A 50,548-nucleotide genomic window follows, 5' to 3' on the forward strand; every position below is an offset into this window, starting at 1 on the left:
TCTAACGATAAGCTCCACGTTATTCCACACAACTTTTTTTGGAAAATCATGGATCTTGTTTAGAGGTTCCCATGTAACAACCATGGCTATGCTTGAGAGAGAAGAAAAGTGAAGAGAAATAAAACATAATTGAGAGAAAAGCACTTGAGAATTTTGCTTGTTGGGGAAGAAAATATGACTTCTCTCATTTTTCTCTTGGCTTATAAGAGGAGAGAAAGACTGGTCTTGGAAATTATTTGACAAATACAAACGTTTGATCAAAGTACTGTATAGAAGATAACTAAACATTACACTCTCGGACAAAATCGAATTAAAGCAAACCGTAATAATTAAAATGTGATTTGTTGCTAAGAGAACGTAGTTCGAATAGCATAATACTTTCGTATAAAAGTAAATAATTCGGGTTGAAATCTTATTTCTCATTCTTATCTCAACAAAAAAAATATAATTTATAAAAAATTATTAAAAATTTTTTTATAATCATAAATTGATAATTCGAGTGTTCTAATTGATAATCAGTTCATATTAACTTGCTAATTGTTTTATAATAAAAACGAGAAACCACCTCTCAGTACAATAAAAATTATCAAAAATAAATAACCCAAATCAAAAATTGAAAACAGTAATAATGATAATTAAAAAAGAAGAGTGTGTAAAAATGGTTATAGAAATTAGAATATCTTGGCTACATCCTTCATGAGGCCACGGTTAGCACTGGCGAAGTCTGTGAATTCCTGGTAGGAAATGAAGCCATCACCATCTGTATCAATCTCTGCCATCATCCGCTTAATTTCTTCGGGTGTGACAGACCCAAGTGTCTTAAGGGCATCCCCGAGCTCGGTCGCAGAGATCTTGCCATCTCCATTTGCATCGAAACGCTTAAAGATACGGTCACGCTCTGCCTTCTCATCGTCAGCCATTGTAAATATTCAAAGGGAAAAAAAAAGGGGAGAGTAGTTTGGTTGTTATTGAATTTGGAATTGGGAGATGAAGAGGTTTAAGAGCTATGGATTTTAAAGAGACAAATAAGGTTGGCCTTCAAATTCGGAGTGGTGCCTACAAGAATGTTTCACCATTAAAACTGTAACTCAACTGTCCCTAAAATTAGTGTAGCTAAAAAAGAGGAGCATGACCCTGTCTTGTCTTATCTATTTATTTTGGAAAATTGAAATGCCAAGTTTCTTGGCCAACAAAGACTGATCTAGCTGATAAAGGGAGTGTTATAATATTATTAAAGTCTCATTTTAACATGAAATAACAAGTTATAATTATTTCTACTGAACACATTTATAAATAAATACAGGTTACAGACTTGTATTGTCTAAATACTTGAATGGCTTACTAGAAAAGTGCAGCAGTTTACACTTTTCAAGAGCTAACATAGCTTATAAGCTTGTAAAATTTATTATAAACCAGACACCATCTTACCCACCCAACTCAAAAGTTGAGGACAAAATTATCCATCACATTATTCGCTGTTGTATCTCCCTATAAAAGTAATTTACAAAATAATTATCTTGTTAGATGGGTTATTTTTATTCAACATTTTGGGGGGTGAATATTAAATTAACAGATCAAGATAACTCCTAGAGGAAGAAGAATGACTAGGATACATATTTAAATAAAACTAATCCTGTACCCACACAAGCATGGTTGTTTGTTGATCCAGGAACTGTCAGGGAATGGAGATGCTTTTACCTAATAATAAGATTGTGAAGGAAGAGTTATGCTACAGACTTTAGAATGACATTCAACACAGCTTCTTTTGTCGGCAAAGCTGGGATTGCACCCCTCTCCATCACAGTCAATGCACCACAACCATTGGCGAACTTAAGAGCTTTTCTCAGTCGATCCTCGTCCTGTAAAATTCAATTCTATGTATCAAAAGTTCATCTAAAAGATCTTCATATTGTTGTACAAGAGGAGGTAAAAGAAGAAAAAGAAATGTAGAAACTGACATAACCAATAAATAAATTTATACCCAGTCTTAATTTCCTTGAAGGCAATAACCTGCAACACGGGAATCAACGGGAAGAGTATTTTTGCCACATAACATAAAATTTTCACAATGAGTCTCTATATCGCATTCTTCTTTGCATAGGATTTGATGTACCAATAGGTTGCCTTCCATGCTAATCTTCATGCCTCATACTAACTTCAAAGTTTCTCAAAAATTTATTTCAAGTGATTTTGTGTTGATACTCAATTATTATGTCACAGGTTTCTAATACCTTAATCATGAGAAAGTAGAAGTTAACCAACAATTCTCTTTAGATCTATAACTTACCCCAGCGTGGAAGTTTTCAATTTGTTCAATGGAAAATCCATTTCATTGAACTTGAAGAACTCAGTATAATTGTTATCCATATTCCATATTTTTCCTATCAACTTCCCCTGCTCATGTGCCAAATACGAAAGAAAATAAGTCCCTATCAAATTATATTTGATTCTTGAGAACTACCTTAACATGGAAGATTCTTTTCCAGAAAAAGTTAGATTACATTGGAAGCAGCTTGAGGAAGCTGCATCAGTAATGAATTTCCCAGTGAAAATCAATGCAGCTCAAACAAGCAATCAGATCAGAATAGTGAGTTCTTCCAAACATAATGGAGAATAACTTAATAATGATGACTCTGACAATATGCAGATGCCATATAGGGGAACTAGGGTTTGTCAACTTGGAAGAAGCATACTCATCCAAATTGGAATGGCAAATACCTGAAGCAAGGAGAGATCAACAGCTAGTTGTGATAACATTCCAGCAACAAAAGCATCACCAGCACCAGTCGTGTCCACAGCATTTACTTCGAATCCCTTAACTCTCCCGCTAAACTCCTGCACAAAGTATGACAAAGGACAAAATTAGAGAAAACTGTGGAACAAAACAATAACTATATCATGACCAATTCTCAAAATACTAGCTTGACAATCTAAAGATTTTTTTTTTTTGAGATAAACAATCTAAAGAATTATGAATTTTTTTATCACTATGATGCGGTAGACCAAGTAAATATAGTTTACAATTTACAGCATTTTTATGGAAAACATAAAAGCTAAATCGCATGTCCACCAGAAAAAATAATAATAAAAATAATCTCTTCAAATATAACTTCGCAGGAGGTTTAAAAGTGGTTTTTAAATTTTAGAAATAAAGAATCTTCTAAATGCACAATGATAAGAACTAACAAGAGAAAGAATTTCAAAGAGAAAGATGGTAAACATATCTAAGGAAAAAATCTAATGATCATTCACAAGTTGTAGCATTTCTAATTTCCTCCAAAGGACATGGAAATAAACAATGTCTGTTCAAAAGGCCACAGAGAAATCATCTTGACCACAAAAATTGAGTTGATGATTGGAGTTAGTTTATCAAACATAATTGAAGAGACCATCTATTGATAATTCCTTTTTTGCAACAAAACTCGAGCTTCAAGGAACATCTAATCAAGCATATGAAGGCATATGTTATTAAAGTATATTAGGCAGCTTATACAAGAAACACTAACATCTTTATTTTTTGTTTTCCCTGTCAATTTTTTTGCCTCAAACATATCTATATATATATATTTTCCTTCAGGAGACTTGAATAACAACAGGACAATTTCCCATACAAGAAAAAAGGAAATACCATAAAAACAACTTCCATTAATGTTATAAAGATCAAAATTGTATCAAAGACTAGATGTGCTAAAATTATTGAACAAAAATAAAAGGAAAATGCGTATTTGTCTACATTCATATCCGCAAGAGAGCACATTCGGGGTTGGGGGCGGCCTTACCTTGGTGTAATACCTACAACCATTTGGGCCCTCAGTGACTAGAAGCAATTTAAGATTTGGATGGAATAATTTACGGACAACAGAATCATCGTATGGATCTTCTCCTTTTGTTAGAAAAGAAATCTCTTCTTCGCTTACCTGGAAATGCAATAATTCTAGGTGATCAGATATAGGTTTTTTTTCCATCTTCAGCAGACCCCATGTATGTTTCGTAGAGAAGGGATGCAAAAATTTAGTTTTTAACCCAACATGCATATGAAATATATTGAGAGAGGGTGGCCACCTTGATAATGTCAGCTGTCTCCCAAATGCTCAAAATCCCTTCCCTTGCACTATCAAGAGAAGGCCACAACGGAAGCCTCAGGTTAGGATCATATGAAAGAACCACGCCAGCATCCTTTGCAGCTTTAGCTGCAGCAATGTGCGCTGACCTGCATGGTTCGGTTATAAGACTTATAGAACCATAATGGAAGATTTTGGCCTGCACAGAATTTAGAAAAGCATAGATGTTGAATAAATCCAATGAGTTAAACAAGGAAACAAAAGAAGAGTAAAATGACAAACTAAAAAAATGAACGGCTGAGGCATATTGGTGGATCTGGCAAAATAGATTGTTTAACGAGCATTCCAATTGTTCATTGTAAATTATGTGTAACAAAGTGATGAGTGAAGTACAACAATTTTGAAACCAGCCACTAAATAAAGTTCCAGTGAACTGCCTAGTTCTAGTCGCTATGCCTACAGATTTGTTATTCTATTCATTTGTTATTTTATTTATTTCATGATTTATAATTTTTGCTTTACTTAATTACCACTATAGGAACTCTTTCCTACCTTTTTAATTAAATTAAAATCAAGTTCAGCTTCTTGTAGCAGCATATCGGCACTGGGATTACGATAGAACATGAACTCACGCTCACCATCACTCCTTAGTGTAACAAATGCTAAAGCAGTCCGTGCGCCAGGATCAAAACGCATCCCTTCATTATTCACATTATTCTCCTTCAGTATATCAGCAAGCATGTATCCAAATTCATCTTCACCAACCTGTCCACATTGCAAAAAAATTATTAACAACATGAGAAGATAGAGATGAGAAATAGACATATCTCTCTTGTTGTTTTCTTGGAAACATTTTATGCTGCATGGTGGATCAGCATAGAAATTAAAAAAAAAATGAGACCATGGATTTTAGGATCAAGACAAAATAATTGACTCCTATTTGTTTTTCCTCCCATGAGACACGAGTTAGGCAAAGAAAATAACAAGGCTATTTCATCAAATCAAGACAGATAGTGATGGTTTCTGATTATGGATAGAGTCATATAAGCTCCAACGGCAGTTTAGCTTCCAGTTACTGATGGGCATAACGTGAGCATTAAAGAGATAGTTGCAGTTTTAGTGTTTTTTTATTCAAAATTAAGCAATATGCTTACATAGATGAATCTAGGGATACTTATAACAGTTAAATTCGTATGCTGATCAGTTAGGTAATAATCTTGAGGAACTCCTAAACTAATTTCTGGATGTTAGAACAATATTTGCATCCTAAATGCGGGATTAAAGTAATGGAACAGGTATGATAAAACTTCATACTTATATCCTATCAAGAGAAACCAATCTCAAGAAGCAATAAATGCATCTCAGATTCTCAGTTTCTAGCATTTTTATTTGGCTTGGAAGTTGTTCCCTAACTACAAAGCCAAGAGACATAAAATTCCAATCACCCAGTACAACTTATATTTGATGAATGAGTAGGTCAACTACTTCAATACCCGGGAATTAGACACATTCCTTGTTATTTGAAATTCAAAGTTTTAAGCCCAACATAGAACAGGTTAAGATAACCTGCAAAATTTTTCCCAATAAGGACTCGGTTTTTACTAATTTTTAAATCTCAAATGACATGAACTGAGAGCAGCAGGATGAAGCAGGATAATTCTAATTTGGATAAGACACTATAGTCAATGCCTTATTTGGTTCATATAGGCACTAAATATCCTTAATAGATTGTTTTGGAAGAACAAAGAACTAAGCACCATGGATTACCATGAAAGCCAACTTAATTGTATACAATTATGATGGGTATTCTCAAACTTATCAACAATGGCACAGCTCCATACAGTTGGGTAAGACAATCAATATCAACAGAAGAAAGACTGGACTAGTTCTATATGAAGCATACAGTTCAAGCCAAAAGAACAAACTATAATAGAAAGCAAAAAAGAAACGTGGCCTAATTAGGCAGTAAAAATGATATGTGAGGATTAATGACATGACCAATCCTGGTCAATGATTGAAATACTTCTTTCAGGAAACAGACAAAAATAAGTAAGATCAATAACTATTATATGTGCAAGATTTTGAAAGATAATAATGAGCTCCAAACTGAAACACCCGAATTCTCCATCTGAGCCTTCATAAAAAGGTTAATATAAGATTGATGGACTGCAATCTCTCCCAAGGTTACAGTAAAAAGTCACAAAGTGGTAAACAGTAACTAGGGATTACATCTGGGAAAGATCTGTCTAATTAATTCTCAAAATTTATGGATGGAAGTTATATTGATAAAAACATCATTCTTAACTTTGAAAAGCAACCAAGAATTTTCATATGGAAAATAAAAAAGGAAGCACCTTTATTTTCTTTCCTCTTTGAGCACAAGTATGACTTAGAATCAAATTAAGGTCGAAATCACAAAATTGTAATCCGATAATAGATATGTTAGGCATCAGAAGAACATAAAGGCCTATGACTTCCTTTGAAGACTAGAAGGGAAATATAATATTTTGGGGAGAAACGCATTAAAAACCTTAAGTTTGCACAAATTGGCAACTGAACCTTAACATTTTAGTTTGAACAAATTAAACTCTGAAATTTATAAATTAAAACAAGCCGAACCCTGTGTTCTACTTGAGATATTTAATTAAATATACTAGTGTTGTGTTGGCAGAATTATGCAATTCCAAATTCGATGGTGGCTATAGTAGTTGTAGAAACATGTCAAACTCTCTCTGTGGCAAATAATTGAAGACAGGGTTGGTCAGAAACTATAGCTGAGGAAGAGAAAAGTCTGAACAGTCGGTCATCAGCCAAACCACCACTAAAGGTGGTCAAATTTTCCAGTTTAAATTATAAGAGTTTAATTAGTAAACTTGAAGTTTAATTGTTCAACTTAGAACATAAACTTTAATTCTTCTATTTTTGTAAACCTTGAGGTTCCTAACAGCTTCTTTTTCAATTTTTGAAACTCTTTAGCTGATGACAGAGTCAGCTTTGCATGACAGAATCTTGTATGTTAAAGGACGGTTTGCTGGAGTCTGATATGCTAACAGACAAAAACATTCTATTTCTTTTTTCACTAACAGAATTAACGTTTCAGACATTTTGGAGCGCTAAAGCTGGTTCTGAATTTTATGGGGATTCTCCCTGCTCATCAATATATCAAAAGGTCTGTAAACAAGACCTATTGATTGCTGAAACGATGAGTGGTGGAAACCTAATTCCATCAAATCCCATGTCTTCAATTTCATAAAAAGAAAATTGCAAACCATGAACTACAACAAATTGAAGGAGTACATTCTTACCTTTCCAATAAAAGCTGATGAGCCACCAAGACGAGCAATGCCGACGGCAACATTAGCAGGTGCACCTCCTGGAGCCTTCTTAAATGCAGGTGCCTCAGCCAAAGAAACTCCACTTGTAGTAGGTACAAAATCAATCAGCATCTCTCCAAAACAGACCACAAGGGAGGATTCATTTGTTCCAGGAACTGCATCACCTGAAAGTGCTTTTCCTAATATATACACAAGTCAAGAGAAAAAGAAAAGGATCAAGAACATAAGGTGAATAGAAAGAAGAATGCATAAGCTCCAATGACAGTTGTTCGAGGGGAGATGCTTCCTTGTTATGGTTATTATTACTTATTATTTCCATGTCACTGATTAGGCTTCACCTCAGAACAACAACACTTTAAATAAATCAATGTTAACCAAGAATAAAAGACCTAACAAAGACAAAGTTCACTCCTTCCTGCTAACAGTAAAGATAACTAACCTCAATTTGTATATATTTTGGGTATTTCTTAATACAAACTTTGAAGACTTCTAAGATGTCAACATCATACCAAGATATGATCTCTTTTCTGCTCTAAGGCAATATCTACGGATTCTTGAAGTTTCAGCGTTATTGGCGTCAGCAACAGCATATACACTGTATTATTAAACTAAAACTGAAAAATACTTCAAATTTAGAAGTAAGAGGACTACATGAAACTACCGAGACTACTTATCGAAATATAGGCCAATTTGGAACTAAGAAAACAATGCAGTCAATTCTAATAATACTATTGAAATAGAGTGGAAATTAGAGAAGTAATTTATACTGGAAAACTATTATATGTATGTGTAGAATGAGAAGTTAGATACAAATGCAGAACAAAAAAAAAATCAGTTCTGCAAAATTATAGTAATCAAGAAGAACAGAAGCGGATTATTCAATTCCTGTGGATTCGCAAAAGAGTAAGGAAAGCAGAAAATCAAACTCTACAAAAATCACGATAACAATAAATCCTTAGCTTTAAACTAATCAATTTAATAATCATCGTCAAAGATGTAGAAAATGTAGGGAAAAAATTGGATACCTTTGACGTTGAATCGAGGAACGCAAACAAGCAGAGGAGAAGAGAAACCCGAAGCCTTGACTCTCACTCTCGTCTTATAACTCAGCGAGTCCCGAGACGCGGAGCACAAAGCCAAACCACTGAAACCAAAACCGCTCGCTTGGAGAGCCATCAAAAAGGGGAAACCCGCAGCTTCCACGCGAAATGTAGTCGTCTTCACTTCAACTCTCCAAAAGAGAAGACGCCAAAAGAAAAAGCACTTTTCCAAAACCACTTTCTTTCTGGAATTCGGAAAAGAAGTTAACAGGCGTTAAAAATAAGGGATAGGAGAGAAAGATTCGAATAAAGGAATCTGCATTGGACTGGCAGAGAAGCCGTCTATTAATCTACAGAGGAAAAGTCTTTTATATACTTTTGAAGTGAAGTTGAAGAGCTTTATAGTGATAGAATGGAGAAAGTGAGTTGAGCGGAGAGAGTGAGGAGGTGACGAGTCTGGTTTTTGTCAGTTTATTGCTGAAGATGAGGAAGACGACGAAGACGAAGATGGAGGAGGTTTGATTTGTAAGGGCCTTTTTGGAATTTCACTTTATTGGCTCAATTATTTTGTTCTTATTACATTTTTAATTAAATATGTTCTGTAAGTTATTAATAAAGTTTATTTTTTTAAATGATAATACATAATATAATTTTAATTAAATCTTAGTTATAGATCATATGTTAAATTCTTTCTTCTTATTTATGAACTCTTAAATTCATTTTCTACGTGTACTTTGAAAATAAATAATTCGTTAAATTATAAAGTAATTTTATAAAATATAATTTAAAATGAATTAACAAATATTAGTACTTAATAAAATAAGAATAAATTAATATCGACTTTTATTATAATAATTTATTTTTAGTATAAATTATTTACGGTTTAAATATGAATTTTTTCTAAATTAGATATTACATAAGTTATAACTAAGATTCATTGACTTTATAGTACATTTAAAAAAAATTAAATTAATTATATTTTTATAAATCATTCAATATAGTTAAATTGTATAATATACCGTACGTTCTTAAAATATCTTAAATTAAATTTTTTTTTATATTTTTTATTATTACTATGCTATATCAATATTCTGTTAAAATTATAATTACCTTACGATAATTGAAATAAGATCTTCGTACGATTAATTTTGATTTATTCTCAGTGTAAAACATTAGTGTTTGCAACTTAAATTGCACTTTTTTAAAAATAATATAGCTCTAACTTGATACTATATATAGTTATTATGATTTAATATTTTATAAGTAGACTTTAGAATAACTTATTTCATCGTATTTTGTAAAATATGAATAATAATTTAACAACTACAATACTAATTTTTTATGGAAATGTTCAATTTCTATTTGTATCATATAGTTTAATCTCTAGGATTCTAACGAAATGATAAATTTTTTAAAAAACAGAAAAATAATAAAGGGAAAGTGTTATTCTTATAATATTCTATAAATATTTTGTTATCATTTTCATTTGATACATAAATATTTATTTAGCTCTCGTATTGTAACGGTTTAGAACTTGAAAGGAAATAAATTATAAATTGAATATGGAAGTGAAATAATAACGTTAAAGTTTATATTCCCTATACAATAATTTAAAATACCCAATAAAATTACGAGAATGACATTTCTAAAAGAATAATGAATAATCAAAAAAATAAATAGAAAGTAAACAACTGAACATACTATTCGCAATCCTCTTATTGATCGAGATCTGAATATTGGTTCTTTTGATCTGAAATGGTTAATGAAATTGTGAACTACATTATCCCATAAAGAATGTCACGCTACTCACCGATACAGAAATTAAAGTTTGTAAAAATTATGAAAACAACTAATGAAACTATTAATTTAAGTAAATTTATTTATTATAAATAAAATCATATATTGTATACTTACCGTAGCGAAATTTCTAAAACTGATTTATAGAGGCAATAACACAAATAATATCATAATTTCATATTCAATTAAAAAGAATAATAATTTTTCTTTATTATCTGCCAACTGGTATCTATGGAGGTTCATAGGGATGTCTCCACTACGCGTGAACCCTTATTTAACATTTTCAAGTAACCAACCGTCCTCATACCCCGTTCTGTATGAGCACCAAAAATATCATCCTTCAATACCCCGTCCGGTATGAGGGTGAAACGGGTCGTCCCCATACCCCGTCTGATATGAGCGCCAAAATATCAATTATCGATACCCTATCCAGTATGAGGAAATGTTCACGGTAGGGTTCTCTATGCACCCGGTCCGTCCACCATCTTTCTGAATATCCATTAAGACTATCATTCATTATTATAATTAATCAAACAATTTCTCGTTTATATTTAATTTTCAATTTCACAATCTAGTCATAAATCACGCAAAACAAGCAATACATGTAACACCCCAACCATTTTCCTTATTATTATTATTATTATTTTATTTTAATTTTTGTAATTATTATATGAATATAATGATTTATTATATAATAATATATAGTTTTAATTTAATTTAATTTATTTAAGTAGAAATAATAATAATAATAATAAGAGGCATAATTATTTAGGGATCTAATTGAAAATTTTTTTAGAAAAAATGGGTGAAAATTTGGGTCATGTGGGGTATTTTTAAAAAGAAAATTAAAAATTGGGGTTAAAATACAATTTAAAAAATTTACAACACGTCAGCAGTCTCGGCCAACTAGGACACGCTACGTGGCAGAGACGCTGACGCGGGAGGCCACGCGGAATAGAGCTATGTGGGCGATCCGCGTGCGCGCGATCGAACGGCTGAGATCCGTTCTCGCGCGCACGGACGGCCCAGATAAAAAACGTGCACGGACAGCCCAGATTGCACGTGCACGGACGGTCCAGATTGAATCGCGCACGGACGGCCCAGATTGTATAGCATTGAACGGCCCAAATTCATTTCGTATTTAATTGCGATCAGATGGTCCAGATTGAATTGCGATGGACGGCTCAGATTAAAAGCGGATGGTTATAAATAATCTTATCCGCACCCAAACCCTAACTCTAGCCTTCAGAGCTTCTCGCTAGAGAAGACAGCCCAGCCGTCGGGGAGCCGACCGCTGCCACCCGCTGCCGCACCGGAGTAATTTATGGCTGCTAAACGAGGTAAAATTTCTCCTATTGGCTCAGAATTCGATACTGAACCCACCTATGGCCAAATCAGAGTAAAAACACCAGCTAATTGGCTGAAAAATGCCGCCAAAGTCCAACGGCGCCGCCGCGGGCTTTCTCGATTTTTGTCTTCGATGAGGTCCTTTCTGATTCTCGTTCAATGTAATTTTTCTACCATTATGACCACCGTTCCCTCCTTTACAAGTTGACTGGAGCAAAACACCAAATTGCGACGTGAGTTGGATGAGCCGCTCAATATTTTAAAAACTCAAATAATTAATTCCAATATTTGATTTTGCTAAAACAAAAAATCCAAATTATAAAAAAAAAAAACTCAATGGAAAACAATCAATACTTAAATTTATTACAATTTTGAAATACAACGTATTTGTCCTCATTTATTTATTTTTTCCTATTCACAATAATTAGTATAGAGTAAATTTAATTATATTTTATCATTATTTAGATACATACTGTTTTTATATTGTTTCTTATTTGTTCATTATTATTAACATTTGATGTTATACCGATATATCAATAATAATCAATTGTTAAAATTATAGTAATTATAATAATCAAGATAGTAACAAAATTTATATTTTATTTAAATTTATATTAAATTATTACATAAAGTGAAGACAAATGTGTTATAAGTAGATATTGTCAGGTTTTAAATTTATTGTGTGAACTTATATGTGTAAATTATTATGCATCAAAAGCTATCAGATTAATTGGTCACGGTTAGAAGTGATCCGATACGGTTAAAGACGTATTAAATTTTAATGCATTAAATTAAAGTATGAGTTTTATTTTACGCGAAGATACCAAATATGTAATTCATAATTTTGTGATAATCAAATTAAGAATATAAAAAATTTACAAGAATGATTTGCCTATAAATAGATAGTTATAGTCTCCAAATTATATATATAATTTTTTTTATTATGATATCTCATCATCATAAATAAAGAGAGTGTGAAAATTTAAAAAATTACGTATTAATTTAAAAGATTTATGTAAATTTATTCAACTGTAAATTTATTTACAATTCTAATAAATATTACATAAATAAATTTTGTATATAAATTAAAAAAAAAAGAAGCTGCATATACTGTATTTTCTCTCTTTAAAAATATCTGGATTGACTGCCATAATTAATTATTAATAAATCTCCAGAAAAATAGGAAACCAGATCTTAATTATAATTCCTAATTTGTTTCGGCGCATGATTAAATAAACGCGTGACAGGTAAGCGTCGTGTTCATTACTCGTGATGGTCCTGCACCTGCAGAGTATCACGTACCGAAGCGCGTGATGCGGTTTCTTGTCACGTCTCAGTACTTGCATCCACGGCATTCTTAACGGAAACTTTCCTCGAAACAAAACCCAACTGAAAAGAAAACTATCTTACTGGTTCGTGCAAAGAGTCGTAATCTCGTGCAACAATTCTCATTATAGTCTCACACGTGTCGACATCTCATTGGTTGGAAAATATTATTTTTTAAATATATTAATTGTTAATTGGGTACAATTTGCTAAAAAGTAAACTCCTGCTCGCCAGCATTTGGCAAATTGTATTAATTAAGTTTTAGCGCGTTGAATACGCGTGAAGAGTCTACTATAAGTACATCAGCGGAGAGAGATTCACAGAGAAAAACCAACAATGGCGAGGAAAGCGAACTCTACTGCTTGTTGCTTGGGGTCTATGGATGATATCAGAAAGGTTTTTAACAAGTTTGACAAGAATGGAGACGGAAAGATTTCCGGCGACGAGTTGCGAGAAATCCTCCTTGCGCTCGGCTCGGGAGCCACCGTTGAGGAGGTGGCTCGAATGATGCGAGAGTTGGACAAAGACGGCGATGGCTACATCGATCTCGACGAGTTCACCGCCGAGTTTCAGCGAGCCGAAGTGGCCGCCGGAGAGGACGGCGCTGATCAGTCTGTGGCGAGCAATAAGGAACTTAAGGATGCGTTCGACCTGTATGATATCGACGGTAACGGACTGATCTCTGCTAGCGAGCTTCACTCCGTTCTGAAAAAGCTCGGCGAGAGTTGTAGCCTTCGCGACTGCAAAAAGATGATCAGCCAGGTCGACAAAGACGGAGACGGTCATGTAAACTTTGAGGAGTTCAAGAAGATGATGAGCAACAGTCCGTGATTGGCTCCATTACACGGTTAGGATTTTAATTAACGTAGATTTTAGTTACTCTCTGTATAGATTCGCAATGGCTTCAGTATTTTACCTTCGTTTTCGTTCTCTTAATTTACTATCTCCAGTACGTAGCGTACTCTAGCCCCGACTCACTCTCTAGGAACTGGAAACAGCAAAACCACGACTGGAATTAGGTTTTTCTTTTCTTTTTCACTAAATTGAATTTACTTGGTAATTCCTATTAATTCTTAAGTTCGACGAGAAGCCTGTGGAAACTTTTTGGGGGAAATTCGGTTTGACGATAGAACGAGACTGTTGAGTCGGGAACAATGTCGAGTGCCGTTAGATTTAGTCAAAGTAATTAGGATCAACGGCGTAGGTTCAATCGGCCGACTCTTAACAGTAGATGCGCATTGTACGGTAGTGATGAATACTTTTTGACGCATAATTGGTTTATTTTTTTGGAATTGAATTTAACTATCTATATAATATGACAAAAATTATATTATTTATAATAATAATAATAATAGAACTTAGTTCATTATAAAATTAATTAATTAATTAATCAAAATTAAATCATATTCTGACCTTTCTTAAAAACAAAAACAACAGTAATTAATTGTTTTAGAGAAGTCTCTTTCACTAATCTTAGTAATTAAAGTAAGCTTTACGAAACGGTAAGTACTTAAAAATTGAAGAGACGCGGTTTTTGGTTGAATGATTAGTGGGGGGGAGTAGTTATGAATTTGAGAAACGAGGGAGTGTGACTTGAAGGTATGGCGTAGGGTCACATGTCTCATACGAACTGCCCCTTTTTTTATACGTTGTTTATTTTTTCAAGTAGTCGAAAAACAAATTTTTTAGAGATAAACGACATCGTTTTGCGTAAAAAGACTTTTGTAAGAAGAGACTGAATTTTGTTTAAAGAATTCTAGCGACGAATAATACTTGTCCAAATGCCGGGCTCAAAAGACATACTCCCGCATCAACCTTCGCCGCCCATAACTGCCTTCACGACATATATTTACACACACACATATATACATATACCCACATATAGTTTGAGAATCAAGAACGGGTATGCTTGCAAAATGTGAATCACGAAAGAATTTGCGAGCAAAATACATCATAATATATCGACAAAGTTTAATTATGTTAAACTATTTTAGTTTATGTAATTTCAACATGAACAAATATTCAAATAGGAGATCACTAGTTTTGGTACTATGGAGAATACAACTAATTTTTCCAAAAATTTTAGGTCAGTCTATTATCTATATACATAAACGTAATATGAAAAAAATAAGAACGTAATTATATATATATTATATTAAGTAATGGTGATTGTTTAAATTAAAATAAATAATCAATTACCACAACAAGTCATTAATAAATTAATTTTAATTAATCTTTCAGAAGAACACGCAAGTGAGAAAGTCCAGCCTAATTAATCCCCCTTCCCAACCCCCTCCAAATTCACATTAAAGAGGCTAAACGGCGTCGTATAAGCTAATTCAAAAGGAAGCGCAGGCACCTTCTTTTCAAATTCATGTTTCCTGCGCATTCGTAAGCAAACAGTGGCGGATATAACATCCTATTTTCAAATTGAACTTTTCGTAGAGTATTCTGTGTGTTTTGAGGTCGTCAATGGCGTGAGAAAATTGAAATTCAAGTCAGACTATTGATATGATTTTTTATTCTGTTAAATCAATACAACTTATTCGAACCATTCATTCTCAGGGAAAATCAAACATAATAAGGATTGTGTGTGAATCTTTTCAGTTCCAGTGTGAAATTATATCGCTCACCAGATTTTCTTGCCCGAGAAAATCTCCCATTACGCTTGCGGTTCAGCTCGATTTATGCACGATTCTTCTCTGATTTTCCTCTTCTACCGTCGACTTCGGGATGGTAGCTCCGCATAGTCGGATCCTTCTCCAATCGCGTGCTTCCGCCACTACATGTTGCTCTCCAACGATTTTGTATCGAACACACACACGCTCTCTCTCTACAGAAAAAGATGAACAGTCGAAGAGCTTATTTTGTATTTAAGGCCAATTAAAAACCCCCTTAAACACAGTAATTTGTACAGACAATGTGGATCTGGTACTAAGCCCACAAACTGGCAATACAGAATTGTGAAACCCATTTTCCAGCCCATAGATTTTCGTACATTCAAACCCATTTTACAAGCCCACATTTTACAGGCCCAGGATCAAATATGATACCATTTTTATGCAACTGCCGGTTGAGTCACACCACAAAGAAATTAAAAAAAGTTACAGTAATTTCTTTAATTTAATCTCAAATCTTAAACCCAAATCTCCCAACTCTTTTTGCTTGTTTATTTTGCTTGTTTTTTAGATTTCTTGGATGCGGTATCATATAAAAATATATACCAAAATTAAATTTTGGATTGCTCCTATGTTTGACTTAATTAGATGTATAATATGCAAGCAAGAAGCTAAAAAAAAGTCAAATAGATTCCAATAGCTTGGTCTATATATGTAAATGATTCCTTCCAGAACATATATATACCCAAGTAATTATGGTGATTTTATATATATTTGAATCCCTATAATTAGATGTATAATGTATAGTAGGTAGTCAAAATTTTAAGTTGATATGTAAAATGAGAACATGTGATTGACGCAAATGTTGGTGAAGATCAGTTTGTGAAGCACCAGCATGTTGTTTGCAAAGAGAATCATCTTCCCTTCCCAAGTATGCCGCCATTGCCGTCCTTGCAAGCTTGTGATTCTCTCGGCCCTGCAGCTTCGAGTACACAGTCATTAGTTAAGAAAACAAATTGTCTTGGTTGATATGAAAAGCCGGACAATTCTGACTGGGATGATTCAATGAGGGACAATTCTGTTCTATCAGGAGAACAATTGCATTCCAGTTGTCGGCCATGCGTGTTTGTCTGGGAGTTGTGGGATGAGTTGAAATGCTGATTGGGACCTTTCGTTGATCTAGACAAGTTGACACACTTGTCTTCTTGAGTCACTGTTGACAGTTGTTCTTCACATCCTTCACGTGTTTCTTAACCTAACTTCACTTAAAGAAATCTCTGTTGAAAAAAAAATTTTAAGAGATAAGATAAACTTATATAAAACTTTGTTGGAAATGAGAAGAAGAATGATAGATTAATAGAAAAATTCAATGTTTTTTATAACTATCACCACAAATCTTGAAATACATGAATATATATAAGTATTAATATAATTTTTAAAATTTTAAAAATATAAATTATTATTAAATTTAATTCATAAATTATAATTAAGTATAATATATAAACTACTTAAGAAAACTTAAAAAATTTATTAACGAATATATTTATAATTTATATTTAACTTAATTTTTTAACAAAAGAAAAAGTTTAGATATTGAAATTTACAAATTATTATTTTCGTGGACTTAGAACTCTACATGCGTAAGTCTCTTCAATATCTAACTCACACAAGACCAACTATATCGTTTATTATCAACAAATTTAGTCAATTCATACAAAAAAACTTTGAAAATAGTTTTCCAATACCTAAAAAGAATAACCGATATTGGTCTCCATATTAAACCTAGTGACAGACTAAACATTGTTAAGTATTCGAATGCTGACTGAGCCTTCTAGAAGGATGATCGATGCTCGACCTCTAACTACGGCATCTATCTTGGAGAAACTTTGATCTTTTGGAGTTCTAAGAAGTAGAATATTGTATCAAGGTCAAGTGTGGAATCTGAATACAGGGCCTGACCCTTCTTGCTTGTGAAATCATCTGGCTGGAGTCCTTACTCAAAAGAGATAAGCATAATTACTACACAAACTCTGATAGCTTGGTGCGATAATATGAGTGTCACGGCTCTTGCAAGCAATTCTGTTTTCCATTCGCGAACCAAACACATTGAAGTGGACATTCATTTCGTTCCCATAAAGTGACAAAAGGAGCTATAGATATTAGATACGTACTCTCGTGCGATCAGGCCGCGGATTGCTTCACCAAAGCTCTATCACAAACACGATTAAGTATTTCAGGAAATGTTTGAGGGGGAATGTAAAGAACAATCGGCAACAGTCGTCTCAAGTCGATAAGTGTTCCAACTTGTCCAGATCAGCGGGAAGTTCCGGTCAGCATCAGCATGCAGACTCATCCCACAGCCCGCTGACAAACACGCATGGCCGACAACTGGAATGCAATCGTCCTCCAGCTTAGAATAGAATCGTCCCTCTCTGAAAACCATTAAAGTTGCATGTGCCTTCTGCTTGTTCTGCATTGACAATCTGTTGTCCTTTGTGTTGCTCTTGTTTTGTCTGTAAAGAAGTGAAGAGCTCTATAAATGTATCCTCACTATTAACCAAGCGATAAAATGAATGAATATCAAATTTGCTGTGAATTGTCCAGCTTTCATACATAACCAAAACAATCTGCTTTCTTTACTCACCGATCTCCCTCGCTGCAGGATTCTCTGCGTTGTTCAGTAGCTCCTGGTTAACTTTTCCCAGTGCTTGCTTCTCGGCGTAACACTATAGACAGAAATAAAGGCCCACGTTATAATATATATATATATATATATATATATATATGTAAATCATATATGTACTTACGTGTGTTTTTGTTTGTGTATACCTATCATTGTCAAATATGAGAAAGAGAAACCCTACAGGTCTTTAAACAAAAAGCAGAAATCAAATACAAAACAGATGAGGCCATGCATGCAACATTTCATCTACATATAGAATAAATATATGTATGTATATATGTATGTACTTACTTGAGGGAATAGAGAGATTCTTTTGCGAGAATCAGAGATGAGAACGTTGGAAATGGATGTGATTTTTCTGTGGAAAAATGCAAGAATTTGCTATAGCATCTGAGAGTTGCTTCATTGACTTTCCACCCTCGAACTGGATACTTCAACAGCTCTAAAAGGCTGGCGTTTTCTATATCATGCACCAATGCTAGTGTATTTATTCTTCTGGTTGGAGCTTCCTCAACTGGCAATAGCAATGCTAAGTAATATGCCTGCAACAAATATTATATATATATATGTATAACACAATCATTAATTAGAATTAGTAAAAGAATATTGTCCAAGGTCAATCTAATCTCACATATATATATAATCACTTACCTGGAAGTGGAGATGGTTAATGGTGGCAAGTGCACCCAAGCTGTTGTAACCCAGTTGTAAAGAAAGGATCATTAGTTTCTTTGGCCATGTAACAAGCAAAAAGCTCTCAGGATCAATCTTTGAGGCATGCTGTCAATAACCTTGGTATCAACTGTTGGAAAATTTTAAAAGATATACTTATTCTAAATAATACTTTATTGAAAATAAAAGAAGAAGAAAAAGAGACTAACAGAAAGAGTAAGGGTTAAATCAAAACAAGCATAAGACCGATGGACATCGTGAAAAGTATATAGGGTTAGCTATTATAAGCACATTAATGGCGACAACGTTAAAAGAGTTGGAATCTGGTGCAAGAAGATTCCTCAAACCCGAAAAGCACTTCTTCTTGTCCAAGTTCGGTGAAGTTGAACTTGGCATCGTCGAAGGGCTGAAGCCCTCGGTCTATTCTGAACTCCGTCGGTCGCTTCCTCAGGTGGTGACCTTTGTTGAGCTGACCCACGAAACCCTACTATCCTGGAATAATCTTTGTTTCGAAAGAAGTGACATCATATTGGAAAAGGCCTCTTCTCATTCGATCCTCCCGCTGACCCATTAACAGATTGTGCAAGAACGCTCTGTTAGGCTGCTCTTCGCCTGAGTTGAAGATCATCAACGTCGTCGTTTCACCTTTCTCCCTTTTTTCTTTGTTGAATGAGTATAGACGTTGGTTTGTTTTTGTTTATGGAAAAGTTTAAAAATCCAAGCATGGATGTATTCTTTTTAGAGGGTTAAAGCCGTTTCCATATTTCCTGGACGATTCTCAAAACGACGTCGGTTCGAATTGAAAATAGAGAATATACCAACAGGGCAAACAGCAGTTGCAGAGGCAATCACGCCCGCAGCTTCTGGTTTTCCAGAAGTGATATCCTCCTCCTGGTAACTCGAAACGTAATAGGAACCCTTTTGATCGTTAGCACAGTCTGATGCTAAGTATATACATATATACATATATATATGTATATTGCACGTGAATATCTTTGTGTGAATACATGCATGCGAGCTCTGATCATGTGTGTCTAAAAACAAATGAGTGAGTATCAGAAATCTGGAAGGAAATGTTATGGCGAATGGTGGATAGTCAAAGGAGAAGGTGGTTGCAGGATTTGTAGGTAATAAAATTGGTGGGTGTCATTTTTCTCTTGACTTTTCAGTCTCCTTCTCCATCGTATATTCCCTCGATTCATATATATATATATATATATATATATATATATACTTATTTTTTTTGGGACAAATAAGCAATACTAAACTGTTGAATCATCTCATAAATCAACTGCAGAAATCAGTATCATCTAAACCCATGATTGCATGATTCTAACAGTCTGCAAAACATGCATGAACAAAGTTCGTCTGCTACTAAAGATTTATGGAACTAAGGACTATGCTCATAACCTAATTAGAATCTCAACTAAAATTATGTAACGGTTTGGAACATCTTATTTACAAAAAAATTATATTACTACATTAAACACCATTAAATAAAATAAGTATAAACTGAGATACTAACGAGCAATATAGTTTAACCATCTCGAGAATAATTTTCTCGAAGAAACATTCATAACCCAAATATCCTTCCAAAATTTTGTTCTATTTTCCATTAATTGTTATTATTACGGTTAATTTAAAGTAAGCATTGTTGTTAGAAATTATATATTTGCATATTACTTCGTTGAAAATTGGTAAGCAGAACCATAGAAGTGAGAAAGATAAAAGCACGTTCCAATACATGAAAATATTGTAAGCAGAAATCTTTTAAATGTTAAAAGTTGATTCTCGCAATATTATATGTTTAAATTTATTAAATAAATTTATTTAATTTATATATCTAATAAACATAATATATAAATTACTACTTAAAAGTATCACAATACAACTATAATACTATAAGTCTGTATCCGTTGATTATAACTTCACTAAATACCCGGTAGTATACATAAATACTATATCCAAAAATTAACATTAGATATAGTAATAACAACGGGACGGGTTCAAAACAGGTTTTATTAAACCCGAATTTAGAGTGGATACATTTTTTTTTTTCATTTTTTTAAACTACGTTTGGTTTGTGAATTATTTGAATCTAAAATTGACTTTTTTATTTTTATATTAATGTAAATATAATTATATATATTTATAAGAAAAATTAAAAATATATATAATAATATATATTAATTATATTTATCAATATTAATATAATTAATTTTTAATGTAATGTATTATATTTAATATAAATATATAAAAGTAATATCTATATGTATATAATTGATCGAATCTAAATGAGTTCTAAAAAGTCAAATTTGAAATTGCCCCGAACCGATCACTTTTCACACCAATTTAAATTTAACTTGAACTAAATCCACACATTAATTAAAGAAGAAATACAAAGGATCATATTCATACACACACACATATATATATATATATATTTTAAAACAATATGTAATTTTTAATTTGGTGGTAAGTAGAATATCATAATCTAGTCATGTAAACTTAGTGCATGTTGACAAATGCCACATAGTGGACCAATTTTCCACACGTCCCGAGCATAATCACATCTCTTGAAAAGATGATCCACCTATTAATCTTATTTAATTAATCTTAATTAACATGTTTGCCTATAATCACAAATTAAATTATTTAATCTCAATTTTCACCGAGTCGGGACAAGTACTTTAATAATTGATACCGAATAAGGACATCATAATATTTTAATTTTTTAAATTTACTTTTAAATAGAATATAATTTATAATATTTAATTTAATAAAATAAAAAATTTAATTTACTAATGTATTAATAAATTTATTACGATCAAATTAACTAAATCTCAATTAACTTATTATATTTCTTAACGAATATAATATTTTATAATTAGTAAATTTTTTGTAATTAATTTAAACATAATAGATTAAAAATTTGATAAATATATATATATATAGAAAATAAAATATGACAGGTTGAGTTTAATCAATTTATCATGAAAGTACATCCAACAATTATGGACGAACATGACCGGTTGATTTAGCCACCATAATTTTACATATATATTTTTAAAAAATATATTAGAAATTCGACATAATATAAATAAATAAATATATATGTATATAACATGATTGGTTGAGTTGGATCAATTTATTTTGAAAGTACGCAAAGATGTCCCAACAATGATTTTAAGGCAAAATATTCCAATTTTAGTAATTTAATTAGATATTTTAATTGAAGGATTATGTTTAATCTAAGAATATTTCACCTCTTAATTAACTTATTATATATATACACTTGTATCAATATATTAGTTTTTCAACATTATGCGTGTGTTTTTTTTCCTTTGTTAAAATATATAAGTTAATATAATTATTTAATTAATAAATTTATAAATTTCTATTAAAAAATATAATATTAGCAACAATGTGTAATCAATAAAAATATTATATATGAAGTATATAATGAATTTTGAATATATATATTTTTTTTGTAAAAATATATAACAGCATGATATTATTATTCTAATAATAATTGACATATGTATATTCAAAAAATAATTACTAAACATATGAAAAACAATATAACCAATGTATATATTAATTAAATTAATTATATAATTGATTAAATTAATCAAAATGACACACACACACACACAAACAATTAAATTAATTATATGTCATGAATAAATTATAATCATTCAGTCATATTAATTTAATACATATACTAAAATAATTAAATTCATTTTAAAAATAATTAATGTTTTTAATGATGTGGTAAAAGTTATATATAGCTTTATGTGTATTATAAAAAATAATACCATAATTGGAGTAAGTGAAAGCTATTAACAGTTTAATTTACTTAGCAAACTTCTTACCCATTATTTTACAAAGTATATAAACTTTTTTAGTAAAAATATATATTTCATTAATTATATGATGTATATATGTATAAATTATAACTAAACATTTTGATGAGTATATATATAAAACCATATAAACTAATTCATATTCATAATCTTTTATATATAAAAAAGTATCAATTATTTAATTTTATAATAATTAATTAAAATATATAAAATTTATATTACAAATTACAACTTACATATACAAGGAGACTTATTACAGAAGATAAATTAAAACAAGTAACGAGAAATTAAAAGACAACTAACGTTAACGATAAGACAACAAATTAATATTTATAGTATCACAATGACAACGGACTACTTTCACCAAACCTAAAATAACTAATTAATTAACTAGCAATACTTAATTTTTTATTATCTCTTAAAAGTTCCAAAAATCTATATCTAAACTTGTCAAGATACGAATATTTTCTTCTTCATCTTCTTCTGTATGAACAACCGTAGGATCATCATTAATGATAATATTATCTACTTCGACGTAGTCGAAATTTTTATCAATGAAGTGATCTGAGTTAAGTTCAAAAGCACTTGTAGAGCTACTAAGTGTTATATGATCCATTTGTTTATCATCTACCAAGCTCTGCCACCATGAAATCTCGTTATCAGATTGATCAGTGGAAGCCATTAAAGGCTGGAAGTAGAGATTGTCTTGATTCAAGATAAGATGTTCCTGATTGTGATCAACGATAAAGGAAGATTTGCCTTCATGAGATACCAAGTTCTTTGAAAAAACTCGAGGCTGAGGCTTTATTGCATTCACTTTCACAACATGAAGATCTTTTCCATCATTTTTGTTAAGGAAACAATTTGAAGCTTTTTTTCGTAAATGAGTGTTCCAATAATTTTTCACATCATTAGCTGTTCTTCCAGGAAGCCTACCAGCAATCAGCGACCACCTGAATATATACAATTATATAATAATTATTTTTCTAATTTTCAATATCACCTACTAATAATTTAATTTTTCATCATATATATATATATATCCAAATATATAAACTAAATTAATTCTTTGAGAACATCTTATATAAAAAAAAATGTACTTCATGCAACTGACTAAGTGATTGAAAGGATGTATAAGAAAAAATAAAAATAACATTTTTTAAATACGTGTAGTCAAAAAATATTTTCGAAACACGCTATTTTGTTCTTTTATAATATTATAATTGACTTTTATTTTGACGCTCTTATAAACTTAATTACATAGTAAATTTTGACGTAGGTTTAATTGTTGTAAAATAAAAGAAAATTTGCGATGAATTTGGTATTTCTTTTTCAGAGAGATAGTAGGGTTGGAGATAGGTGTCAAACATAAGTTGTTAATTTTACAATGAAAATCTATAAAACTCTGATAAAATTAATATACATATATGCTTATATATAAACCTATACATGCATGCTTGGGTATGTACAGTGCTTCTTCAAAATATGAGAGTCTGGGCTATTGTGTTTGTTATTAATTATTTCGATCTCTAAATTAAGTTGTTTGCTTAGCCAGTTATGTAGACAATACATCACTATCTTTCTCCAGCTTATTGCAGCTTATGTATGATATGTATATATTATATGTTTGTATCTACGGGAAGGTCCTGCTCTTGCCTGTTTCCTAGAAGCTTATGCATTCTTATCATGAGATCAACTTCATCAGCAGTGAACTTTCCTCTGTTGATATTTGGTCTGAGATAATTCAACCACCTCAACCTACAACTCTTTCTACATCTATTTAGACCTGCAACATCCAATCAATAGACCCAGATGTATATTATCTTCTTCTTATAAACACATATATAAATGCAAATGTGTAAATATATACATATACACATATATAATATAACCTGCTGCGAGTGGGACTCGATGCCATTTTCCTTCTCCATTCTTCTCAATGCACTTCCTGAGGCGATCATCTTCCTCCGCTGTCCATGCACCTTTTGTCAATTCCAAAGAAGCCGCCATACACACAAAGCTCTACGCAGTCAAGTACTATACTTGCCGTGCCACCCAACTCGACTGATATACTCACACACACACACAACATATGTATATATATAGTATATATATATATAATACAGTCCATACTATTTCAGGCTCCTATGCTCGGTGACGTGGACTCTTATATCCACACATACAGCTTATTCATTCAATAGTAATATGCCTGATCTCTTGTTCCTTTCTGATATATATATATATATATGGGAAACTATGCTTTTGTATTTGTAATTATGCGTGTATTTTTCCCCTTTTTTAAAAATATACAATAATGTAATCAATATTTATTTTATTTTGTCAATATATATATATAAATATAAATTGCGGCCAAAGTATGTATTATCATGGTTTCTACTAATTGGTCAAGACATGTTTGAATAGGATTTTTAAAAAAAAAATTAATTTACTACATGTAATTAATTTAACACATACATATATATTTACAAAATTAATTTACAACTAATTTAATATGTGTATGTAAATTAGTTATTATATATGTATGAGTATATTTTTTTAATTTTTGTTTTAAGTCAATAAATTATACAAAACAATAATCAGATTAAATTTAAATCTAAATTTCTTAAAATTAATATTCTAAAATAAAATAATAAGTTAAAACTAAATATATATTCATATAATTATATTAATTAAGTTATATTTAAATAAAAATAAAATAATACCCGCAAAGCACATGTTAGAGACTGATATATATATATATATATATAAATATATATATAATCTTCTTCTAAGAAAGAAACTTAATGAGCGGTCAAATGAGAAATTGTCCATTAATTATATGGTTTTCTGTCTATATAATGATAAGAAGAAGTGGCTGTACTATGTGTGTGTGTGTGTATATATATATAGAAATTGTTCATTATTATATAGTTTTCTGTCTATATAATGATAAGAAGAAGTGGCTATACTATGTGTGTGTGTGTGTGTATATATATATATATAGAAATCGTCCATTATTATATGGTTTTTTGTCTATATAATGATAAGAAGAAGTGGCTGTACTATGTATATATATATATATATATATTTCTAAAGTAGGAGCAAATTTTATTGATGCAGTGTTGGCACGCAGCCTTCCACAAACTCAAAACCACACGCTCTCAACAAAGAAAAGACAGTGATGGTTATAGGATCGTACGGGACAGGTTTATACATTTTTACACCATTCCATATAAAGAAAATCCATACCCTTTTTGTACCTACAACGAATACCTTTGCTTTTACTAATGTTCACACCGTACTATTTATTAATTTACTCATCCCTACCAAAATGTATAGAGACGTATTAACAGATAACCTACTTATTGTCTATCTCTAGAAAAAATAAGCTTCTAAAATTTATATACAACAACTATATGTTCAACTTACATCAATCTAAACCATACATCAAATATATCAATTCATCATACTCATATCTTTACAATTCTAAAAGGGGAAGGACTGTTAATGGATGACTGAATTGTAGAAGTACAAATGAATCATGAATCTATTATATAATATTATCGTTTATGATCATATTACAAGAGAATGAATGAACCGTGAATCCACAGTATAACACTATTTTTTAGTGCATTGAATTGATAAGAATGTTGATTGATTATATAGAAAATGAGTAAGATACAGTTGGTGATATACGTGGTAGATAAAGGTCGTACATAGAAGAGTTAATGTCCAATGTGTATTGCAGCATAGTATCCTAAGAAAAGTGGTAGATATAGGTTATACATAAGAGAGTTAGTGTAATATATGTATTGCACCATAATATCATGAGAAAGTGATAGATATAGGTTATACATAGGAGAGTTAGTGTGGTATGTGTATTGCAGCATAGCATCCTAAGAAAGGGTCCTACTCATCGACACATAATTAATCCTCATGTATTACTTTTCTAAATCTCTAGAATACCATGTTCTTATACTTTAACTCCGTCACCTATAACCTATATACATATACTATCCTAACTTCTCCACCTAGAACTATACATATACATATACATAAACCACCATAACTTTCAGTTTATAACTTATATTTTATTACGAGTTACATCATATTCGTTTTTTGTATTGTCAATCAAACTTTCGTGTCAATTAAACGTATTAGAAAAATGTGTCAAATAATAAATCTATGATTCATTCTCGTACAATTTGATAGTCAATCAATAACCACCACCTTTTTCAATACCCCACCTATACATATCACCCATCAATAATGTCACATGAATCTAGGGCTTTATTTACTGAAATCTGAGAAGGATTTATTTACAATATAAGAAAAATACTACCACCAAAAGTTACAACGGTGAATATGAAGTCCAACCATAACAAAGGAACAAAAGATTAATATGGCTAAAAAATGATAATTCAAGAGTTGAGCTTGCAAAGAATTTGATGAGAAATACAAAGAATAATGATAAATTTATGGGTTATTGAGTTTTTAATTTTTGTAATTTTTCAAAAAAAAAGTCATGCAAGTGGGTTCGGTTTTGTTGTTTTATGAATGGAGGAAATAATTTTAGTAATCTATTTATACGTATATGATATAATCCTTTTTAGAAGATACGGATGTTATATGATATTATCTAAATTACAAGAAGAATTAAGTATAAAACAAGATAAAAGGATGCAAGAACATCGAGTTTTATTTACCCAAGGTGTGAGTAAATTTGTTGTTTCTCAAAATTATGGGTGCACATGTTTCTAAATATCAATATAAAAATAGTTAAATTAAAAAATTTACAACACATTTTCTCACTTATGAATTCAAATAATGTAAAGACTCATTACTATAAATAAATAAGGAGAGAGTGTATTAGATACACTCATCAATGAGAATCCACAAGTTCATGTCAATCTCATAAATAAATGGTCCCATGCAAGGTACGAATATATAAACATTTGTCAACCCAAAGGGACACATTTGTCAAGACCTAGGCTGCAGCTAGTTATTTTTGTCTTCAATTTATATCTCTATATAATATAAGAGGATATAAATGATAGGATTTGTGGTAACTAATATAGAAATAACAAGAACTATTGCTGATAGATTATGCAGTCACTCACGTACTTGTTCAGAAGCTTTGGTCTTGGTGCTTTCGCATGTCATGTCGGCCTAGACACCCTGCTGTAGCCCGCACTTATAATCTTTATATCTAAAAGATAATTGAATTATTTTTAAATATCTTTAATTTTATATCGAGTGTATTTTTTAACTTTTTGATGATATGATTATATATATCCCCTTGCCAATAGAAAAAAAAAATTCATAAAATCACTTAAATTAAGTGGGACGTGATTATTGCTTGGAGCCTATGGCTGTGCATTTAAAATCTATTTGGTGGGTCTGAGTCGTTGTGGTAGAGATTTTTTTTGGCTTGTACATATATTGAGATCACAAAAATATGAAAATCTATTAAAAGGAATTACTGTTAGATTAAACGAGAAAGAAATGAGGAATTTGATACTTTTGAGTTGTTTCATGGAGTTTCTAGGAGCGCTACTAATTTAAAAGTGCAAACGGAGAGGAGTCGTAATAAATTTAAAGACTTCTAAATTATTGATGTGTCTTAAATTTTAATGATATTTATTTATATTTTAAAATAATTTATTTGAATTTTTTTTGTAGTTATCATTTGAAATATTTGATGTATATTTTATATAATTTTTACTTGTAAAAAACTTTGTTAGTCTTTTTATAAATATGTTTTTTAATATATTAATATGAACTTTTAAATTACATAATAAAATTTTTCTTATCGGTGGATGTAGGCACATTGTCGAAGTGTGTTTGTGCATGATTCATGGATTAAATTTTTTTTTTCCAACAAATGATATGAGTGTTCGGGTTTGAACACGGATTAGTGAGAGATACTTAGAAAAAGTTGAAAAGTCACTGTTAACCTGTTCGGCCGGACCTTTACAACCAAACTGTCTCCGGTGCGGCGGTTTCCGGCGAAAAAGACGAAGCGCGAACAGATCAAATTCGATCTGTGCGTTTCCTGCACGCGGCGGCGGAAGAAGCTCGGTTGCTGTCGCGGTGCGGGACGATCTGTCGGCGCGACCAGAGCAGATCGAGACGAGGGACCGCGCGGCTTGGAGAAGACGACTGGTCCGCGGTCACTGGAAGAACAACAGATCGGGTCCGCGTGAGGAGGGCCGGAGAAGGGAAACCGAAGGCGGATCCGAGACGTCCGGCCTTGTCTGTGCGCGAAACCAGAGCCGGTGAGGGAGAACGCGCGCCGGAGAAGACAAACCAGCGCGGCGGCACCGGTTCGCGCGAGCCCTGATATGCGGCGTTCCCGACGGTTTTTCGGCGCGTTTTCACCAGATCGGTCCCGGATCCGTCGATTCCAACGTTCTTGTGCTTTATTTTGGTGTTTCCCAGGCGGCGGCCGAGCGTGACATCTCCGAAACAGCTGTTGGAGATCCTTTAGAACGGCGTCGTTTTTGAGGTTGGGATCTTTAATTGGCGCTAGTTTCCCTCAAGACGACACCGTTTTGGTGCTTCCCCCACCTGGAGAGTTGGGCTTTTTACCGAACTGGACCTCCTTTGGGCTCTCTTTTTTTTTGTTTCTTTCTGGGCTTTTGGGTGTTGGGTCTTGAGATTGGGCTTCATTGAAAACAAATCAAACTTCAATGTCGTCTCTAAGTGGGTATTAAAGAGGCTGTCATAATCCAGTCTTAAAAACTTAATGGCTGTTGACAAATGCCATAGAGAGCACTGGGACTTACGCCCCTCACACACCCACTCCACTCCATTTGAAATCTGTTTGGTGGCTTTTCATGGTCTGAGTTGTTGGGGTAGAGACATTTTTGGCTTATACATTATTTGGCTTATACATATATTGAGATCACAAAAACATAAAAATCTATCGAAAGAAAATTTTTGTTAGATTAAACGAAAAAAAAATGAGGAATTTGACACTTTGAGTTGTTCCAAAGAATTTCTAGGAGCGCGATTAATTTAAACTGCAAACAGGGAAGAGTCGTAACAAATATAAAAACTTTTAAACAAATTTGAAATACCCAAAAAAAAAAAAAATGCACTCATAAGAATGCTTAAAGAGCAAAATAAAAAATAAAAGTTAAAAACACCTTATAAGATTTGAGAAGAACAGAATTCGATGACTGAAGTAGGTATAAGATCGTAAAAGGCATTCACGAGCTTCAAAAACTTTACAGCGTGCTTTAAAAGTCATTTAAAATCCGGAAACTATGAACACGAAGCAGATTTTAGATATATTGTTGAAAATTTAATAGTTACATACGTGCAACGAGATGATGAGAAGGAAAGAAAAACCAGAAGAGGTTCAAAAATTGGCACTAGTTTTTTGGGCTAATAAAGATCTCGTTGAACGATGCCGTTTTGGGTTCCCCCCACAAAAACGATACCGTTTGCGCGCATGCAGTGGGAGTTGCTTACTCTATTTCTTTTTTTTTTTTTTCTTTCTAGGCTTTTGGGTGTTGGGTCTTGAGATTGGGCTTGGTTGAAACATTTTAATTTACGTTTACGTACTAAAAGATTTCCAACACTGCCATCCTCGAAAGCTTCTAATTCTCTCAGAGTGCACGGAAACTTCATGCACAAATGTACATGTATATATAAATCATATACGTATTTACGTGTGTTTTTCGTTTATGTGTGTACGTATCATTGTCAAATATGAGAAAGAGAAACCACAAGGGCCTCGGACTAGGTTTGTTATTTTACAAAAAGCAGAAATCAAACACAAAACATGAGATGAGGCCATGCATGCAACAGTTTATCTACATATATAATACACACACACACACACACACGTACATGTGTATGTATACGTGTGTACACGTGTTTATCTACACGTATAATACACACACACACACACACACACACGCGTATATGTATATACAAACACTGTGTTCAAGGAGCAACATTAGGTAAAGTTAAAGCAACGGGGGCAGGTCCAAGACAGGTTATATCAAACTTGAACTTATGCGGGTTTGAAATTTCGTGAATTTATAAGAAAAAAATAAAAATATATTTACTAATATATAATAACGTATATTAATACGTTATATTTAATACAAATATAAATCTATTTATATATATATATATATATATGTGCGTGTGTGTGTATATGGCAGTGAAAGATAATCCCTACGAGCATGAAAGTACATAGACTGGTTGGTGAACCACCAATATTACATATTTTTTAAAATATATTAGAAATTCGACATTTCATACATACATATATATATATATATATATATATGACATTACGTACATATATATATACACATATATGTATATATATATAACATGATTGGTTGAGTTTCATCAATTTATCATGCAAGTACATTTATAGCAGTGAAAGATATCCCAACAATGATTTTGGGATTGAGATTCTTTCTTATTTTTTTTCCTTTTTGGATATTTTAATAGGATTGACCGGAAGTAGAAACCGGATCTGGTCTGGTTCAGTTTTGGGAGTGGACCAAATTTTTATTTTTTTTTAAATATAATATTTATATATAATATTTTTAATTTTTAAAAAATATATAATTTGTATATTTAATTTCTTGATATTTTATTTGTATAATGTATATAATACACACACTTATATATAGTATTTACATATATGTGTTATTATTATCAGTTTATATAATTTTATTAATTAATCAATTATTAAGTTCAACAGATAAATACGTTATTTTCTTATCTTATATAAGAGATTGTAAGTTTAAATCGAATATTGTATATTAGACATATGATAATCAAAGAGCAATATATCCAATGTATAATTAATTAGTTTAATTATATACTAATTGGATTAATTAAAATGACACATGAATAATTAAATTAATTATATTTTATGAACATATTTATATTCATTGAATCATATTAATTAAATACATAAAATAAAAAATAATTAAATTATTTGTAAATATTTAATGTTTTTATTTGATTGGCTTGATGTGGTAAAAGTTATACATAGCTTTATATATATATATATATATATATATATGCTGTACACATAATATTATAAAAATTAATACCATAGTAGAGTTAGTGAAAGCTACTATAAGCTTAATTTACTTAGCAAATTTCTACTTATTAATCTAGAAAGTATTATATTTTTTAATAATAATATATATTTTATTAATTATATAATGGATGTACATAAATTCTAACACTGAGTACATTCTGAAATATACGAATTGATTCAAACTCATAATCTCTTATATAAAGAAAAAAAAATCAACCATTTAATTACATAATAATTAAAATATGATAAAATTTATATCAATACAAATTACAACTTATATATACTAAGAGATTTAAACAACTAACACTGTGACAATGGCAACTCATTTACTTTCAGTATAACTAAAGTAATTAATTAATTAATTAGTAATACTTAATTGTCTCTTAGAAATTTCAAAGATCTATGTCCAAAGACGTCAAGATACGAAAATTTTCTTCTTTCTCTCCGTCATGAGCAACCACAGGATTATCGTCAACCATAACATTATTTACTTCATTGTAGTCGAAATTTTTGTCAACGAAATTATTTGAGCTGGATTCAAAAGCATTTATTGAGCTACTAGGCGTTTTGTGGTCCATTTGTTTATCATCTAACAGGCTCTGCCACCATGTAGTCTCGTCGTCAGATTGATAAACAGAAGACATTAAAGGCTGGAAATTAAGATTGTCTTGATCCAATACAAGGCATTCTTGATTATGATCGCTAGTAAATGAAGATTTATCATCATGAAACACCATATTCTTGGAAAAAGCTCGAGCTTGAGGCTTTATTGCATTCACTTTCTCAATATGTAGACATTCTCTATCATTTTTGTTAAGGAAATAATTTGGATCTTTTTTTCGTAAATGAGTATTCCAATAATTTTTTATGTCGTTTGCTGTTCTTCCAGGAAGCCTACCAGCAATTAGCGACCACCTAGTAATATGCAAGTGTATAGTAATTATTTTTCTAATTATCAATATCATCTAGTTATAGTTTTCATCATACATATATCCTGGTATATAAATCAAATTAGTTATTTGAAACAATCGTGTAATTAGAAAAATAAAAATAACATTTTTATAAATTAGTGTAATTTTCGGACTCTTATCCACCTAATTACATAGTTGATCTTGACCTAATAAGATTAATTACTATAAATAAAATGATTTTTCAACTTAAATTTTAGAAAATCTTTGCAGACAACTAATAAGTTTATGCATATATATATATATATTATATGTTTGTATGTATAGGAAGGTCTTGTTCTTACCTGTTTCCTAGAAGCTTATGCATTCTCATCATGAGATCAACTTCATCAACAGTGAACTTTTCTCTGTTGATATTTGGACTCAGATAATTCAACCACCTCAATCTACAACTCTTTCTGCATCTATTTAGACCTGCAACATCCAATCAATTAACTCATATATATATATATGTATATATATCTTCCTTGACTATCTGCGTATATACATGCGAACATGTAAATATACACATATACACAGGTATAACATAACCTGCTGCAAATGGGACTCGATGCCATTTTCCTTCTCCATACTTCTCAACACACTTTCTGAGACGGTCGTCTTCCTCCGCCGTCCATGCACCTTTCTTCAACCCTAAAGGCGCCTCCATAAACACCAATCTCTCCCTTGTTCAATACAACCCTCGCTGTGCCGCTGAACTTAACTTACACACACACACACACACACATCTATATAAAGTCGTCCGCTGCATGTAGTTAATATTATTACTGTTTACTTATAAAATAAAGTTTATTTTTAATAATTTATGATAAATATTAGATTATTCATAATTGATACAACATATTATCTTAGAAATTTAGGTTAGTAGTATGGATTTTAACCAATTATTTAAATCTGTAATTCATAATTTCGCCTGATTGACAGTATGGATTATCATACCATGCGTGGAACTCTGGATCAGAAGCATTACATTAAAATCATCATAAATAAATGGTCCCAGACAATGTACGAATGTCAGGTTCCATAGGCTGCAGCTAGTTTATTTGTCTTTATATAGAAATACCAAGTCATGCAAAACAATTTAACAGACTAAATTTAAGTTTAAATTACCTAAAGTTATTATTATTTTTTAAAAAATTGGTATTTCTGAAATTAACCTAAATATATTTAATATAACTAATATTAATTAAATTATATTTGAATGAAATAATCCATTAATTACATGTATTTGTATGATTCAACCCTACCAGTCCAACAATTATAAGCTGTCAAATGGGAAATTATCCATTAATTATATGTTTTTCTGTGTATATAATGATATGGGGAAGTGGCTTTACTATATATATTTCTAAAGTAAGAGCAATCTTTATTGATATAGTGTTGACATATTACCTTTCATTAATTCAAACCTACACCTTCTTGACAAAATAAAGATAATGATTGTTACAGGACGTATATGAGATAGATTTATAGGTTTTCACACCCATCTTATATAAAAGAACAAGTATATATATATATATATACATACTTATATTCATCTTATATCAAAATAGATTTAATGATAAACATGAGAAACTACTTATGGAGTAACGATAGGTAATTAAATTTAAATAATTAGTAAAAGAATATAAATAAATATTTACATAATATGTTGTTCATATTTATACCAAATTTAATTATTTATATTATTTAATATAATACATAAAATTTAATTTTAGAATTCATACACCAGTAAATATAAGTATAGAATGAGTATATGATTATTTATACTTGCTCTGTACCTATAACGAGTATTTTTTCTTTTACTAATATATATAGTACTATTTATCAATTTCTCTCATCTCTAACAAAGTGATTAAAAATAGATTAGCAAGTAACTCAATTGTTGTCTATTTCTTGAAAAAGTCAGCTTGTAAACCGATTATATAACAAATGTATCGATTCATCATGCTCACATCCTTGCAATTCTAAAAGGAAAGAGTTATCGATAGATGATCATATTGTAGAAGTACAATGAATCATGAATCTATTATATAATATTATTGGTTATGATCAGATTCTAAGAGAATGGATGAGATATAAACAACATAATGCTATTTTTTAGTATTTTTAATTGACGAGAATATTTGATTGATTGTATAAAAAATGAATAAGATACAGCTGGTGATATACACGATAAATGTAGGTTATATATAGGAGAGTTAATGTGGTATATCCATTGCAGCAGAATATCCTTGGAAAGGGTCCTACTCTTTGATACATAATTAATCCTCATATCCTCCTTTTTTAAAGCTCTAGAATATCATGTTCTTATACTCTGACTCTATATCTTAAAACCTATACACACTTATTACCCTAATTTTTCCACCTAGAACCTATACATATACATATACAACCCTAACTCCTTTTTTAGAATCTATATTTATTGCTTATACCAGTAACTGCAACCTACTTATTTTTTCGTATTATCAATCAATTTTTCGTATTAATTAAACACGTTAGAAGCAAATATCATACAATAAATCTATGATTATGATAGCCCATCAACAACCACCACCTCTTTCAATACTCCACCTATACATATCACCCAGGGCTTTGTTTGTTGAAATTTAAGAAGAATTTGTTAACAATGTTAAAAAGGTACTACCACCAAAAGTTACAAAGATGAATATGAAGTCCAACCATAACAAATGAACAAAAGATAAATATGGCTAAAAATGGTAATAAGAGTTGGGCTTCCAAACAAATTGTTGAAAAATACACAGAATAATCTTAAGCTATGGTATGGATTGGTTATTATATTATCGTTTGAGCATTCAATTTTTGTAACGTTTCAAAAAATTATGCAAGTGAGTTCATTTTTATTGTTTTATGAACAAGGAAGTTATTTTAGTAATCTATTTATACATATATGATATAATTCTTTTTAGAAAATAAGATATTATATGATACCATTTAAATTACCAGAAGAATCAAATACAACACATGAATATTACACCATAACCTAATCTTCTAATACACAAAAAAAAAATATTTATGGATTCAAATAAGAGAGAGCTTGCTTTTGGACTATTCTCAATAACGAATGCATATTTTTGTAGGAAAAAAATATAATCTATGAAGCAAGATAATAAAAATATTATTTACTTCTTGCAACGCTTGAAATATTATTTGAGGAACGTCTTGAAACAGTTAATCCAGAAAAACAAGTAGGATGGATGGCGGCGACAAAAGGAAAACAAAACAATGAGCACAAGATAAAAGGATGCAAGAACATTGAGTTTTGTTTACCCATGGTGTGAGTAAATTTGTTGTTTCTCAAATTATGGGTGCACATGTTTCTAAAAATCGATAAAGAAATTATTAAATTACAAAATTTATAACGGAAATTCGATAATTTAGAACGGAGATTCGATAATTTAAACTTTATAGTTTAATACATTTTTTCACGTATAAATTCGATGAAATAAAAGAAAAAAAAAACAAGAATCATGTAAAAACTTATTACTATAAATAGAAAAATGACCTTTAAATTACTCTCTGAACCACAAAATCTAAAACAGTGCAGATAAATGAAATTACAATAAACCTAAATATGCAAGAGACATGACCTTTACTAAACTGTTTTCCAACTCTATTTTTGATCGTTAAATCTTGCCCAATACTAATCCTTTATATATATATATATATATACATACATATAGATATATGTTGCATCATCATGCAAATATGACATTGTAACGTATCCACCATGCCCAATCTCTTTTACTAGCAGCAGCTTTGGTGTGTAATGCCCTAACATTTCTAACTCATTTCATATAGAGGAGAATGAACTCTTCTCTCCCTCGCCCTTGAGCCCGTAGGATACATGAAGAAGAAAAAAAAAAAAAACCAGAAGAGGCTCGAGAATGAAGCCCCAGAAAATGCTGTTGGAGACATTGAGAACGGCGTCGTTTTCTGGGTAATAACGATCTTGTTGGACGATGCCGTTTTGGGATCTTTGATTGGCGCTAGTTTCCCTCAAGACGACACCGTTTTGGTGCTTCCCCTGGAGTGTTGGGCTTATGCCCGAGCTGGACCTGCTTTGGGCTCCCTTTTTTTTATTTTTTTTTTGTTTCTTTCTCGGCTTTTGAGTGTTGGGTCTAGAGATTGACGCTTCATTGAAAACAAAGCAAGTTTCAATGTCGTCTCTAAGTAGGTATTAAAGAGGAGGTCGTAATCCAGTCTTAAAAACTTAATGGTTGTTGACAAATGCCATAGAGAGCAGTCATTAGGGATGAGCACTGGCACTGATCGTCCTCCAACCCACTCCAAGGCAACTCGATAGGAGTAGGTAAATCTCGTAATCAACAGGGTATCGATATCTATAGATAGAAAGCGATATACCGAAAACAAATATAGAAGCGCGCTGATTTAATAATTTACCCATCACGCCGCCCTCGTCTCGCCCTGCACCACCTTTCTATATAAAATTACTGTATTTTAAATTTTACTTAAGTTAATTAAATTTTGATGAATGAATATTTAAAATTATACACTTATAATATTAGTTCCTATTGGTTTTTGAATATTTAAGTTATAAGAATTACTCAAATACCATATAAGATTTTTTAAAAATTAAATAAATGAGACTCAGTAATAATAGAAAGTTCTACCCACTTTAAATATGAGGCGAACGTACACTTATGTTTTTATTAACAGCGCAGACATAAAACATCCGTTCATATATCTATCCACCGTATCCTCATCTCTGAGACTAACTTTTCCACAAGAAAAAGATGATCCACGTATCAATTGATGTGTTTGTCTATAAGACAAAACTAAATTATTAAGTTGTGTAAAAGAAAAAAAATATTATGATTCAATGATTTGAACCGAAAAGTAAGCTCTTGAATTTGTCAACAGACTAATGATAGGCTTTTTGATGAATGAAAAGATTGTTTTATCTGAAAAAGAAGAGAAAACTTTTGCACATACCTGTTGGCATTGGACATATGTATATATATATATATATATGTATATATATACATACACACTCGTTGTAAAGAGGTATGCCCCCACAACGAGACAAGAGAGTATGAAGTAATAATTAATATTTGGAAATGACTTGAGCATGATTCTGATGTTGGGAGCAGAAGATTCAATCTTCAACGAGTTGGGACAAAGTTTTCAATGAATGATATGAAATAAGTAAGTACATCATGATGTTTTTCAACCTTACGATGCTGCTATTATTTATGGCTTATCTCTAAATGAAATATGACTGGTTGATGATCAATTTATCAACTTCAAGAAAATACCAACAAAATAATTCTAAGATATTTTAATTATATAATAGAAATGCATGTTGTGTAATATGTAGGATTGAAAGGAAACACTTGGCTGGAGGAGGACCAAGAGTGGAAGGCGTGCGTGCTGTGTAATGTGTGTGGCTTGCATGATTCGTGAAGCTGGAGAAGGAAGGTTGCTCATGGCATGCAACAGAGAAGACTAAAGAGGAAGGAAGGTATATGCGTACAACAATGAAATGAGACTAGAAAGGAAGAGAAGAGAAAATCTTTAGGTTTAAAACTCTAACATCTATGTATAATACTTTTTTCTTCAGTAATCACGTCTAAACTAGAAAATACGTAATACGAACTAAAATTTTCAATCCTAATATTTTAGAATCGATGATTAAACTATAGTTAGTCCGTTTAATTCAGTTTAAATCGTATAATCTATTTTGATTTTTTTTTTAAAGTTTAGATTGAATTATGCATGTTCTTACGGTACGTAGTTGATAAGATCAAAATAGTATATACTAACTATTTAGTAGCGTAATGTTAGGTAAGTAGGAATATGTTTTAACGAATATAAAATGTATTTTTCTCACGCCAAGATGAAGAAGAATGTTTCTCGATTATGGATCAAGATGGTTGTGCTTCAAATAAATCTAATCACTCACTTGCGATTAAAGGATTATATTTTTATCTAAAAATATTTTATTTTAAAAAATATTTTCTCTTTATAATTATATTTGATTAAATTTATACTTTGAGGTATAAAAGAAAAATCATCAAATATATATATATATATATAGAGAGAGAGAGAGAGAGAGAACAAACTAATACTATTGGAATTGCAAGGAGGTTTCAATATAATTAAGATATTGATGTTAAATCCAAAGTTTTATATGATGGTATATATGAAATATAATAGAATTTTTTATTATAATGTAATAATTAGATTATAAAGAATATTTAAAAGCTAATCAATAAAATTGTGACGGTGGTCTACTTAATTGTGTTTTTTTTTTTTTTTTTTTTTATAATTGAAATCGTCGTCTATGAACTTTGACATGATTAATATAAGTAGTTATATATAACAAATATGCTGTTCAAATGGAAAACACAACTAATATAAATAATTAAACTTATAAATTACTTAATTTAATAATAATGTTGTTTTTTCATATATTTCATTAATTATATGAGGGATATACATACATTATAACACAATTTTCTAAAAAATATATAAATCAACTTAAACCTATAATTTTTTATATCGAAAAAAAAGATATTAATCGTCCAACTAAATAACTGTAATACCCTTAATTAATTTTAAAACATTTAAAATTAGTATATAAATATAATTTTTGAATTTTTTATTTAATATATGAAATTTAATTTTTAATTTTATATATTATTAATTAATATAAAAATGAAAAAAATTAAATGGTGGATGAAATTGAAAATAATTTTTAAAAAAATGAGTAAAAATTCGGGTTCTGAAAATATTTTTGAAAGAAAATTCGGAAACTGGAGGGTTGAAACACAATTTAAGAAAATTGTGCCACGTAGGACGATCAATTAGCAGACCCGACGAATCGGAGCGCGCCGCGTGATAAGGGACATTGACACAGTGCCACGTGGGAGGTCACGCGGGCGATCTGCATGCCCTCGATCAGATGGTCCAGATTCGTTCTCGCACGGTTCAGATACGTTCTCTTCCCAGATGCGATCGAACGATCAAATTTTAACGCGATGAACGGTCCAGATCCACTTCCTATTTAAACGCGATCGGACGACCCATATCAAATCGCGATGGATGGTCCAGATTCACCCCCTATTTAATCGCGATCGGATGTTCTAGATTAAATGCGATAGATGGTTCAGATTAAAAAGGGACGAATATAAAGAACTCTCTTCACACCAAACCCTAACTCTAGCCGCTAGACACCCCCGCCGGAGAAAAAGAGCCAGCCGCCAGGAAGGAAGCCGCCCGCCGCTGCGCCAGAGCCACTTTCGACTGCCAAAAGAAGTAAAAAATTTTTCTTTTACTCAAAATTTGATTTTAAATACAACAATGCCAAATCAGAGCAAAAAGACCATCAGATTAGCCGAAAATCACGGACAAAACTCGACGGTGCTGCCATATAAAATTACAAAAAACGTCTCCGATGAGACATTTCCTGTAACGGCCCCAGAAATTTAAAATGAAATGTATATTAAAAATATCAAATGCGGAAGCGAAGTCAAAAATTCGATTAACATCCCTTACACTAAAACCAAAAACGTGCTCACAAAATATAAAAGATCAAACTACCTAAAGGAGAAACTTGAAAGTAAAAGCTACGAATATGACTATGGAGTCTTTAGGCGTCCCCTTCGTCGTCCTCCTGCGGAACCGGCTCGGGAACGATGTCTTCCTGATCTGAAATGATTAAATAAGGAATGAGCTACACTAGCCCAGTAAAGACATCACGATATCTCACCGTCACGGAGGTAAAGGTGGGTAGAAAACACAAAAAGACCAATGGAACATAATTTACAATAAATTCTTTTATCAATCATAAATCCTTCACCATCCACTTACCTCGGTGAAATCCATAAAACAGTATACGAAAGCAATAACATTATCATCATCATGAAATCATATATGAACTGTATAACATAATACTTATCAAGCCTTTTGTAATTCAATCGTTACACAACATATTTTCCTCATTTACCAGCCCACTAGTATCCATGCGGATCCATAGGGGTCCCGCTACCCGTTAACCCTTAACACTTGAAATCAGATTCCAGGGCCGTCCCTATACCCTATCCGGTATGGGCGCCAAAACTATAAACCTCATTACCCCGTCCGGTATGGGGGTGAAACGGGCCGTCCCCATACCCCGTCCGGTATGGGCGCCAAAACACATAAGATCTCCATACCCCGTCCGGTATGGGAGACCACAATTCCGGTAGGGTTCCCTACGGACCCGGTCCGTCCACCATCTCCCAGGATATCTAGTCAGGCTGACCACATTATACAATTACCCATTTACATAATCTTTCATTCTCTTTCCCCTCAGTCAGCATCATCAATCCACATACAAAACAAGCAAAACGGTAATTTATGCCAAACAGACAACATACAGCATCAATATCCCAGTCATTCAATCCATAATCAGTAAAACAGTAAAATATGCACACGAAACTATAAAATGAAAACATCAAACCTCATACTGCATTTAAAACTGTAAAACAGGCCAAATAACAGTTAACCGACAAACACACTAGACTCGGGCTCCATTAGCGACCTTAAGCAATTTCACACATTCGTTGATTCATGAAATACCGTTTTATCATTTATTGAACTTTAATACCGTGATAGGAAATAGGGTGAGGGGTCCTTACTCGTTTCGGGGTCCGAACACGGCTTCACAGTGCGCCTACAGGCTGTCCCTAATTTTTCCTGAATTTTTCCCGGGGAACTGAAACGCACTACTGGTACCTGCACGTGTTCCAAAAAATCTCAAATTAGGCCCAGGGCCCCTTTTTGGCCAATATCGCAATTTCGGCACGGCGGCTCCGCCGTGCTCCGGCGACGGCGCTGCTGCTTGCGGCGGCGATTCGCCTCGGTTTGGTTGTTTTCTGCCGTTTCCGGCCGAATTCGGTCACACTTGCATCGATCCTTGCAATAAAACAACTCTAGGGCCCTCAGGGGGCCAAAAAATTACGGAAAACCGAAGCTTACCGGCGGCGGTGCTCTCGGGTGCGGCGGCTCTCCGGTGAAATTCGCGTTTTGGCGATTCGGCTCTGATCAACCTGTAGAGAAAAGAATGGTGATCACGGTGATATAAAAATTGCATTAAACGGAGACCGGGAAGGGCCTCATCGGAGGCAAAAATCGAGAAGGGGCGCGGCGGCGCCGCTGGGTTTCGGCCGTGTATTCCGGCCGTTTGGCCGGGATTTTGGCTCCGATTTGGCCACAGGAAAAATCAGCGTGGAAAAACGAGTCGGGGGTATGAAATTTACCTCGATCGGCGGTTGGAAATCTCCCTGGTGCGGCAGCGGGTGGCGGCGGCCGGCGTCTGGTTCGTCTTCTCCAGTGAGGGCAGGCAGCTAGGGTTTTTGTGGTCTGGTGTGGGGGTTCTATTTATACCCTTTTGCCTTTTGATCTCAGCCGTCCATTTTGTTTTAATCTGGGCCGTCCGTACGCACACTTTGTAGCAGCCCCGGTAATCCAAAATGGAAATTATATTATAAAGATTAAATGCGGAAGCGAGATCAAAATTTCAGTTAACATCCCTTACACGAAAACCAAAAACGTACTTAAAATATAAAAGATTAAACTAACTAAGAGAGAAACTCGAAAATAAAACTATGAGTATGATTACAGAGTCTCTAGGCATCCCCTTCGTCGTCCTCCTGCGGAACGGGCTCGGGAACCATGTCTTCCTGATCTGAAATGGTTAAATAAGGAGTGAGCTACACTAGCCCAGTAAGAACATCACGATATCTCACCGTCACGGAGGTAAAGGTGGGTAGAAAAACACAAAAGACCAATGGAGCATGATTTATAACAAATCCTTTTTTATTTATGATAAAACCTTTACCATCCACTTACCTCGGTGGAATTCATGAAACAATATAAGAAAACAATAACATTATCACAATCATAGAATAATATAAGCTGTAAAACATAGCACTTATCACGCATTTTGTAATTCAATCATTATACAACATATCCTTTTCTCATTTACCAGCCTACTAGTATCCATGGGGGTCCATAGGGGTCCCGCTACCCGTTAACCTTTAACATTCATAATCAGTTTCCAGGGCCGTCCCCATACCCCGTCCGGTATGGGCGCCAAAACCATAAACCTCAATACCCTGTCCGGTATGAGGGTGAAACGGGCCGTCCCCATACCCCGTCCGATATGGGCGCCAAAACCATAAACCTCAATACCCCGTCCGGTATGAGGGTGAAACGGGCCGTCCCCATACCCCGTCTGGTATGGGCGCCAAAACCATAAGATCTCCATACCTCGTCCGGCATGTGAGACCACAATCCCGGTAGGGTTCCCTACGGACCCGGTCCGTCCACCATCTCCCAGGATATCTAGTCAGGCTAACACCATCATACAATTATCAGTCTACACAATCTTTCATTTTCCTTTTCCTCAATAAGCATCATCAATTCACATTTAAAAAAAAACAAATCGTAATTCATGCCAAACAGACAACACACAGTATCAGTTCTTCAGTCTTTCAACCCATAATTAATAAAACAGTAATACATGCACTCGAAACTATACAATGAACACATCAAACCTCATAATGCATTTAAAGCTGTAAAACATGTCAAATAACAGCAAATCATCAATCACACTAGACTCGGGCTCCATTAGCAACCTTAAGCAATTTCACATATGCGTTAATTCAAGAAATACCGTTTTATCATTTTGAACTTTAATACCGTGATAGGAAATAGGGTGAGGGGTCCTTACTTGTTTTCGGGATCCGAATACGATTCACAGTGCGCCTACAGGCCGTCCCTAATTTTCCCTGAATTTTTCCCGGGGAACTGAAACACACTAACGGTACCTGCACGTGTTCCAAAAAAAACCCAAATTAGGCCCAGGGCCTCTTTCGGCCCAAATCGCAACTCCGGCACGGCAGCTCTGCCGTGCTCCGGCGACGGCGCCGCTGCTGGCGGCGGCGAGTCGCCTCGGGTTGGCTGTTTTCGGCCGTTTTCAGCCGAATTCGGCCACAATCGCATCAGTCCCTGTGAGGAAACAACCCTAAGGCCCTCGGGGGGCCAAAAAAATCACGAAAAAATGGAACTTACCGGCGGCGGCGCTCTCGGGTGCGGCGGCTCTCCGGCGAGGTTCGTGTTTTGGTGATTCGGCTCCGGTCAACCTGTAGAGAAAAGAATGGTGATCACGGTGATATAAAAATTGCATCAAACGGAGGCCGGGAAGTGCCTCGTCGGAGGCAAAAACCGAGAGGGGGCGCGTCGGCGCCGCTGGTCTTCGATCGCGTATTCCGGCCGTTTGGCCAGGATTTTGGCTTCGATTTGGCCATAGGAGGAATCAGCGTGGAAAAACGAGTCGGGGGTATGAAATTTACCTCGATCGGCGGTCGAAAATTTCCCGGTGCGGCGGCGGGTGGCGGCGGTCGGCCTCTGGTTCGTCTTCTCCGGCGAGCGGCATGCGGCTAGGGTTTGTGGTCTGGTGTGGGGGTTCTATTTATAACCCCTTGCCCTTTGATCTCAGCCGTCCATTTTGTTTTAATCTGGGCCGTCCGTTTTTGATTAAATCTGGGCCGTCCGTGCGATTAAATCTGGGCCGTCCGATCGCGCGATTGATCTGGGCCGTCCAATCGCGCCCACGCGGATCGCTAACGTGGCCCGTTCAGGACCGACGTGGTCTTGCCACGTGGCAGGCCCCGGTTGGCCGGGACTGCTGACCGGGCCTGCTGACGTGGCTGCCGACGTGGCTTTTTTTTTCCTCCTCAGTCCGGGCGCTACACGCTTGATCTGGGCCGTCCGATCGCGTGTACGCGGATCGCCAACGTGGCTCGTCCCCGGTCGACGTGGTTTTGCCACGTGGCAGGTCCTGGTTGGTCGGGACTGCTGACTGGGTCTGCTGACGTGACCCTTTTTTTTTTTTCTTCTTCAATTTCCCGGGCGCTACACTTCCCGATTCCCGTTCTGCGCAATTCTTTCACCATTATAATCACCATTTTTTTCTCTATAGGTTGACTGAAGTAAAACACCCAACTATAAAGGTAAGTCGGCAGAGCCGTCGCACCGAAGAACTTCATTGCCAGTGAGTTTCAGTTTTTCAATTTTTTTTCAGCCAACCGATGCCTCTTAATGTATTTTCTTACAGAGATTGATATAAAATGGGTCGAAAACAGCTGATCCGAGGCAAACCGTCACCCCAGGCGACGGTATCGTCGCCGGAGCACAGTGGAGCCACCGTGTTGGAATTCCGGAATTGGCCAAAAAAGGGGTCGAAACACTGATTTTGAGTTTTTTGAGATATTTTTAGGTACTTGAAGTGCGTGTTAATCCCCAAAGAAAAATTCAAGGAACCCGAGGACCGCTAGTAGGCGCAGTCAATAAGTTTAGCATTTTAGGCATTAATTTGAGTAAAAATCTCTCACATTATTCTCTGTTATAGAATTGAAGTTTAATTAATAATAATAATACAATATTTTATGTAATTTAGAGAATATCTATAATTAATTACAAGTTACTAATGGAGCCATAACCGGAAGTTATTCACTGTTGATTCTGTTGGTTTATTTTACAGTTTGAATGTATGATAATACCTGATTGATTGATCTTATATTTTAAATGCATGTATTGCTTGCTTTATGTGATTATGATTGAATTGAGAAATTGAAAATTAAAGGTAATTGAAAAATTATTTGATTTAATGAATGGATGAAACAACAGCTTTATTTGATATTCTGGGAGATGGTCGATGGACTAGATATATAGGGAACTCTACCTTGAACGTTGTCTCATACCGGACGAGATATCGAGATTTGGTAATTTGTTGCTCATACCAGACAGGATATGGAGACAACTCATTTTACCCTCATACCGTACGGGTTATTGAGATTTAGTAATTTGGCACTCATACTGGACGGGGTATGAGGATGGCTCGTTAATTGAAAATGTTAAAAGAAATTATTCACGCGTTGTGGGGACATTCCTATGGACCCCCATAGATAACAGTAGGCTGATAAAAGAGAAAATTATTGTTCCAACCAATTGCATATGAAATTATGATATGTGTTATGTTATTATCTCTATAGATTATTTTTGTAAATCTCGCTACAGTTAGTAAACAGTAAATGATTTTATTTATGATAAACGATTTTACTTAATAAGAGCTCAACTAGTTGTTTTTATAATTTCTTCTAACATTCATTTCTGTATCGGTGAGTATCGTGATATTTTTACTAAGTTAGTGTAGTTCATTCTTTCATTAACCATTTCAGATTAAAATGACCAGGATCCAAAACCCGATCCACAAAAGAATTGTGAGTAGAACGTTCAGTTGTTTACTTTTAATTTATTTTCTTGGTTATTAGTTGTTTTTTTAGAAGGGTTATTCCTATAATCTTTATTTGGTACTTTTAGTTATTGTGTAAATAATATAAACTCTAACTATTTATTTCGCTTCCGTACTAAATTTATAATCTATTTCTTTTAGAATCTCCGGAGGTCGTTACAATAACAGTTAATCAAAGTATGATGGAACTTATATAAGTACAGATTATTAATTACATATATAAGGAGATTATTACACAATATGCATGAATTATCAATTGTAAATTAAAAAATAATTAAAATTTATAATATGACAATCACAACTAATTACTTTTATTAAAACTAAATTAACTAATTGATTAAGTAGCAATACTTAATCTCTAATTATCTCTGGAAAATTCCAAAGGTTCACATCCAAAGTTGTCAAGATATAATCATTTTCTTCTTTTTCTTTTTCGTTATGAATAACCTTACAATTATCATCAACCACAATATTATTTACTTCAACATGGTCGAAATTTTTCTGAATGAAGTGATCTAAATTGGGTTCAAAAGTACTTAAAGAGTTGTTGTGTGTTTCGTGTTCCATTTGTTTACCATCTAGCAAGCTCTGCCACCATGTAATTTCATTGTCCACTTGATCATCGAAAGTCGTTAAATCCTGAAATTGAAGATTGTCTTGATTCGATGTACGACGTTCATGACTATGACCAATAGTAAATGAAGCTTTGTCTTCATGCAACACCAAATTTTTGGAGAGAACTTGAGGTCGAGGCTTTACTGCTTCTACTTTCATAACATGTACGCCTTTCTCAATATCTTTATTAAGGAAAGACTTCGAATCTTTTTTTCGTAAATGAGTATTCCAATAATTTTTCACATCGTTTGCTGTTCTTCCAGGAAGTCTGCCGGCAATTAGTGACCACCTGAACATATGCAATTATGTAATAATTATTTAATTATTTTCAAACTATTTTAGTCGAACTAATTCTTTGAAATCATCTTATACAGGAAAATTGTACTTCACTCATTTGGCAAAGTAATTGATAGAAATTTTTTTTCGATATATAGTAGGAGATAAGTGCCGAACACAAGTTGTTAACTTATTATTACGTATAAAAGTTTTCTATGAAGGCTATAAAACTCGAGTAAAGTGTCTTATAAATGGATATGCATATACATACACATATATATATATATGCATGTTCTGTTATATATGTTTAGTGTTTCTTGAAAATATGAGAGTTTGGGGAATTGTCTTTGTCATTAATTATTTCTCTCTCTAAATTAAGTTGCTTGCTAGCCAGTTATGTGGAGACATCACTATCTTTCTCCAGCTTATTGCAGCTTATATATGTGATATATATATATCTATATATATATATTATATGTTTGTATGTATAGGAAAGTCCTTCACTTGCCTGTTTCCTAGAAGCTTATGCATTCGTATCATGAGATCAACTTCATCAGCAGTGAACTTTCCTCTATTGATATTTGGTTTCAGATAATTCAACCACCTCAGTCTACAACTCTTTCTGCATCTGTTTAGACCTGCAACATTCAATCAATTAACCCAGATATATATATATATATATATGTGATTGTATAAATATATACTTATATATAATTATAATATAACCTGCTGCGAGTGGGACTCGGTGCCATTTTCCTTCTCCATGCTTCTCAATGCACTTTCGGAGTCGATCATCTTCCTCCGCCGTCCATGCACCTTTCCTCAACCCTAAAGTCGCCTCCATGCACACAATGCTTTCCGCAGTTCAATACCACACTTTATGTGCTACTGAACTTAACTTATACACACACACACACACACACACACACACACACACACATCTTTATATAGTCGCTTAATATGAAGCCTCCCACGACATCCAACTCGGGGGCAATGTAGCTAGTATTATTACTACTTGACTATACGATAAAGTCAATATTTAATCATTTATAATAAATACAAAATTACTGATAATGAATAAATATTATATTTATATTTATTCACAATTGATATAACATATTATCTTAAAAATTTAGGTTAATAGTACGGGTTTGAACCAATTATTTAAATTTGTAATATATACTTTCACCCTCGATTGAGAGTATGAGTTACAGACTCTGGATCGAAAACGTTCGGCCATAATCACCAAAGGGGACATCTGTCAAGACTCACAGGCTTGAAACTTGTTAATTTGTCTTTCACACACACACATATATATATATATATATATGTGTATATGTATAATGATATAGATGATCAATTTGTGGTTCCTACGTATAGAAATAGAAATAACAATTAACTATTGCTGATAAATCCCGCAACCTTTTCTATAATCATTCAGAAGCTTTGGTCTTGGTCCTTTCGCAAGTCATGTCAGTCTGGTGCTGGTGGCTTTTCAATTGGCTCCACTTGTAATATTAATGTTTAATTTTTAAATTTTAATTATTGAATGTATATTATAATTTGCATATTTATACAATAATTGAATTAATTTCCCATATGGGTGTGTGTATTCTTCAACTTTTTGGTGATATGATTATATGTCTTCTTTCCAATAGAAAGAACTCATAAAATCATTTGAAATCTGTTTGGTAGATTTTAATTGTTGAGTCGTGGGGGCTAGAGACGTTTTCGGCTTATATCATTTTATTAGTGTGTTTATTTGGTGGAAATGTACAAACTTTTTGCTATTTCTTAATAAAATTTACTTTTTCTACACAAAAAAAAGAAGATAAACGTGGAATTAATTTAGATATATAATGAGGTTTTTATTCAAAATTATATCATATATATAGTGTATTTGTAATACCCTTAATTAATTTTAAAAAAATTTAAAATTAATGTATAAAATTTTATTTTTTAATTCATGAATTTTTATTTGATATAAAAATTAGAAAAAAAAATAGGTGAATGATGGAATTGAAAATAATTTTGAAAAAAATGAATGAAAATTTGAGTTGTTGGAGTATTTTTGAAAAAAAAAAATCGAAAACTGGAAGTTAAAATGCAATTTAGAAAAGATGTACCACGTAGGACCGCCCAATCAGCAGATCCGACAACCCGGATCGTGTCGTGTGGCGGGACACGCTGACGCGGTACCACGCGGGAGCTCACGCTGGCGATCCACGTGCCCGTGATCGAACGGTCCAGATTTGTTCTTGCGTGCGTGGACAGTATGGATTCGTTCCCTCTCAGGCGCGATCGGATGGTCGCAATCAAACGCGATGAACAGTCTAGATCCATTTCCTCTGTAAATGCGATCCTACGGTTCAGATCAAATCGGGATGAACGTCCATATTCGCTTCCTATTTAAACGTGATCGGACGGTCCAGATTTGTTCCTGCGTGCATGAACGGTCTGGATTCGTTCCATCTCAGGCGCGATCGGATGGTCGCAATCAAACGCAATGAACGGTCTAGATCCGTTTTCTCTTTAAATACGATCCTACGGTTCAGATCAAATCGGGATGAGCATCCAGATTTACGTCTTATTTAAACGCGATCAGACAGTCCAAATCAAATGCGATAGACGGTCCAGATTAAAAAGAGACAGATATAAATACTTCACTTCACACCAAACCTTAACCCTAGCCGCCAGCCTCCCGCCGGAGAAGAAGAACCAATCGCCAGGAAGGGAGCTGACCGCCACCTACCGCCATGCCGGAGCCACCTTCGACTGCCAAAAAAGGTAAAAAAAAATTTATTTACTCGAAATTCAATTTTAAACACCCTCATGGCCAAATCGAAGCAAAAGAACCGATAAATGAGGTAGAAATCGTCGGTAAAATTCGGCGGCGCTACTGCGAAAAAAATAAAAAATTACCTCTGATGAGACCCTTCCCGATTTCCGTTTCGTGCAATTTTCTCTTGTTGTAGTCACTATTTCTTTTTTTACAGATTGACCGAAGTAAACACCCAACCGCAAATGTGAGCCAGTGGAGCCGTCGCACCGAAAAATTCAGCCACTGGTAAGCCTTTGTTTTTCGACTTTTTCGGCCAACCAATATCCTTTAATATGTTTTCTCGTAGGAATGAGTACAAAACCGACCGAAATCGGCTGAAACTGTCCAAAAATAGCTCGTCCGAGACAAACTGCCGTCGTAGGCGGCGATGTCTCGCCGGAGCATGGCGGCACTACCGCACTAAAATTCCGAAATTGGCCGAAAAGGGTTTCTAACATCGATTTTTAATTTTTTAGGGTATTTCTAGATACTTGAAATGTGTTTTAATTCCTGAAAAAAAATTCAGGGAACTCGAAAACCACTAGTAGGCGCAGCTGAAAGCTTATTATTTCGGATATCGATTCGAGTAAGAATCTCTCACCTTATTCCCTGTTATGGAATTGAAATTTAATTATAAATAATATAGTACTTTGCCTAATTTAAAAATATCGATAATTAAATGTTACTAATGGAGTC

The 50,548-nt window shown here is 33.1% G+C and overlaps 6 protein-coding genes and 1 long non-coding RNA gene across 13 annotated transcripts; 1 reads left to right on the forward strand and 6 right to left on the reverse strand.

Annotated features, from left to right (window-relative positions):
• Positions 1-583: 583 nt before the first annotated feature.
• LOC110809715 (Calcium-binding EF-hand family protein) lies at positions 584-920 on the reverse strand. The gene has a single exon (XM_022035613.2). It carries the CDS (start codon positions 918-920, stop codon positions 672-674), a length of 249 nt encoding a protein of 82 aa, XP_021891305.1. The 3' UTR covers positions 584-671.
• Position 921: 1 nt separating this feature from the next.
• On the reverse strand, positions 922-8,922 carry LOC110809714 (putative fructokinase-6, chloroplastic). 5 transcript variants are annotated; one of them, XM_088212697.1, is made up of 9 exons: positions 8,422-8,922; positions 7,367-7,575; positions 4,614-4,826; positions 4,063-4,260; positions 3,780-3,917; positions 2,719-2,835; positions 2,288-2,394; positions 1,982-2,010; positions 1,382-1,859 (listed from the first exon to the last, which is right to left on the reverse strand). In XM_088212697.1, exons 1-9 carry the CDS (start codon positions 8,570-8,572, stop codon positions 1,831-1,833), a joined length of 1,191 nt encoding a protein of 396 aa, XP_088068823.1. In that variant the 5' UTR covers positions 8,573-8,922; the 3' UTR covers positions 1,382-1,830. The 5 variants fall into 5 exon arrangements, 4 of the variants coding, with proteins under 4 accessions (XP_021891301.2, XP_088068823.1, XP_021891302.2 ...); XR_015816826.1 differs by having other exon boundaries at positions 1,740-1,859; positions 1,982-2,155; XM_022035609.2 differs by lacking the exons at positions 1,982-2,010; positions 2,288-2,394 and adding an exon at positions 922-1,056 and having other exon boundaries at positions 1,699-1,859; positions 8,422-8,920.
• Positions 8,923-13,213: 4,291 nt separating this feature from the next.
• LOC110809716 (putative calcium-binding protein CML23) lies at positions 13,214-16,950 on the forward strand. Of its 3 annotated transcripts, none has more exons than XM_022035617.2 (2): positions 13,214-13,753; positions 16,404-16,950. In XM_022035617.2, exon 1 carries the CDS (start codon positions 13,243-13,245, stop codon positions 13,735-13,737), a length of 495 nt encoding a protein of 164 aa, XP_021891309.1. In that variant the 5' UTR covers positions 13,214-13,242; the 3' UTR covers positions 13,738-13,753; positions 16,404-16,950. The 3 variants fall into 3 exon arrangements, with proteins under 3 accessions (XP_021891309.1, XP_021891307.1, XP_021891306.1); XM_022035615.2 differs by lacking the exon at positions 16,404-16,950 and adding an exon at positions 15,472-16,033; XM_022035614.2 differs by lacking the exon at positions 16,404-16,950 and adding an exon at positions 15,514-16,033 and having other exon boundaries at positions 13,215-13,753.
• Positions 16,951-23,163: 6,213 nt separating this feature from the next.
• On the reverse strand, positions 23,164-24,837 carry LOC110809735 (transcription factor MYB1-like). The gene is made up of 3 exons (XM_022035643.2): positions 24,638-24,837; positions 24,402-24,531; positions 23,164-23,698 (listed from the first exon to the last, which is right to left on the reverse strand). Exons 1-3 carry the CDS (start codon positions 24,753-24,755, stop codon positions 23,164-23,166), a joined length of 783 nt encoding a protein of 260 aa, XP_021891335.2. The 5' UTR covers positions 24,756-24,837.
• Positions 24,838-32,219: 7,382 nt separating this feature from the next.
• On the reverse strand, positions 32,220-33,447 carry LOC110824669 (transcription factor MYB114-like). The gene is made up of 3 exons (XM_022055202.2): positions 33,327-33,447; positions 33,080-33,209; positions 32,220-32,742 (listed from the first exon to the last, which is right to left on the reverse strand). The coding sequence occupies exons 1-3, from the start codon at positions 33,442-33,444 to the stop codon at positions 32,220-32,222; spliced, it is 771 nt and encodes a 256-aa protein (XP_021910894.2). The 5' UTR covers positions 33,445-33,447.
• Positions 33,448-42,286: 8,839 nt separating this feature from the next.
• Positions 42,287-44,541, reverse strand: LOC148269063 (uncharacterized). Its single transcript, XR_015820306.1, has 2 exons — positions 43,899-44,541; positions 42,287-43,654 (listed from the first exon to the last, which is right to left on the reverse strand). It is a non-coding gene; the product is annotated as an uncharacterized LOC148269063 (long non-coding RNA).
• A 1,950-nt stretch (positions 44,542-46,491) lies between these two features.
• LOC110806656 (transcription factor MYB113-like) lies at positions 46,492-47,934 on the reverse strand. The gene is made up of 3 exons (XM_022031581.2): positions 47,758-47,934; positions 47,540-47,669; positions 46,492-47,044 (listed from the first exon to the last, which is right to left on the reverse strand). Exons 1-3 carry the CDS (start codon positions 47,873-47,875, stop codon positions 46,492-46,494), a joined length of 801 nt encoding a protein of 266 aa, XP_021887273.2. The 5' UTR covers positions 47,876-47,934.
• Between the last annotated feature and the right edge of the window lie 2,614 nt (positions 47,935-50,548).

The sequence above is a fragment of the Carica papaya genome, chromosome 1, assembly GCF_054855325.1.
Source record: "Carica papaya isolate Zhongbai chromosome 1, ASM5485532v1, whole genome shotgun sequence".
In the NCBI taxonomy this organism is placed as follows: Eukaryota; Viridiplantae; Streptophyta; class Magnoliopsida; order Brassicales; family Caricaceae; genus Carica; species Carica papaya.

Excerpts from the sequence above, each read along its gene's own strand:
- LOC110809716 (XM_022035617.2), top strand. The coding sequence starts at position 13,243 with ATGGCGAGGAAAGCGAACTCTACTGCTTGTTGCTTGGGGTCTATGGAT.
- LOC110806656 (XM_022031581.2), bottom strand. The coding sequence starts at position 47,875 with ATGGAGGCGACTTTAGGGTTGAGGAAAGGTGCATGGACGGCGGAGGAA. Across the intron at positions 47,670-47,757 it reads CCGAGTCCCACTCGCAGCAG|GTCTAAACAGATGCAGAAAG; the intron begins GTTATATTATAA and ends TGAATGTTGCAG. Across the intron at positions 47,045-47,539 it reads CATAAGCTTCTAGGAAACAG|GTGGTCACTAATTGCCGGCA; the intron begins GCAAGTGAAGGA and ends GCATATGTTCAG.
- LOC110809735 (XM_022035643.2), bottom strand. The coding sequence starts at position 24,755 with ATGGCGGCTTCTTTGGAATTGACAAAAGGTGCATGGACAGCGGAGGAA. Across the intron at positions 24,532-24,637 it reads TCGAGTCCCACTCGCAGCAG|GTCTAAATAGATGTAGAAAG; the intron begins GTTATATTATAT and ends TGGATGTTGCAG. Across the intron at positions 23,699-24,401 it reads CATAAGCTTCTAGGAAACAG|GTGGTCGCTGATTGCTGGTA; the intron begins GCAAGAGCAGGA and ends GTATATATTCAG.
- LOC110809714 (XM_088212697.1), bottom strand. The coding sequence starts at position 8,572 with ATGGCTCTCCAAGCGAGCGGTTTTGGTTTCAGTGGTTTGGCTTTGTGC. Across the intron at positions 3,918-4,062 it reads AGACAGCTGACATTATCAAG|GTAAGCGAAGAAGAGATTTC; the intron begins GTGGCCACCCTC and ends TTGCATTTCCAG. Across the intron at positions 2,011-2,287 it reads TTGAAAACTTCCACGCTGGG|GTTATTGCCTTCAAGGAAAT; the intron begins GTAAGTTATAGA and ends CCCGTGTTGCAG.
- LOC110809715 (XM_022035613.2), bottom strand. The coding sequence starts at position 920 with ATGGCTGACGATGAGAAGGCAGAGCGTGACCGTATCTTTAAGCGTTTC.
- LOC110824669 (XM_022055202.2), bottom strand. The coding sequence starts at position 33,444 with ATGGAGGCGCCTTTAGGGTTGAAGAAAGGTGCATGGACGGCGGAGGAA. Across the intron at positions 33,210-33,326 it reads TCGAGTCCCATTTGCAGCAG|GTCTAAATAGATGCAGAAAG; the intron begins GTTATGTTATAC and ends TGGATGTTGCAG. Across the intron at positions 32,743-33,079 it reads CATAAGCTTCTAGGAAACAG|GTGGTCGCTAATTGCTGGTA; the intron begins GTAAGAACAAGA and ends GCATATTACTAG.